Consider the following 72089-nt stretch of genomic DNA (forward strand, 5'->3'; position numbering starts at 1 on the left):
AGTATAGAATCTGAGATTGATAGTTCTTTTCTATTCAACACTGAAAATATTATGCTGCTTTCTTCTGGTTTTAAATGAGAAGTCTGCTGTCATTAGAATTGATTTTCTCTGATAAGTAATATTCCATTTCTCTACGGCTCCTTCAAAATGTTTTTCTTTGTTTTTGTCTTGGAAGTTCAATTATGATATATCTTGGTTTGTATTTCTCTGGGTTAATTTTGTTTTAGATTTACTCACCTTGTTGCATATATGAGGTTTGTATTTTTCACCAAATTGAGAAGTTTCCATTATTTATTTATTTATTTATTTGATAATTTAGTATCCAATTCTTTCTCCTTTCCTTCTGGAATTATTATGGCATGAATGTTGAAAATTTGTTATTATTCTGTAGGTCCTTGAGGCTCTGTTCCTATTTTTTCAGTCTATTTCTAATCTGTTGTTCAGATTGAATAAATTTTATTGATCTGTTCAAAAGTTCATTGATTTTTATCCTCTGTCACCTCCACTCTATTAAGCCCATACAACATATTAAAAAATCTATATTTTTCAGTTCTATATGTTAAATCTGGGTTCTTTCTATAATTTATATTTCCTTCTTAAGATTTCTGTTTGTTTCAAGAGAATTTTTGACTGTTGAAATATTTTTATAATGTCTATTTTAAAACTGCTCTCAGTTAATTCCATTTCTGAGTTTCAGTTGATTATCTTATTCAACTCCAGTTAATTTTTTTTTCTAACTCAGGTTGTAATTTTCTTAGTGCTTAGTATAATAGATGATTTTCAGCTTTATCCTAGACATGGTGGCTATTATGTTAGAGGCATCTTATTTAATTATTTTTTTAAATGTATTATTATTTTTAGCAGGCTATTAACTTATTTATCATGTAGATCCTGGACCACTTTTGAGGATCTGTGGTTCCTTTGACAATCTAATTTTTAGAATTTAGTAATGCTATTTTGATCTGCATGGCTTATCTCCTGCATATGGTGCTTCTACTCCTTCCTGCACTGGGGACCAAAAGTAGAGAGGGCCTTTTTTCCTCAGCCAACTCAGTAAAGGGGAATTATGCTATAGCAAGTGCCCCTGTTCCAGGAACCATCTTCTTGTGCCTCTGCTTGGGAGGAGACTGACACTCTCTATCCTTACCCAGGCAGCAGGAGAAACCATCAGGTTGATCCTGGGAAAGCTCTTCATCTTCGTGGGATGGAGACACTCTTGTCCAAACCAGAGACAGGAATGGGATTTCGTTCTTTATTTGAATCTCTAGAATCTAACACTTTATGAGTTATATATCATTACTAATATTACTTATATTCTTTGTTTCCTTATTTGTGTTTAGAGGTTTTGTTGGTGGAGGGGGAGATGGTGAGTTGATACTTGGAATTGAAAATAAGATGAGGAGACAGATTTTTTTTTTTTTTGTAGAAAGTTTACCTACATGATAAACTGACATAAATTTATTAGTTTTCTCTTTGCAGATGTGGAGGAAACGTCTTCTTGTTTCCCCAAAAAAGGAAAGGATATTTTTAAAAAAGGATTTAAATATGAAGCTGGTGGCAGGAGGATAGCAGACCTGGACTAATAGTAATTCTCTGGATTACAAGGGAAGTAAAGGGAGTGAGACACTCAAGGAAGCAAAGGTGCCTAAAGACAAAATGAATAGGATAGAACATTTTTAAAAAATTAAGTCTTTATGTGTTTACCTGGCCACTTTAAGCTCTTCATGCCAGTAGCTATGGAGAAAAGAATCACTTTCAGATGAGAGTCATGGTTGTCTGGGATTTTACTACTCCTGCTTTGGGAAATGCAATCTAATTATTGATTCCTGAAATAATTATAACTTAAATGTTTCTCCTTAAAGTAATTTTTGTGTATTTTGTGATGATTTACATAATCCATTCCCATTCTAGTCATTTCAACTACCTCTTATGGGAAACATTCAAATGGTAATTCTCTTGTACACTCAGAAATGTAGACTGATCACATCACATCCCCCTACTCAGGACAACCCTTGCCTTCTCTTAGTTTCTTGCATACTAGAAACCAAGAGAGTAGTTTTTTGTGTAGCATTTGTTTCAGTTCCACATTCTCTTTTTATGCCCTCTTGTCACTTTTTGGATGGAATAAGCATAAGTGTCAACCTAATATTATTTTTTTCGCACTACTTTTGCCTTCTTTGGGCTGTAGGACATGTTCCCTGGGCTACTGAAATATGTATGCTTCAGGGGGCTGTTTTGATAGACAATTTGTAATTCCAGTTATATTATTGTATTTGCCATAGATTCTATGATAGGCATTATGTTGAGGTGCCTTTCAAGGTTTCCTTCCCTGCCTCTATTTGCCCTGTGTAATCCCTGGGACTGTGAATATGATGAATGTTGCTCTCATGATTAGGTTGTATGGCTCAATTGACTTTAAGAAAGGGAGATTATCTGGCTGGTCTGGACTTAATTATATAAGACTTTAAGAGCACAGAGATTTCGCCGTTGCAGAAAGAAGTCAGAAAGAAGTCAGAAAGATACTTTCTTCATTGCTGAGATGAAGAGGACCCTGCACAAGGACTGACAAACTGGAAGAGTCCCAGGCCCACAGCTATAAGATAATAGGGATATCCATCCTGCAACTGCCAGGAAATGGATTCTGCCAACAGCCTGAAGGAGATTTCCTAATTCAGCTTCACTGGCCATTACCTGAAAATAAGAAGAAATAGTGAACATAGCTGAGGCAGCTCTGTGAAAGTGTGCTGTATTCTTTCCCATGGAAAAGTAGGTTTCCCTAACTGTCCTGTATGAAAAAGATGGAAAGGAAGCTGTCAGTAAATGCCAATATAAATAAACAAACAAACAAATAAATAAACAAACAAATAAAGCCATTGTCCTTGAGTTTGCTAAAATTTATTTTTCTACTGTGGAAGTTACCCTTTAGGATGGCCACCCAAACTTGGGTTTGTTTGTTATATAGCAATAGATAACCATAATTCGGTAATTGATGAGAAGACCAGGATTTCCTCACTAGGTATCCAGGAAGAGAAATAAGGTCATATACCTGGGTCCTCTCCCATGGAAAATGAGTTGAGCTTATTGACTGCGTAGTAGGGAATACAACAGAAGTGTTAGTTGTCCCTGGAGCAAACTGATTGTTGACTCATAGAAAACAATATAGAAAATGTTGGTTGCTTTAAGTTGCTAAATTTTGAGTAATTCCTTATACAACAAAAAATAATCAATATAAGCAAAATCATCGTATCTGAAGAAATGGCTATTGTTCTCTTCTGTAACTTCTTCCCATTGTCCTTGGTTACCAGCTAACCCAGGTTATAATACAAGAATACTGCAGTAACCATTTCTTTGATAGTTTTGTATATGTATATGTGTATATAAATATATGATATTTATATATTATATATATGTATGTATGTATACAGCTTCATCTAGGTTTATACTAGGTAGGGTAAAGTTAGCTTTTATCTTAACTACTATGTTTTTATCTTATTTAGCTTTTACTCTTAAAAAATACTGATTATAAAATATAGTAGCTTCACTAATGTAGTAGATACTTCTCTGACCTAATAGTCTGGAAGTTCATACCTCTGTTTGGCAAGTCCACTCAAACTCACAAAGACTTTTAGGGTCCCGGTTTTATCTCATCATATCACCCAACAGTCTCCTAGCATATAGACATTATTTTCTATATACATATCTATGTGTACCCACAAATGGAGAAAAAAGGAAAGAAGAGCGCTCATGTGTTATGGCCAAGACTCAGATACCTTATATAAAGGAAGCTGGAAACTGTAGTCCATGAGATTATATGTCCAGCATTCAAATATTATATAAGAGTGGAAAACAGATACTGCAGAACAATTAGTAGTCTGCTATAGTGTTTTGCATTTTCCACAGTCTGCATCTTTGATACATTCCCACTCAGGAGAACCAACTAAGTAAAGGCAAAAGAGAAATACATAACCTATTCATTTAGGTAGAAGTTGTGATACTTTTCATTCATTTATTATGTACACATCAATAGTATTCTATTGAAATAACAGCATTGTTTAGATGTTCACAGTTGTTGTATGGATTGCTTTCTTTTGCCCTCTGTTGACAATTCTCCTTATGTAATCACAAGAGTCTTATCACAGTGGCTGAGAATAACTGTAATAGCCTCAATATACAGAATCCCAAGGGAAGAACACCTTCCACTCCTAACTCGACTTACTGAGGACCCAGGTATATGACCTTATTTCTCTTCCTGGATACCTAGTGAGGAAATCCTGGTCTTCCCATCAATTATAGAATTATGTTTATCTATTGCTATATAACAAACAAACCCAAGTTTTGTGACTTAAAAATAAATGTAATGCATACACACCTTGTTTTATTGCACTTCACTTTATTGTGCTTTGCAGAGGTTTTTGTTTGTCTGTTTTTTACAAATTGAAGTTCTGTGGCAACCCTTCCTTGAGCAAGTCTATTGGTGCCATTTTTCCAACAGCATTGGCTTGCTTCATATCTCTGTGTGTCACATCTTGGTAATTCTCACAATATTTCAAAATTTTAAAAAATTATTTTTATGGTCATTTGTGATAAGTGATTATGACTCACTGAAAGCTCAGATGACAGCAATTTTTAGCAATAAATTATTTTTAATTAAGGAATATACTTTGTTTTTTTAGACATAATGCTACTGCACACTTAAGAGAATATAGGATAGTGTCAACAAGGCTTTTCCGTGCACTAAGAAACCAAAAAATGCATTTGACTCACTTTATTGTGATAATTCCTTTATTGTGGTGGTCTGGAACCTAACCTACAACATCTCTGAGGTATGCCTTTATCATTTTTTTCATTTTTCTGTGGACTGACTGAACTCAGTACAGTATCTCTTATGGTGTTTGTTCTAAGATGGTGTAGGATGTGTTTACTATAAGATGCTGGCTAAAGCTGCAGTCATCTGAAGGTTCCACTTAGCCAGGTAGAAAGATAGCTTGCATACTAACATAGATGCAGTTGTCTCTCAGATGGTAGGTTAGATGAAATACTCCTCCTCCCTGGGGTCAAGGGGAAGTCTGTACTCTAACTGTCCCTGGAACATGTAAATATATGAGAAAGGGGGCTTTGCAGATATGATTAACTTAAAGATCATGAGATGGAAGAGAGTATTCTGGATGACCTGGGTGGATTAGATGTTATCACAGGGGTCCTTAAGAGACAGAGGCAAGAAAGTAGAGAAAAAAGGAGATGTGACAAGGAAGCAGAAGTCAAAGCATTGTCAGGAGATGGCCAGGAGCCAAGGAATGCACATGGACTTTAGATAATATAAAAGTCAAGGAAACAGATTATCACTTCAGAGATTCTAGAAGGAACCAGATCTATCAACACTTTGACTTTAGACTACTGCTACTAATTTTTACTTTTGATTTTAAAAACCATAAGATAATAAATCATGTTGTTTCAAGCCATTTGTTTATGGTAATTTGTTATAGGAGCAATAAGAAACTAGTATCAATGTGATAGATGGATAATTAAGGTTTGGCTCAGTCTCTCTCTCCCTCTATGGGGCCATTTCATGTGGCAATCTTCAGTTCTCTTACAGAACACAGTTCTTAGGTTAGCAGAACTTCTTATCCTGCTGTTGGCTACCTCCAGAACATGTGTTCTAAGACAGGAAACAGATAATTCTTCTCACTTTAATTGCTAAAACTGGAACTAACATAGCGTCACTTCTGACACTTTCTACTAGTTAAACAACCACATGTCCAGACCAGATTCAGCTCTTGGTGGAGAGAGTAACCTAAAATGTCTGTTGATCTCTAATTTATCCTCTGGACATATGTTATTTTTATTTCTCACAAATTCAAAATATACTCACTCCCTCCTAAAATTCTCAAAATTCACCCTGTTATGATGGAATCAAGAACAGTTTTTAGTTTTAAGATCATGTAAATCAGCTCCAGGTACAAGTAAGACTCTTTGGGTGCAATTGATTGGATTTGGAATTTTAAGTATTATTCCTGTTGACCTGAAGACTTTGAACTAAGGGACAATTAGCTGTCTTCACTCTTGACATACAAAGGAGACAGTCATAGGATAACCATAGTTAACACTTGTTCCAAATTAAGGAGAGCACAGAAGGCATGGGCAGTCAGGGGTCCAGCAATTCTGAAATTCAGTCAATAACATGTCATTGATCCTTGATTAGAATCCATTCCTGCTCTGTGGGAGTGGTTTTCTGTTATCTTGACTCTTGCTAAGTTCTCGGCTCCATTTTCCAAGTCATTTCTTCTTGCATAAAAAACAGTCTTTCCTTTAGCCCTTCCTTTCTTACTTTATTACTTTCTTTTTCTTTTTTTTTCTTTTCCTTTTTTCTTCTTCTTCTTCTTCTTCTTCTTCTTCTTCTTCTTCTTCTTCTTCTTCTTCTTCTTCTTCTTCTTCTTCTTTTCTTCCTCTTCTTCCTTTTAAAGTGATGAGTTTACAGAGCCTAGTCCCTGTGCACAGAAAGGTGAGGGCCTAAATATTTCTTTACACTTTGAAGTCTCTCTTCCTTTCAGTCTAAGTAGCTAAAATTACTTTAAAAGCCTATGGACTTTAATTTATAGCTCACTTCACTACACAGGGCACCTCCACGAGTTTCTTCTAAACTTTGAGCTAAGAGTCAAAGAATATAGAGGATGTTTAGCTGAGAGGATTTATAAACCACTTCCTTACATGTTTCTGAGAGTTTCTGAGAGTTCAGAAGGTCTCACTTGAAAATATGACCTGCATCCTGAATTAATTCATTGCTCTGAGAAAATTTCTTACTTTCAGAGTATATTCCTGGGAGAGTTTTGGGATGAGAAATTGCTTCATTTTTGAACACTGCAAATCCTGCCTCAAAAAGTATCCTCTAGATTCTACTTCAAGACCAAACAGTCCTCTCTTTAAATTTTTCTCTGTCTAAACATTATCATGTAGAGCTAAAAGAAATTAAACAGTCATTATAAAGTTCTGTCTGGAAATACCCTTAGCCAAATCCACAAGTGTAATAAAATTATGTTCTATTCCACTTTACCACACATGAGGATATGGCCAATAATCACCACTTAAAAGCATATTTCTTCTTTTTCTTTGAAGATTTTATTTATTTATTTCCAAGAGCAATTGCACACACAAGCAAGGAGGGGCAAAGGGGCGGGGAGAGGAAGAGGGAGAAAGAATCTGAAGCTGACTCTGCACTAAGTGTGGAGCTGGATATATACAGGGCTTAATCCCAGAACAGGAAGACCATGACCTGAGATGAAACCAGAAGTTGGATGCTTAGCCGACTGAGCCACCCTGGCACCCCCAAAGCACATTTCTTTAAAAAAAAAAAGAATCATAATAAATTCCTACCTGTCATTTCCACATTCACTTAACAGTCTCCCAAAGGCCTTCTGACATCTACCCGCTGCCAAATCCCAAATCAATCAATCTTACGTTTTCATTTTTTTATGGGAATTTTATGGCATCAATTTGCTCTCACAAGTTGTGATTTTGTGATTTATATGAAATATACATGTGATCTTCTAGCATTTCTCCTCAGAGATCCTAAACTATTTGGAGTTTCCTAAATTATGAGTGATAAACAGTGTTTTTTCTAATGATGAATTGACTTTTAGAAAGCCCCTAAATCACCTTAGAATGGAGACTAGTTGCCGGGGAACCAACCCTGTGATTTGAGTGTTAAAATTTTCAATCCCACCACCCTAGCCTCTGGGTGGGGGTAGAGCTAGAGTGTGAATTCATTGCTAATGGTAACTGATTTAATCAACCCTGACTGTGTAATGAATCCTCCATAAAACCCCAAAAGGAAGGGGTTTCTGAGATGTTCCAGGTTGATGAACAAGTGGGGATTTGGGGAGATTGGGGTACTCAGAGAGTATGGGAGCTCCATACCCCTTTCCCTATGTGTCCTTCCTCTCTAGCTGGTCTTGAGTTTTATCCCTTTATAATGAACTGGTTATCTAAGTAAAAAGGTTTCTCTGACTTCTGTGAGCCACTCCAGCAAATTAACTAAACCCAAGGAAAGGGTCCGTCGAACCTTTGATCTATAGTCAGTTCATCAGAAGGGCAGGCAACAACCTGGGCCTGAGACCAATAGGTATGTGAGGGATATAGTCTTGTAGGACTGTGAGATCTGATGCCACCTCCAGGTTGATGGTGTCAAATTTGAGTTGAATGATAGGACACCCATCTGGTGTCAAAGAATTGCTTGCAGATGTGGGGTGGACGGGAGGTGGGGGGAAGGTTGTAAATGGTATAACAAAATTTTACAGATCAGTTTTTTATGATTATTTACCGTGAGGTAACAACCCCTCATGGCTCAAAACAACAATTTCTTATCTCTCATATTTCTGATGGTTTATTTGCCCAGCTGGATACTTTGTGCCGTGATCTCTCATGTGGCTGCAGATGGATGGCAGCTGGTTTTGGGGTAATTAGTAATATTGTCTGAGCTGGATCTGCAAGATGTGGTCTTTACTTACATGATTTGAACTTCAGATTTGAAATCTAGAACATCTGGGATCTAGCATCTCTCCCTCTTTCTCCCGATCTCTCCCTCCCTCATTCTCTGTCTCTCTTCTTTCCTCCCTGGGGTCTCTCCATGGCTAGCTTAGACTTTCTCACAGGCATGCTAGTCTCAGGGTATTCAAATTCCTTCTATCAAAGCTGTTTCTCCCAGAGCACGTATGCCAAAGCAGAGGAATCAGCGACTGCCAGTCTCCTTCTAAATTCCCATGGTGTCAATTCTATTAAGCTCTATTGGTTAAACAATCACAGGGCCACTCCACATCGAAGTGAAAGGGAAATAAACCTTGTGTCTCGATGGGAAATGTGGCAAAATTTGTACTAGTTTTAGGCTAGGGCATGAAATTTGCATCCTTTTCCCAAAGAAAGTTCTCATGGACAAAGAAGGATTAAATTCTACTTCTTTAATTAGCATTTGCACTTATGTACCTTTTGCTCTCTCTTTTATTTTAATATTTGATTTATTTATTTAAGAGAGTGAGCAAGAGAGAAAGAAGAAGCATAGGGAGTGGGAGAGGGAGAAGCTGACTTCCTGCTGAGCAGAGAGGCCAATACAGGACTCCATCACATGACCTGAGCCAAAGGCAGAGGCTTAACCAACTGAGCCACCAGGTGCCCCTGGTACCTTTCTATTGTATCTCATTTATTAATTATTTAAGACCAGAGTAGCCTATGTGAATTGGACCATGGCATCATTGCAGTTGGATTTTCTTTATTCAGTCTTATATGATAATCTTGCAAGAAAAGATTTTTACACCATTCTGCATTTCATAAGTCATTGGGTAACTCAATTCTGTTTCAATGTTTTTCTCCAACTCCACATTACCTTCATTCTATGCAAAGACATGCTTTACCTTTATTTTTCTTACTGGCTATTTTTTGTTCCAAGCTACCCAGTCACAGATGAGTGCACTGAAAGGGATGTATAAGAACCCAACAATTTGAAGACCATAAAATAACCGGGTCTGAATTTAGGGAAAGATCATGCCATTATCCACTCATTTTTTAAAAAGATTAATTCTAGTATATTTGCTACTTGCAAATATCAAAAAATTCAAAATATACCCCCAAAAGTGTATAAATAAGGTTTTGCATTTTTGCTCAGTCCAAGAAATTCCTGTTCTGTGAAGAACAAAACTAATGTCACCAACTTATTTTGTATTTTGTTAGATATATATGCACATATACCCACAGACACAATAAGCAATTAAATATGTGTGTGAACGTATATACATTTTTGTATGTGTGGAAGTGTGTGTGCATGTTTTATGTGTATCTTTATTTTACAAATATGTATATCTTTATTTTACAGAATGTACACTGTAGCACATTTTGTTTTTACTTGATGACAATATTCCTTGGAGATTGTTCCATATTAGTTTTAAGAGTTTTATCTTTCTGGGATGCCTGGGTGGCTCAGCAATGGCGTCTGCCTTTGGCCCAGGGTGTGATCCTGGATTTCCAGGATCAAGTCTGACATTGAGCTCCCTGCATGGAGCCTGCCTCTCCGTCTGCCTGTGTCTCTGCCTCTCTCTCTGTGGCTTTCATGAATAAATGAATAAAATCCTTAAAAAAGAAAAGAGTTTTATCTTTCTGATTCATTTGATTGTTTTTTAGTTTACTTATAGCTATAAGGTATGTTATTGTTTATCAACAAATGATTAATAATCATTTTAATTGCTTCAAATACTTTTCTATTAGAAACAGTACAGTGTTATGGGCACCTGATAGGCTCAGTTGGTTAACCATCTGCCTTTGGCTCAAGTCATGATCCTGGAGTCCTGGGGTCAGCTCCTGCTCAGAGAAGAGTCGGCATTTCCCTCTGCTCCTCCCCCTGCTCCTTCTCTCTCTCTGGCTCATTCTCTCTCTCTCTCTTTCTCAAATAAGTAAATAAAATCTTTTTTAAAAATAGAAAAGAAATAAAAACAATGTTAGAATGAATAATGCTATATATACATAATCATTTCACAAATTTGAATATAATCATAGGATATACAGTTTTGAGTCAAAAGATATGGATATTTTTAATTTGGAAGATGCATCCAAATTGCCCTTCATAGAGAAAATACCAATGTATACAGTCAATTTTAGTACTTCTTACTTCAATATCTTGAATATATGGAATACTATCAAATATTTAATATTTGTCTTCTTGACAGGTAAAAAATAGTGTTTAATTACATTTTAAGTTTCATTTATTGTATAAGTGACATTGAACATCTTCCACGTGAATAAAACACTAATATTTCATTTTCTATCATTGATTATGATTCTTTGTTCATTTTTATTGTAATTTATTGTTATTTTTATTCATTTTTACTGTGTTGGTCTTCTTCTTATGAATTATATAAGCTTTTTATATAGCAGAAACTTATGTTCTGTAACATCACTTAAGTTACATAATATTTTATCTAATTTCTTATATATCTTTTTATTTGAATATTTACCCTAGACTTTGTTTTAATATAGTCAGATTTATCAGTCTTTCATGGTGTTAAAATTTTCTTTTATACTTAAACAAGTCACTTTTCATGTCATTAAATTAAAATTTTCTCCTTTTTTTACTTCGAGAGAGAAATTTTAAAAACATGAAAGCATAAGCAAGGGGGGTGAGGGGCAGAGGGAGAGAGAGAAGCAGATTCTATGCTGAGTAGGTAGTCTGATGCAGGGCTCGATCCTAGGATCCTGAGATCATGACCTGAGTTGAAGGCAGATACAACCAGCTAAGCTACCCAGGTGCCCCTTCTCTCCTTTTTACATGATTTTTAAGCTATGATACAGCTTAAATTTATTTATTTATTATTTTTTTGATTTTATTTTTATATAGAGTATGATATCTGTATCTAATTTGTCCAGATATCTACCTAGTTGTCTAAATATTAGTTATTGTATAATCTATTTTCCTATAATTTTGAGATGACTCTTTTACCAAGTAGTGTGTGTGTGTGTGTGTGCATGTGTGTGCATGGAATTTCCCTTAATCTCTATTCTTTCTGAAATCAAGGTGTGCACAGAGCCATGCTCCCTCAGAAACTTGTAGAAGAATCCTCCTTGCCTCCTCCTAGGTTCTGGTGGTTCATTGGCGACCTTTGTCATTATTTGCCTTGCAGCTGCAGAATTTCACCTCTAACTTTATTGCCATGTGGAGTTCTCACTATATATCTCTGTCTTCCATTGCCACATGGCCATCTTTTTTATAATGATGCCAGACATTTTGGATTAGAGGAGCATCCCATTCTACAGTGACCTCATCTTAGCTCTTTATATTAGCAATGGCCCTATTTCTAAGATTGCATCTCTAAGTAATCTGTACACCCAGCATGGAGCTCAAACTCACAATTAAAATCAAGAGTTGCATGCTCTTCTGGCTGACACAGCCAGATGCCCCTTATGGCCCTATTTCTAAATAAAGTCACATTTTAAAGTACCAAGTATTAGGATTTCAACATAACTTTTTTGTATTAGGGGAAAGACACAACTTAACCTATAATAATCCCTGGAGTTTGTACCTCTCCTGGATGGTATTTCTGGTCCTCTGCTCATCATCCTGGTTCCATTGAACTTCTTCTGTAACTCCTGGATATATAATTTGTATATGATTATGTAAGATGTTTCCATCTAGAAATAATCCATCTAGAAATCTATGCCTACTATGAACATTTGCCAAAAATATGATTATATAACAGATGATTTGAATTATCTTAGAGAAATAATTCAAAATAATTTATAACATATTTATATAAGCAATATATTTACATTTTACTTTATGTATTATATTATTTTTTATACAAAGCATAATCACCAAATTTTACTGTACTACAATGAATGAGCGTTTGGAAATATCAGTTATTTCTATTTTCTTTTTTTATACATAGACTATCCTGTAGTCACTATTATGGCCTCAATCCTGCCATGGTTTCCATGATAAAGTAAAAGCCAAATTCCTTTCATTGTTGTTAGCCCCTGCACCCACCTCCTACCCCTCTATCACATCTCCACCTCTATTCAATTTGCTAACTCTGCTTCAACATTTCTACATCAACCTTATATTTTGTAATCACAATATATTAACCTTAAAAAGGAAACCACAGTGAATCATCACTTGCTAAGTAGGAACTTATGTATAAATTACTTTTTCTTCTATAGGTAAATATCTATACTTGTTAATGATTACCAGTGCATCACATTCTTGGGCTTTGTAGATCACTAGATTGAAATTGTATTGCGAAGTTACTCTCTAAAGAATCTCAACATATTCTTGATCATGTCTCTGGTCAATACAAGTCTCAATTTTAGAGAAATGTGATGTTTTAGTTATATTTGGATTTTGTCATATAGATTAGCTCTTTGTTCATTTCAAGTAATCCTTGCTTAGCTGGTTGTATCAAACACAGTCTAAAAAAGGAGTACCTTTAGACAACAGGGATAATAAGCTTGGGTTTCACAAAAAGGAAACCACAGATCAAAATGTGGCACTGACATCTAAGTGTACTCAAAGAAGGACTCAGAATCTGCCAGACACATGTTCTGACAATCAGAGAGTTATTTATGAATAGCTCAGCAGGTAACCACCATCTGTATGAGATGTCTTTCAGCACTCTCTGATTCTATGTTTACAAACCAACATTGTGAAGAAAAATTCTGACTCCAAAGTCTATTGATCTCAGAAAGTAAAAGTCCTCAATTTCAACCGCAAGAAATCCGATTATTAGAAAGCTCTATATCTTCTTTTCATATCCAGACCAAAAATATTTTAGATTACCTGAATAAGTGAGGAACAAATGACATTTCTGGATCTGCATAATATTAAGTTTTGGAATCTGAATCATGGTCATGATGCCAGGGAGGGAAGTATATTTTGATGCATGATGACCACACCAACAAGTTGACCCCAATATATTAGGTCCTTGGCGCCAGTAACTGGCCTTTCAAGCCACCACCTTTAACTTGTCATTTGTAAGCTGCAGTGACTTAGCATTTAATAACTCGGCATATTTAAATCAGTACAATCATGGAAATAACAGAGAAGGTGGCCTAAAATAAATGAAAATGGTAGAGGAGAGTTAAATTCTGTTACTGGCTGATATTCAAATTTAAATTTGTAATTTATAAGAGTTTGAAATATATAAGAATTGTGTGCGTCTTTTAATAGGAAAAAAATATTGAGTTAATTTTTACCTATTTGAAAGGGACCAATTCGTTTTGTATTACATTAACTGAAGTGGAAAATTAGCATGAGGTTATAAAAAGAAATTTTAAAAAACCTCATTGTGAACTGGAATGAAAGGAAAAGTAATTAATTGGTACACTTTCAACTGCTTCTAAGAAAGACAATGTGCTGAAGAAAAAAAGAGAATTAACACTGGAAAATAATCTAAACAACAAAGGTCAAAAGTACAGATTTAACTGAGAGCAATGCTTTAAATCATGTGATTTGGAACAATGCAGTGATCTTTAAGTTATGCAAATTTGGATATAGAATTTGATTTCCTTTCTTTAAAGTGTCTTTACAAATTCTAAAATAAATGTGCTTTAAGAGCACTTCTAAATTAAATAAAAGATCAATAGATAATATTGTACTGTCACTCAGATGACAGGCAATGATACTTGATAAGCCACAGCTGTTATTCCCTTTGTTCTTGAACTGTCAATAAAGTAACACTTGATCACTGTAATGGTTAATTTTATGTGTCAACTCGTCTAGACCACCGTGCCCAGATATTTGGTCAAACATTATTCTGAGTGTCTCTGTGAGGTGCCTTAGGATGAGACTTACATTTAAATAGGTGGACTTTGAATAAAGTCAATTGCACTTGATATTGTGAATGGACTTCATCCAATCAGTTGAAAACCTGGGTAAAACAAAAGACTAACCACATTTGAGCAAGAGGCAGTTCTCCAGCATGCTGCCTTTGTACTTAATTGCAACTCTTTCCTACATCTACAGTCTGTCAGCCACCCTCATCAGATTTTGGATTTGCCAAGCCTCTACAATTGCATGAGTCAGTTTCTTAAAACATGTCAATATATAGATAAAAATATAAATAGAAATGTAGATAGGTATCTTCTAATGGTTCTGTTTCTCTTGAGAACTCTAATATAGTCACTAAAAATATTTACCATTATTCTCTTTCTTGGCTGGCTTAAACATTTGTTTCAGATACTAGACTGAGAGGGGCACCTGGGTGGCACAGCCAGTTAAGTGTGCAACTCTTAATCTCTGCTCAGGTCATGATCTCAGGTATGGGTATGCAGTCTGTTTAAGATTGACTCTCTCTTTCTCCCTCTGCCCTGACAAACTCCCCTCCCACTCTTCTTTTCTCTCCCAAAAGAAAAGAGAGAAAGAGAGAGAGAGAGAGAGAGAGAGATACTAAATTCAAAGAGTATTTGGAAATTTGAAGAAATTCTCATTTCCCAACTATCTTGTTGGAGGTTCACTGATCTTTGACATGTCATGACCCTTTCTGATTATGGCTTTTAAAATTGCAGAAAGAGATAACAGCAAGCATTAGTTCTATCAAAATATTTTAATGTTGAGAATTTGCTCAATGCACACACTAGAATCTTCCTTAAAAGGTAAACCAAAATGCGCACTAATGCAACTTTGAGAAATAAAAGACATTAAGAAAACTTAAATTAGTAAAGACTATTTGTTAAAAGTTGAAATTCACATCTAGTTATTACATCCAACCCTTAATTTTTATATTATGTATGGATCCCACTTTATTTTTTTTTTTAAGATTTTATTTATTTATTCATGAGAGACACACAGAACAAGAGAGAGGCAGAGACACAGGCAGAGGGAGAAGCAGGCTCCATGCAGGGAGCCTGACGTGGGACTCCATCCCGGGTCTCCAAGATTACGCCCTGGGCTGAAGGCGACGCTAAACTGCTGAGCCACCCCGACTGCCCTGGATCCCACTTTAGATGGCGTATTTCTCTTCTGTCTTGGGAACTCAGTCAGGGAGTACAAACAAATGAGCACCATCAAGTCTTCAGAACTGCTCATCAGTTGGGAGATCACTCTTGATCTTGATAGAAGAAAAAAATCCTGCACCTGCATGTTAGTTTTCTATTGCTGCTTAACAAACCTGCACAAATACAGTGGCTTAAAAGCAACATAAATTCATTACCTTACAGATCTGTAGATTAGAAATCTTACATGGATCGCACTGGGCGAAAATCATCATTGACCGGCTATATGGACACACACCAAAGTATTAAAAGTGGTCATTACCATCTGTGTTTGTGATCTAAAGATATAAGTGATGTGTTCCTTATTTTTACAAATATATATTTTCTAGTTTTAACTGAACTTACTAATACTGATTCAGAAAGCGAAATAGAAAAGCAAAACTCTGGAAAGAGAATTCATGTATATTGAATTAATTAATTAACAAGCATAAATATTTAAACAAAAGGAACTAATATCCAGTTGGATTCCAGTGTTAATTTCTAACTTTATCTCAGTAGAAATTGTACAAAATTCTGGATAAAATGAACCTCTTTGAAATACATAATATTAAATTTATTGGTATAATAATTATTATTAAAATCTCCTTTATTGCAATTCATTAGTGTCTAAGTGTATCGACAGATAACAAAGAAATATTCAGAAACCTGTTTAAATCCTACACGAGGAATAATGGGCTCTTCAGATTGAAATATAGGAGGATGCATTATTTTAAGAGATTTATGTTACTTGGGACAAATAGCCTGATACATAAAGTCATTTATTTGTTGTTCTTCCTAAAGTAGTCCCATGAGGGGATTATGTGCAGGCATTTAATGACTTCTTACTTCTTTATCTCTTACACCATGGCCAAAAGCATTTGACTCTGTTGTTCTCAACTCTTTGTCCAGAAATACTTATTTCTCCTTGACCTCTCAATAGTATTCAATGTTGTTGGCCACAAAGGAGACATAAAGACCTCTACATATAGATGATTTGAGGCTAGATTGTGAGAGCTCAATTTGTTAACAGTTAGTAAACCCCATCTCCAGATTATTTCAATCATAGCAGAATTTAAGAGAGCTGTTTAGAAACGTTGGTGATTTTTGTTGTCTATTCTCTCATCCAAAATAAAATGGGCCCAATTGAAGGAACTTAATAGGTGTGCACTTACAGATTTTCCTGCAGCTACTGGATAATTTTACATTTAGTCAAAGATTGGTGTTTTCCATTATTAAATTAATTAATTTTGGAATAAATAAATTAAGCAGCATTTGGAAAGTTGATGTTCCTGAGTACTACAAAATGTAAAAAATATAAAAAGTGCTGAAATCCTATATATCTTAATATGCAACTGTAAGTCACATTTTGCTTTTATAATGTACATTTCTATTTAGAGTAACAAACTTTCAATGTTTCTGCATTTCATGAAGTCAATTTTTAAAAGAATTCTGTAAGTTACAAAGCAGAAAAACTATGAACACAGAAATGCAAATTATATTTTTATTTCTTTTTAAATAGCTTTAGCGAGATATAATTCACAGCATGAAATTCACCCATTTAAAGTGTGCAATTCAATAACATTTTGCATATTCTCAGAGTTGTGTAAACATTACCCAAGATTTTGAACATTTGTAACCACTCCAAAAAGAAATTTCATATCAATTAGTCTCTCCTATATCCTTTGACCTCACTTTCCCAAAAGCTAGGCAACCAAAATCAAATTTCTATATCTACAGATTTGACTTTCCTCATGCGTTTCATGTTAATGGATTTATTTAATATCATAGTCTTTTGTGAGTAGCCTTTGTTTGTTATAATATTTTATGCTAACTTAATTTCAGTGAAATATAGAAAAATTACCTCTACAAAGTTCTATTCCTATTTCCCCTTGTTGTGCTGCTTTTGTTATATACAATATGAATAAAAATTATACTGTACATATATTAAAACCAAACAATACATGGTTAAAATTAGACAAGTATGGTATACTTATATAATTTATATAATGTTATGTCTTTAACAAAACTGAGAGGAAAGTGGATTTATAATTTTTAACATAATTTTTTTTATTTATAATTTCTTGTTCTCTCCATTTTTCCCATGGATTCAAATTATCTAGTGCCATTTCCTTACTATAGTATATTCCTATCTATATCCTATTCCTGTTCCTATCTATATCGTTGTGCTTGTGCTAGTAACAAAATATATTGTGTTTCTAAATATAATTGATCTAACAGTATAATTATATACCTATTATATTATACAATTGCTTTAAAAAAATCTTATTTATTCATGAGAGACACAGAGAGAGGCAGAGACACAGGCAGAAGGAAGAAGGAGGTTCCATGCAGGGAGCCCGGATGTAGGACTCCATACCCAGACCCCAGGATCACGCCCACAATTGCTTTTTAAATCAGTTCTAGGGCACCCGGGATGGCTCAGTGATTTAGCGCTGCCTTCAGCCTAGGGTGGAGCCTTGGATGGAGTCCAACCCGGGCTCCCTGTATAGAGCTTGTGTCTCTGCCTCTCTCTTTCTTTGTGTCTTTCATGAATAAATTTAAAAAAAAAATAAAAAAAAAATCAGTTCTAGAAGAAAAGAGGGCAAATTCACAATTACAATGTCTTTTATATTTACCTAAATTATTACCTTTACCAGTGCTCTCTATTTTTTTATGTGGATTTTAATCTGGCATTATGTACTTTCAATCTGAAGAACTTTAGCTTCTTGAAAGATAGGGTTGCTAAAAACGTCTTTGTTTTGTTTTTGCACTTTGAATATGTTATCCCACTGTCTTCAGGCTTCCAGTGTTTTTGATAAGAATAAGTTTTTAATCTTACTGTGGTTCCATTGTATGTGACAATCTTTTCCTCTCCTTTCTTTCAAGATTTTCTCTTTGTCTTTCAATATTTTGACTTTTTCCTAGCTGGATCCACAGGACCCCTTTGTATTTATACTACTTGGAGTTTGTTGAGCTTCTTGGCTTAGTAAAGCAATATTTTGCATCAAAATCCTGAAATTTTCAGCCATTATTCAAATGTATTTCTACACCGTCTATCTCCCCTGTCCTGTGGTACTCCCTTCATGCAAAGGATGCTGTGTGTAATGGAATCTCCCATTTCTCTAAGGCTGTGTTCTTTTTTCTTCATTTTTTTCCTTTCTTCTCCTTAGATTGCATAGTCTTTATCAAATTGTCTTCAGATTTACTAATTCTTTCTTCTGCCAGTTCAAACTGGCAGTTGAGCTGCTGTAGTAAAGTTTTCATCTCAAATATTACTTTTCAACTCAAGAATTTCCGTTTCATTTTTGTTATAATTTTAATCTCTTTTTAAGTATTCTTAATCTGATGAAATATTGTCGTCTTGCTTTTTTTTATGTATTTCTTGAAAGCATGGTTTTCCTTGGTTCTTTGAACGTATTTACAATAGTTATTTTAAGCCAGTGTCTGCTAAATTGACAGTTAGGTTTTCTTTCAATGATCGGCGGAGAAAATTAAAGACAGCAGAGCCAGGCGGTCGGCTGGAGAGTGCTTAATGGGGAGCGCTCCCGGGGAGGTTCCGGGACTCGGAGAGGAGGCCCCAGCCAGGGAAGTCGCACCCAGGCAAACCGCAGGGGGGTCGATAAAGAGTTTTCCGGGAGAAGATGGGGGCAGGGCGGCATTCCGACTAGGGGAAGGGTTACAGGGCGTTGTAAGCTAAGTTAGGGTAGGGCAGCAAGGCGGCGTTTTGGGAGGTTGCTGGCCTGGGGTCGGCCATTTTGGGGAGGTTGCCGGCCGGGGGTCGGCCATTTTGGGGAGGTTGCCGGCCCGGGGTCGGCCATTTTGGGGAGGTTGCTGGCCGGGGTCGGCCATTTTGGGGAGGTTGCCGGCCTGGGGTCGGCCATTTTGGGGAGGTTGCCGGCCTGGGGTCGGCCGTTTGGGGGAGGTTGCCGGCCTCTGGTCCGCCATTTTGAGGCCCCCAGTCTCTCCAGGCCAACAGACACCTTGCCTTTCCTCAAAAGAAATTTCTGTTGCCCGCTTTTTTCCCCATGTGTGGAATACACTTTCCTGTTTTCTTTCAGTGTTTCATGTTGTTAAAGAATAGACAATTCAGATTATATATTTAAGCAATAGTTAAATCTAAAGCCACTTTAAACTCTGAACCTACTTTTGGAGCTTGTTGTAATTGCTGTTCTGTTTGCTGGTGACTTGCTGGAATATTTCAGTGACGTCTACTGTAGCCCTGATGTCTCTCCTCAGAGTGCAAACTTGGACAGTCACTCTGGGATGGCGGTGGCTCAGCAGGACTCCCTGGGCTGCGTCCTTCTCGGATGTAAAAGATCTACTAAAGTATCACAGTCAGCTGTTAGCCTTCAGTATTTTCCCATTGAAGAGTTTGCTGTTTTTGTCCATGTCCAGGGCATAAGTTACCCTACAGTCTGATCCAATTAAATTGAGGCCCCTTACAGGAGTAGTTTTCGAGTCTAGTCTCATAACTGTTTGACTCCGTGAAGGGCTTAGCTCTTTCTTTCCCTGGTTCTCTATTTTAACGTCTAACTGGTTAATGGTTTAGCTTGTTGCTAGCATGAAGCTACCAGACTCCACAAAACGTCCATGGTTCTTGACAGTGCTCTTAAGCTAGGTTTCTTAAAGAGAAACTCACTCCCTTTATAGAAAGCAGTGAAAGTGCATTCTGTCGGGGTATAATCTGTTCTGCAATTGGAGGCAGAAAGAATAGTTTACTTCTCTCTGAGTGGTGGCCTTTATGTTTGGGTCGCCGGTGGGGATAATAGTCCCTAGTCTTCTCCCACTTGCTTCTACCATTATACAACCCATGCCCTATGAGCAAGCTGTACCAGGGGTAATTGGGGTCCAGGGTTTTTGTCTTGCTGGAGTAGACATTCCACCCTACAAGGGGGCTGGATTGAGAAGGGAGCCACTACCTTTCACCTGCTTTTACCTGGAATGGAGCCTCTATGATATGGGAACTGGACAAGCAAAAGTAAGACAGGAAACATAGGTAGCCTTTCCATTCTGGAGGGACATGGCTTTAGACTGAGACCTGGGGGAAAAGGGAACTCTTTACTCTTGATTACACATGGCAGGAGTAGAAATTACCATTTCCTGAGCTGGGGCAAGGGGAAGGAGGGAAGAAGAACAGATTACAGCACAAAAATGGGAGACTTTCACTCTCTTTACTGAGATTTAGGAGATTTTCTGGAACAAATATTTTGGGTTTTTGCTGTATATACCCTAAGGGCATTTAATAGATATTTTAATTTTTTAATAAAATTTTCAACAATTATGGCTGTTTTGCTAGAGAAAAATTCAGAATACATTGGAAAAATAAAGAAGTCTGAGACATCCAGGCATAGCTTTGCTCAGTTACAGAAGAAGCACTTTATTTATGGGTCACAAACCACCAAAAATTGTCAAGATATCCCAATTTCAGATAAACAAAGGCACAGATATATTGAAATGTTTTATATCCCTTTTGTCACATAGCCCAAAACAGATGCAGATGTAGAAATATAGTTTATGCATTTTCAATATAAACAGGCTGGTACAAGGAATGCCTCATGGGGTTTCAGGACTTTAAGTAGAATTTTATAAGTCAATGTTAATACATTTTGTTGATATCTTGGCCAATAATCAACACCAGAGTTCCATACACCCTTAGAAATAATCAAAGAACTACCTCAAATCAGCTGCAAGTTAATAGTAACCTTACATATCCTATTATATACAGAGAACTGTTAGAGGTAATGTACTCCTATTTTATTAGAAATAGGATTGGTGTATATGCATATACATATTGATGTATCATTTTATTTCTTTTCATTTTTCATAAAATTAATGCATTACTCTTTCTAACTGAAGTTGAAAGAAGGGAAGTAGATTAGAAAGAAACATCAAGAAATTCTCAAATTTGGTAATGGCTTATATCAGTGGCTTAACAAGTTAAATGTTTGGTGTCATTCCTTTGAATTAAAAATAATGCCGGGAATTCTATCAAACGTTTAAAGAAGAAATCATACCTATTCTCCTAAAGCTGTTTGGAAAGATAGAAAGAGATGGAGTACTTCCAAATTCGTTCTATGAGGCCAGCATCACCTTAATTCCAAAACCAGACAAAGACCCCACCAAAAAGGAGAATTACAGACCAATATCCCTGATGAACATGGATGCAAAAATTCTCAACAAGATACTGGCCAATAGGATCCAACAGTACATTAAAAAAATTATTCACCATGACCAAGTAGGATTTATCCCTGGGACACAAGGCTGGTTCAACACCCGTAAAACAATCAATGTGATTCATCATATCAGCAAGAGAAAAACCAAGAACCATATGATCCTCTCATTAGATGCAGAGAAAGCATTTGACAAAATACAGCATCCATTCCTGATCAAAACTCTTCAGAGTGTAGGGATAGAGGGAACATTCCTCGACATCTTAAAAGCCATCTATGAAAAGCCCACAGCAAATATCATTCTCAATGGGGAAGCACTGGGAGCCTTTCCCCTAAGATCAGGAACAAGACAGGGATGTCCACTCTCACCACTGCTGTTCAACATAGTACTGGAAGTCCTAGCCTCAGCAATCAGACAACAAAAAGACATTAAAGGCATTCAAATTGGCAAAGAAGAAGTCAAACTCTCCCTCTTCGCCGATGACATGATACTCTACATAGAAAACCCAAAAGTCTCCACCCCAAGATTGCTAGAACTCATACAGCAATTCGGTAGCGTGGCAGGATACAAAATCAATGCCCAGAAGTCAGTGGCATTTCTATACACTAACAATGAGACTGAAGAAAGAGAAATTAAGGAGTCAATCCCATTTACAATTGCACCCAAAAGCATAAGACCTAGGAATAAACCTCACCAAAGATGTAAAGGATCTATACCCTCAAAACTATAGAACACTTCTGAAAGAAATTGAGGAAGACACAAAGAGATGGAAAAATATTCCATGCTCATGGATTGGCAGAATTAATATTGTGAAAATGTCAATGTTACCCAGGGCAATATACACGTTTAATGCAATCCCTATCAAAATACCATGGACTTTCTTCAGAGAGTTAGAACAAATTATTTTAAGATTTGTGTGGAATCAGAAAAGACCCCGAATAGCCAGGGGAATTTTAAAAAAGAAAACCATATCTGGGGGCATCACAATGCCAGATTTCAGGTTGTACTACAAAGCTGTGGTCATCAAGACAGTGTGGTACTGGCACAAAAACAGACACATAGATCAGTGGAACAGAATAGAGAATCCAGAAGTGGACCCTGAACTTTATGGGCAACTAATATTCGATAAAGGAGGAAAGACTATCCATTGGAAGAAAGACAGTCTCTTCAATAAATGGTGCTGGGAAAATTGGACATCCACATGCAGAAGAATGAAACTAGACCACTCTCTTTCACCATACACAAAGATAAACTCAAAATGGATAAAAGATCTAAATGTGAGACAAGATTCCATCAAAATCCTAGAGAAGAACACAGGCAACACCCTTTTTGAACTCGGCCACTAGTAACTTCTTGCAAGATACATCCACGAAGGCAAAAGAAACAAAAGCAAAAATGAACTATTGGGACTTAATCAAGATAAGACGCTTTTGCACAGCAAAGGATACAGTCAACAAAACTAAAAGACAACCTACAGAATGGGAGAAGATATTTGCAAATGACATATCAGATAAAGGGCTAGTTTCCAAGATCTATAAAGAACTTATTAAACTCAACACCAAAGAAACAAACAATCCAATCATGAAATGGGCAAAAGACATGAACAGAAATCTCACAGAGGAAGACATAGACATGGCCAACATGCACATGAGAAAATGCTCTGCATCACTTGCCATCAGGGAAATACAAATCAAAACCACAATGAGATACCACCTCACACCAGTGAGAATGGGGAAAATTAACAAGGCAGGAAACAACAAATGTTGGAGAGGATGTGGAGAAAAGGGAACCCTCTTACACTGTTGGTGGGAATGTGACCTGGTGCAGCCACTCTGGAAAACTGTGTGGAGGTTCCTCAAAGAGTTAAAAATAGACCTGCCCTACGACCCAGCAATTGCACTGTTGGGGATTTACCCCAAAGATACAGATGCAAGTGAAACTGCCGGGACACCTGCACCCCGATGTTTATAGCAGCAATGGCCACGATAGCCAAACTGTGGAAGGAGCCTCGGTGTCCAACGAAAGATGAATGGATAAAGAAGATGTGGTTTATGTATACAATGGAATATTACTCAGCTATTAGAAATGACAAATACCCACCATTTGCTTCAACGTGGATGGAACTGGAGGGTATCATGCTGAGTGAAGTAAGCCAGTCGGAGAAGGACAAACATTATATGTTCTCATTCATTTGGGGAATATAAATAATAGTGAAAGGGAATATAAGGGAAGGGGGAAGAAATGTGTGGGAAATATCAGAAAGGGAGACAGAACGTAAAGACTGCTAACTCAGGGAAACGAACTAGGGGTGGTGGAAGGGGAGGAGGGCGGGGGGTGGGAGTGAATGGGTGACGGGCACTGGGGGTTATTCTGTATGTTAGTAAATTGAACACCAATAAAAATAAATAAATAAAAATAATGCCATGATGGTCTGAGAGTTTCTTGCCAGCTGTAATTTTTATTGTGTTTTAAATAATAAACAACATTCTTTCAAGCCTTTCAAAATTAGATTTATTTTTATTTTCTATTATTTCAAATGTATTTTTAGCATTTTACATGGATTTATAGATTAATGCTTATACTAAGTGCATATTTCCCATAATCCTACAAAGATGATGTTGAAGGGCTTTTAAAGATTAACACATACATTTTAGTATCAATAAATTTTGGTGATAATTGAGGATTCGTGTATATTAGTTATTAGCACATACACAATTATCCCATTCAATTAACTAGGATAATTATACTAGAAACAGTGAAAAAAAATAGCTGTTTTTTTCAAATTGGCAATAGAACGTGTGATATTTCTTTAAGGATATTTAGTTAATTTATTAAATATACAGAGAATAAGTTTTAAAGTATATATTAATTTGTCTAACCTTTCCACTGTTTATCTAAGCATGTTATTATTTCTATATGTACTAAAACAGATATAAGTGTGCCTCATTTTATTGTGCTTGTCTCAATTGGGCTTTGCAGATACTGCATTTTTTTTTTAACAAATTGAAGGTTTGTGCAACCCTGACTAGAGCAAATCTATTGGCACCATTTTACTAACAGCATTTGTTCACTTTATGTTTCTATGTGTCATATTTTGGTAATTCTCACAGTATATTAAACCTTTTATTAGTATCATATTTGTTATGGTGATTTCTGATCATTGATCACAACTCACTGAAAGTTCAAATGATGGTTAGCATTTCTTAGCAAACTATTTTCTAATTAAAGTATGTGCATTTTTAGACATAATGTTAGTGCACTGAATATACTTTGGTGTGAACATAACTTATATGCATTGTGGAATGAAAAAAAATAATTTGACTCACCTTATTGTGATATTCCCATCTTTTTGGTGGTCTCCAACTGAGCCTGCAGTATTTCTGAGGTAAGTCTATACTCAATAATTTTATTTTAATAAAAAACAGATAATCACTTGAAGGACTGTTCATTTAAATGCAAATCAATTCTATTGAGATTAAAAACATTCAACAATTAAAAACTACTTCCTGAGAAGGACCATATTCAGACATAATTAATTCACCACACATTAGGGGTATTATGTGGCTCTAGTAGCCAGAGTTAATAGAAAAGTTTAAAAAGGCATTAACTTTATGTTTGTTATCAAGTATGCGATTTTCATTTACTTTGAATCTAAGAAAAAAATGGAAAAAATTAAGTTATATTTTTCCTGCTAGTATTTAATTTTCTCAATCAGCATTAAATAGCAATCCCACTCAAAGTAGTATTCATTTTTAAATTAATTTTTGCAGTCCCTTGAAGAGTTCTCCCCAGTGGTGTATAATTTTGTGGCAAAACCAAACCAACAAGCGACAAGTGACAAGGAAGGCCCAAGATAGCCTTCCTCAGGACCAGATTGAGAAGTGAGCCCAGGCCGTTTGCTGTGTCACTATTCTCCACAGTACTTTCCTCAAACCACCATCTTGCTCTCTTTATTCTTATGCTGCTTCATTCTGTCCTGGCTCTGACTTCAATCCTTCATTCTGTCCTGGCTCTGACTTCAATCCTTGGACTGGATCACTGGGTCTTAAGGCAACAAATAAGTATTTAAATAAAGTTATGCCTGCTAAGAAAAATGTTGCTGCAGATGCTGAATGAGTATTTTAAACACTGTACATACTACATGAACTAACTAAAAATCACTCTGTGGACTGGAGGTTTGAAATTGGTCAGAACCTCCAAATATTTTTTAAATGAAAATCTATCTGTTCTCATCTTTGCCAATAAGGTCAGCCTTCATAAACCAAAGAATGAGATTCTGTTAAATCACAACTGACCAAGTAAAACAAGCTCTAAAGCTGCTTTTTAAATAATGTCCTCCTTATTACTTAGAGGATTTGCCAAAGTGTGTTCCTAAATTCGTTAGTTATAATATGACAAATGTGTATGCATAGGCCTGGATTAAGGAAACTGCAATGATACATAAAAATCTGAGACCACTGCCTTAATATAGAACAATTTCTCTTTATGTACCTGGAGGCAAAGAGGATCAGTGACCAAAATTACCTATTGATCTTTCAAAAAATGCATCCTTTTTTATTATAATAAGTTTCTCTCTCCTTTCTGGGTGTTAGTGCATTGGAAACCCATTTAAAGAATATAATAGCTAACTAGAGACTTCAATATGATTTTGACTCCCCATGGTTAAGATAAGAATATACTTTCAAGTGTTTTACTTTTTTTGAATGTTAGATACTATTACAATCTACATATTAAATTGAGACTTTTTTCATGACTTACTTAGGTTGGATTTGTAAGACAAGCCTTACAGCCAAGTCTTATTTCCACTTAATGCCAAGATTAGATTAGTTTATTAGGTGCTCTCGCTTATCTTTTGCTCTTGCTCATTTTCTCTATATACTCTGTCATGTGTCAGTTCAGTGTTTCTGTATCACTGCCCTGAAGTCAGATCCCTCAAAAAGAACCAGAGGAAACCTTAGACTTGGGACAATGTAATTTATGTGTGAATGCGTGTGTGCAAGTGTGGGCATGCATATTTTTCAGGAGAAAAACATAGGTTGAAATGATGTATGATAAGTATCAATTGTGTATTTATACCATAAATTTACTAATCACTTATAAAGAGCTTTTTATATGTCTATTATACACTTACATTTCATTTTTATTTTATATTATCTTATAACAGCAAACTAATTTATTAAGTTTTAGGGTTGTCATTCATTTATAACATCCTAATATTAAATGAGCATTTACTACTCTTAAGCTCCTAGATCTTCCCTTTCTTATACCCTTGACCATTTTTTTCTGCCTTCATTACACCCTTGTATTTCATTCCATATTGATAAATGTTCAGAAAGACTATTCATATTAATTCATGTGAAAACATATATTTATGTATGTGTGGGCAATTGATATCTCAAATGAGTTTTATGTGTTACTTATTATTTATATGGCTTAATTGGCCTTTGTAAGAATGATATATTTATTCTGTGACTGGATTATAATTTACAGAATTCCATAAACTCTAGATCCTAAATATATATATTTTGAAACCAAAACAGTGGAATTTGTGTGCCACACAGGTTTCCCAAATACAAACTTGTGAGATCTTTCATTATTCTACTAATTATGCATTCAGTAATTTGAAGATCTAGAAGTCAAAAATTTTGAAAATGGCACTTCTTTATTTAGATATATTGTGGAAGATTTAAAGTTTTTTTCATGATTCTTGTCTTTATTCTTGTTTATAAATACATTTGACAAAGTTTCCATTGACATTGCCAATTGCTTTCAATATCTGGGTATGACTGCCATTCATGCAGGGATTTCTGAGAAGTGGAATCCTGTGGTAACATCAATAAAGCTAGATTGGCTCAAAGTAGTAGAGTGTGAGATAGAGATTGTGAATGGTGATGACATCCAGCCCAGCTTGAATCTGGCAAGACAATGCCCAGGTTTATGCATGAAGTAAGGATCAAAAAGAGCAAGTTTGAGAACACTGAGATAAAAGGAAGGAATGTTAAAAAATGAGTCAGTATAAACAGTTAAGAACTATTGTAAATTATCTTCAACAGACCCACTTTAATTATGGTTTTTGGTTACAGAAGATCAGAGGTAGTTGGCTAAATGAAGCATAAAGTTAAGAAAAAAATTTTAATTCCAGTATATGAGACAATATAAATATGAATATCCTTTCATTTTAATAGCTTTTGCTGTAGAAAATTGTTAAAAAGAGTTTAAAATTGAAGTTATAGTCACTGATTGTCCTTAATTTAAATAATGCTGGAACACAGGGGTGCGTGCACCCCTTTGAATGACTGTTTTTGTATTTGGGAGGTAAATACCTAGTAGTGTCATTACTGGGTCATATGGTAGTCATATTTTAACTTTTGCATCACTATATTGTACACCTGAAACTAATATAACAGTGTATGTTAACTATAGTGGAATTAAAATTTTAAAAACCAAATAACAGAAAAAATGATGGAAAATTTAATGATTACCTTAGAAGAAAGAATAATGTATTGTTTTTATTTAAATATATGTGATGATGTCTATGATGAGCCAACTGGATGGCTCAATTGGCTAGCATCTGCCTTCTGCTGGGGTCATAATGCCAGGATCCTTCATGATCTGAGGGTCCTGGGATGGAGCCCCACATTGAGTTCTCTGTTCAGTGCTCAGTGGGGAGTCTGCTTCTCCCTCTCCCTGTGCCCAATCACCCCGCTGATGGGTGAACTAGCAGAATGAGTAATGTAAACAAATAGCCTACCATTACTTTCTGTGCAAGTTCAGAAAAAAAAATTAAAGATAAATTTTTCAATTTAGATGATTAAAATGTCTACTTTGATACAATAAATACAATAAATACAATAACTCGATAATTTAATAAGTTCAAGTAAATTTCATATAAGAACAAAAATGAGTTGACATGTTTGTTTTTAGTTGAAGTATTACAGTGTGCTTGCAATTAATTAGTTTGGGATTTTAAATTTGTCAATTTAAGCATATTAGAATATTAATATGTGGGATATTGAAAGTTTTTCAGTACATATTTGGGTATATAGCAAAATAAAATGTAGTATTTAGACTCTTAGACATAGTTTGGTGATATTTGTGTACTCCTGAGCTTTTTTCTCTAGATCCACATACTTCATTTTCAATTTAATGTTTATTAAATATATGTGTATATATATATGTTTATATGCTATTTTGTAAAAAGCAAACCTTCACTGCTTTTAACACAGTAAAATTATAATACATCACATAATAGTTACACAAAACTAGATGATTATACAGTATAAACGTAGATGTTTCCAGGTTTACCCTCCTCTTTTCTCTAATTAGTTAGGAAGGACTTCTGAATCCCTGTTAAATCTGGCTCTCGATGTTTCTGGGAAAGTCTGAGGTGTCTCATATTGGGTCATAAAAATGTTTGTTTCTACCAAAATTCCCAATATATCACCAATCAAAAGTGGCTCTACTATTCACTGTGGGGCACTCAAATCTCTGTTGTGGAGCGCCTGGCAAGGTGAGGATTTGTTCTGTATTCTGCATCCAGCTGTTGCTCCATGAACGTGCATAGGCCTGTTGCTTCTTCTCTAAGTTCTCACATCTCTGAGAAGATGTGTGTGTGGTGGGAAGGCATCCTTTTTATTTTAAAACCAGGGGTGCCTCCATGCTCTTCCATACGGTTGGTTTGATATTTACTTATTTTCCTTCTGGTTTTTCTTAATGTCTTTCTTCTCACAAACAAATAAATCAATACAATTAAGAAATATCCTGATAGTATCTTACTGACATACATTTTAATCATAATGAAGGTAAACGAACTTAAATATTTGTCACAGAAAAAAATATACATCATAATTTATAGATTATTTAAGTATTCCACATCAACGTCACAGACTCAACAATAAAAGAAACTCCTTCCTTCGTGTATAAAAGCATTGGAGGTCCCAAGTTAAATAGCCTATGCTTTGGCAAGTTACCATGAGCCATGTGCTTTGTATTTATCTAATTTTCCATTCGCTACTTAATTGAATGAAACAACTAATATTGTTCCAGGAAAGATTATAGCTTCTTCAAGGTCACATATCTATTAAGTTGTGAAGCCAAAATTTAAACATAGGTCTGCCAGATTTCAATCTTTCACCTTGCCGCGATGATAGACTTCCTTTCAGAAAACAAACCTCATGGCCAAACTCCCGCAACATCCATATTTGATTTAATTACAAAAAGAATTACTCATATTTCAAAAAACAGAGATGCAATGTTTTCATAGTAGAAACAAATTAAAGTGGTACTTCTATGGGAAATAACGTTAGCCACACTGCAAAGAAAAATAGTTATTAAAATATGTATAATGGAGAGTTTAGCAACAAATTGTTCTCTTTAGTAACAAGCATATTAGAAAATGTCACTTGGATATTGGCAACCTCTTTGTCAGATTTACCTTATATAATCACAGATTGTGAAAAATATTGTTTGGTGTGGGAGAACACTGAATGAAAATTTATAAAAACATTTTTATCTTTGCTTAAACCCTCATCCATTTGAAAAAATATCTTTAATTGTGTCATTAAATCACAAAAATGGAAATTGCGCTGTCAGCAGGGTGTTATCTTTTATTGAGGGCAAACAGCAGGGTTGCTGCTAATGAGAACATCATCAACTTATCAGCAAAAGGTCAGCCTAAAGAGCTCTTTACCCAACTTCTCCCTAAGTAGACTTTTGTTTCCCTTTGATGGCATATTGCACTGACAAGTTAGAATCATGTGACTACGTTATTATGAATCAGTCTCTCTTATGACAAGAAATGTATAATTGCAAGATACACATTGAGATAGGTACACATTATTCAGAAGTTAATTCCTTTTTCTGAAAAGGATATTAGGTTTATTTTGGTTATTTGTTGTTGTTCATTTGTTTTGAACATTTTGGTATTATATTTAAGTGAATTCTCCATTCAAGATTCTGGAAGGTTATAAGAGCATGGACTTGGATAAAAATGAGCTTTGTAAAGACTGAGCTGGTTCTCATCCCTATTTTATTGCTTGCTCGCTCTATGAACAGAAAGATCAAGTAGTAATCAAAATTACAATATCATTATATTGTGAGCTTATTTCACTGGTCCAAATGTTTTATAAGCATCTTTTAATTTTTATATTCATAGGAAGTCTGTTATTATTACAATGATTCACTTCTGTTTGCTTTTTTGCAGATTTTTGAAGATAGTCTTGTAACTCTAGTTCACCAAGTATTTGGTTAGAATTACTTTACTAGGGATGCCTGGGTGGCTCAGGGGTTGAGTCTCTGCCTCTTTGTGTGTCTCATGAATAAGCAAATAAAGTCTTTTTTTTTTTTAAAGGAACTGCTTTACTAATGATATTTATTAGGCTCAAACATTTGAAATGTAGGGCATGGCAAACTGTTGATTATATCACCTGAGGCCTGCTTTATCAACAAAATATAGCAAAGAATTATTCTAATTAATAATAACACAACAACAAAAATAAATTTAACCACTAATTCTCCAAGGGCAGGGACTAAGGGAAAGGGATTCATTCTGGGCATTTCATTTTTTCCAACTGGATTTCTTTTTTGCGTATGTTTTGAAATTAATGAACCTAAAGAATTGGTCAAGGGGCTAATGGAGACAGGAAAATTAATTCAGGCCTCACTTTAAACTTCACTTTTCTTTCTTTCTTTTTTTTTTTTTTTTAAGATTTTATTTACTTATTCATGAGCGACAAAGAGAGGCAGAGACATAGGCAGAGGGAGAAGCAGGCTTCCTGCCAGGAGCCTGATGTAGGACTCCATCCTGGAACTCCAGGATCACAACCTGAGCCAAAGGCAGATGCTCAACCACTGAGGTATCCCTAAACTTCACTTTTCTAGTGTTGTGATGGTTAATTTTATGTGTAAACTTGGGTAAGCCATAGTACTCAGATACTAGTATTTGACTAGTTGATATGTAACTCTGAGATACTTTTTAGAAGAAATTACTTTCAATTTAGTGTATTTTTACTAAACCAGATTTTCCAGCATAAAGTGGATGGACCTTATCCAATCAGTTGAAGGACTCAAAAAGACTGATGTCTCTCAAGGGAGAGGGAATTATGCTAGCAGGCTGCCTTCACACTTGAGCTGCAGCATTAACTCTGCTCTGGGTCTCCAGTCTGTTGGTCAATTTTGAAAATTGTGCACTTGCCAGCCTATACAATCATGTGAACCACTTCCTTAAAATCTCTCTCCTAACCTCTCTTTCTCTCTCTTTGTATATAAACACACACACCCTACTGATTATTTTCCTCTGGAGAACCTTGACTAATACAAATATGTAACACAAATTTGTAGTAAGTAAAGAGTATTAAAAAAAAAACCTCTGGTGAAATGGGCACAGCATAATCATATCCTTACTCCTTAAGATAATCACTTGTGAATTTAGGTGTATCTTAAAAAAAAAAAGATACTTGTAAAAGTCTCAAGCATAGATGTCTTTCATAATATGTGACTATTTTGATGACCATGTATAAATGACATGTTTAATTTAGAATGAATTTTAATTTTTTCTAATTTTAACCATTAAATATGTCTTAATAAGCTTAGAGTCATATATTTTAAGAATCGAATAATGAATGAATAGATATTTAGTCCACCAGTTTCTTTTACAGAAGTTGGGTCTGTGTTTCTCAGCAAAAGGTTTGACTAAAGCAAAGTTAACATAACCATAAAGCATGCTGTTAACATTTATCTATTCTTACCACTGTTGCAAAAATAGAAATGGATGCATGTACCTATAATTCAAAAAAGGGCAAAATGCTTTGTCAAGATTGTGAATTAATCTAAGTATCTGATGATCAAGGCTTAGGAAGGCTCATACTGCAAGTATCAGAAAACTGGAGTTTCTCTTCTCTCATTTAGTATTTTGAGAAGGTTCATCACTACCATTCGGTGTTGCTTAATCTTGGCCATGCATTGGAAACACCTGGAGATCTTTTCGCTATGCTCATACTTCAAACAAAAGCAGTGAAAATAGACTATCTGGGGATGTTGCCCAATATCACCATTCAAAAAAAAAGACAACTCTTCATATGACTGTAATGTTTGTCAAGATTGAGAACTGCTGCCCTGAGTAGCAAGTCTAGGGCCATGACAATAATTCACTTCCTTTGGCTTAGATCCTTAGGATAAACTAGTTGGAAAACATTCATTTGGAGGATTAAGTTCTCACAGCCTTAACAGCTGGGATTTTAAGATGTCTAGAGAGCATTTGTGTTCAACAATGCAGCAAAAGGCTTTTTTGGTTGTTTATTTTCCCTCTTGGTTATCATATATATAGTTGCTTCTTTTCATATTTAGTAATGTTCCATTATATGCTAAATACATATTAAAATGAAAACAGGTCTCCACTTGTCAACTGCAGATTGTAGGGTTTTTCAGCCTTCATAAATATGTAAGTCAGCTCTCTCTATCTGTCTCTCTCTCTCTCCTCTGTGTACACACACACGTACTTACACACTTACGCATATACCGTTGGTACGATTTCTCTGGAGAACTCTGATTAACACGGTTGGGAAATATGCTATTGAAACTGAAAACATTTTTTCTTATTTTTTTCAAATGTGTATCTACACATCCTATAACATTTGGATACCTTTTCCACAACTGCTTGATAATATTTGAGTCTTTCTTTTTAATGAAGTTAAAATGTTTTTTACTTTGCTTTTAAAAAAATAATGGGCAGTTTTCAAGCATTTTAGGAAGAGATTAGTATACAGTCCATATAATCTTCTGGCATGTACCTAAGCATGTAATTCTATGCATGCATTTTTATTTGTCTCCTATTACTTTTCTTTTTTTGATAGTTATTAAATAAGATAAGAAAATAGGTATAGGAGTATTTTTAGTGAGTTACAGACCAGTAGAGAGGGTATACAGACGATGTTTCTACAACTGTGACATGACATTACACTTTTGATAGGCACATAGATATATATTTGACACATAAAACTTGTGGATAGAAGAGCCAGAGGAGACTAGAAGATGGAAGTGATATTTAGGAAGATATCTGGAAGATGTGCAGTAATGTCGATAATACCATTTATATGTCTTAATCATTATTCTGTTTTACATGTGTTAATTTAATCATCACATGAACAGAAGAAAGAAAGAAAATATTATGCACTTTTAAAATCAGAGGGGTACCTGGGTGGCTCAGGGGTTGAGCATCTGCCTTTGGCTCAGGTGGTGATTCTGGGGTCCTGAGATCCAGTGTGCATCAGGCTCCCCACTGGGAGCCTGCTTCTCCCTCTGCCTGTGTCTCTGCTTCTTTCTGTCTGTGTCTTTCATGAATCAATCAACAAAAATATTTTGAAAGAAAGAAAGAAAGAAAGAAAGAAAGAAAGAAAGAAAGAAAGAAAGAAAGAAAGAAAGAAAGAAAGAAAAATAAAAATCAGATATTCAGAAGTGATTAGAATCAAAAGGAATAGAAGAGATGAGGTCAAGGAAAAAAGTGTGCTTGACAATGGGATCTGCCTGGATAAAACTGCACAGAGCAGAGACAGTGAGCAAAGCAAATGAATGCACTTAATGTGACCTCATTCGTTATAGTGTGTGTGTGTGTGTGTGTGTGTGTGTACGCGCACGCATGTGCACGCTATGCATGCTTTGCAGACTAGGGAAGCAAGGAAAAGTAAAGGTTAAGTAATGAGTCTAGATTATTGGGCAGGGTTCACATTGTTTAGATTTTGGGCTTTATAATAAATTTGATTTTTTTATATAATATATAAGGCTTTCTTCTTTGTATTTTGTATTTTATTTGTTAGAGATTGCATAGTACTTTTTCACAAAATGTTATAGTAATCTTTTTTATGTTATTAAGCATCTTTTTCTAAATAATCATATTTAATTTAAATTCATTTAAATTGCTTAACATAGTTACTAATATTTCACCAGAAAATTAGTTTTCTTACCCTCCCTCTCTTCAGTATCCCATATGTAGTTTCAAAGAAAGAATATATAATATTTTGGCTCCAATCATACATTGACTGATACATTACGGTATTACAAATCTTATTCTGTATGTGAGGTGCTTTTTATGTAAGCTAAATGAGGACTCTACTAATACATGCATAATAATATGTATTACACTGATACCTAATCTCATTCATTTATTTTAATTCTCTGTCTCAATTTCTTAACTAAATGAAAGAATAACTGGCCTTCTCTATGTTCAAAAAATTTGGTAAAAATGTATAAAGCAATGTTAGAATTCAGTTTTTCTACTAAAAAGTACTATAATATACACATTTTTGGAATAATTCACTTAACATGCTTTTGTGTGAATGTTGAGTCTCTTCCTCTGTATAATTTCAGAATTGATGGATGCAAGCTTTATGAGTAAGCCTCAACTAGCATTATTCGGAATATCAATTCAAGGAAACTTACTTTCTGGGAAAAATATTTTCTTTTCTACAAACACATTAAATAATATATTAGTTGAACTGTTTCTTTAACTTTGTTCGAGGTCTTAGGATGATGTTAATATTGATGACTACATCACATAGGAGTTAGCAAATGTCATAGTCTTTGCGTCAGAGATCTTAGTTCTGGAGTACATATCAAAGAGGATTTCAGCTTAATAGATATTTAACCATTTAGAGGTTACTATCTACATGTAGAGATTCAAAAAACTGAGCATGTCCTAGAGCCTCCTGCCACACATTCTCCTAGAAATAAGTAAGATTACAAAATTAAATATAATCATTAAACTTTGATAAAGTGAAAATTGTCATTACATTTTTCTACACAGAAGCTTATTAAATCAATAACCTAATGATTTAATCTTTATCTGAATCCCCTTTGCACTAATGATAATGTTTATATTAGCACATTTCTAAGTACTTAATAGCCTCTAATAGCTTATTCATGTGACTGAAAAAAAGGATTTATAGCCAATAACTCTTAAAGCAATTAAAATGGAAAAGTTTATTCTATATAATCTATTATATTCCTAATGTAGATGTCTTAGTCTGTTTGGGCTATTCTAATAGAATCCTACAGTCTGATGGCTTATGAACAACAGGAATTTATTTCTAACACTTCCAAAGCCTAGAAATCCAAGATCAGGGTATCCGCATGGCTGGGTGAGGGCACTCTTACATATGGAAGACTTTTTGTAGTGTCCTCACATGATGGAAGAGGCTGGAGATTCTGTGGAGCTTCTTTCATAAGGGCAGTAATTTTATTCACAAGGGCTCTACCCTCATGCTCTAAGCACCTTCCAAAAGCTATACTTCCTCATGCCATCACACTGATCATTAGGATTTTAACATTATTTATTTGTGGGGTGGGTACAAACATCCAGGCTGTAGCAATAGGTGTAATTCTAAGGTAGGTATTAAGATTTATGCATCTGAGAGTAAGAGACCTAAACTCTCTGAAGATGCTTCCTGACCTAACTCATGTTAACATTGTGAAAAATAATATATTTCTGGAGAAAGTTATAGGAAGAAATGTTCAAAGCACTGATAAACCTAATTTCTTTCGTCTTCCAGGTATGTATACATACTTTTCGCCTAAGTAAATGGCAGTATCCGTAAATGGCAGTATCCTTCCTTCATGAGCAGAGTGACCTTCTTTATCTCTTTGCTCTGGGTTTGGACATATGTGCATCCACACATATGCTCAAGAGACTGAAGCAGAAGTACAAATTCCAAACCGAGACTTCAAGAGATTTTTTTTTGTGTTGAGGTTTCCACTTGCAATTTTGTGCTTCTGGCATCACCTTGGGAGAATGCTTAAGCTATTCTACTGTCCTGGAGAAGAATGTAAGATCCCTAGGCAAGAACTCAATGGAGCTGATTTCCTACTCTAGGTCAGCTGAGCAAAATAAGTTAATTTTTCCCATGCGGTTTATTTTCCAATTCACAAAAAAGGTCCTCTGTAGAAATGCTTTGTGCATGTGGTAGATGTAGTCAAGTCACTGGTTTATACAACTGTGACGCATATGGACCTAACTAAACAATAAGGACTGTATTTATATATGCAAGCCAACATAAACAGATAATGTCACACGTTTGATCTGTTCCTCTTCTTTGCCTACAGGAAGGATTATAATCAACTTTCTTTGTTCCAAAGTGACTGCTTAAAAAATAAATAAAAAGAAGAATGAGTAATATTTGGCAAAGCTCTATTATTACCAGCAGAGATTAGATAGTAGGACTCCGTCCATCTTCACATCACACATTAGTCAGATGTGCTTTGTAGAAGAGTGTTTTGATCTCTAGCTAGGATTTCAGGCAGTCTTTCAAAGAAATATAGCTCTTTATAATCTTTGTGTAAACATCATTATCTTTTTTACTTATGGGAAGACCTTTTCCCCTTCATGATGAATAAAAAGGAAAGCAAACATTTAAACTTCCTACCTAAGGCAATAATTGCTACCTGCAAAGTGTCAACTCATTCATGAGCTGTTTTATGCACTTGCCAAAATTATTAAGTTATTTATAATGCCTAGAAAGGCTCTAGAGATGATTCTTCATAATCCTGATCAATTGTCCACTAAAGCAGGCTTAATATATTGATACTGACTTTTCCTTTTTTCCCCGATTTTTGTATTAAAAGGAAATTTTTTACTGTAATTTAGATTAGACTTCAAATAATATTTTGCTGAATAAAACATGTGTTTATTCTGTGTGTGTGATATAATTAACACCAGATGCTCATTTTAATTAGAAACTATAATACTGTTTCTATTTATATTTTCTTTAGCAATTTTGACTATATATGCTATGGATAAAAAAACAGCAGCTCACTAAAAACAAATTCTGAACAACCAAAATATAACTCAATCCCAAAAATACATATTGAACACCTACTATCTGTTTCAGGCCCACAGTAAATAGAACAAAGCCTCTCCTTTCCTGAAAATTACATTCTGGTGGAAATTTTCAACACTTACCATATAATTGTTTTGTAATTAACTCATTCATTCATCAAAGACTTAACACATATTCTGTGTGAGGTGTGTTTTGACACTGGAGTACAGCATGAACAGAGAGAATACATGTCCACACCGAGCACATTGATTTGAGTTTTGCAAAACAGAGACAGTAAACAAATAACAATTACACAAGGCATTGTTATGGATTCTGATCAGTGGAGGTCAAGTTTCCAGGGAAATGAGAAAGTAATTAGGAGAAATCACATAGAAGATGATCTCTGATGGCTTATCTGAAAGTGATGCCATTTGTGCTAAGAACTAATACATGAAAATGAGCAAGACATGCAGAAACTTGGAAGAACATTCCAGCAGACTCATAGCATAAAAAACACAAATGAACTATAAATATATGAAACGATTTCCAACACAATAGCAATCAGGAAGTGCGAATTAAGCAATAATTATGTATGATTTTATCCATTAGCTTGGCAGACATTTTGAAGTCTGACAATTTCTAGGGAAGTGGAAAGTCTCATACACTGCTTGAGAAATTCAGCATAAAATGAAGATCAGTTAAGACATATTTACCAGAAATAATGACTTCGTATCCTGTGGTGTAGCAGTTTGCCTTCTGTATACATTGTAAAAATGTTTTGCATTGATGGTGAGAGTTACACAGGATTTAATTCTATACAATCACAAGACTCCAAATGACAATGCTGACCTATATAGTTCACTGCAGGAAAAGGATACAAGGCAGCAGTAACATTAAAATAAAGGTATCTAGCAGCATCATGTTTGACATGAATGAAATGCAACATGTTGAAGGAAACGGGAGAGAAGTGGGTGAATGTTCATGAGGAACCTAGAATGATACACAGAGCAAGATCTTCCTGGATCCTCAAAGCACTGTGAAGAAATACATTTTTCCTTATCCTGAAGGCAATGTAGAGCCATTTAATATTTTAACTAGACCCCACTGATAAGATTTATATGGTGCCAGAGACAGAGATACTCCAAGAGGAAGTAGGTAATACAGTACTCTCCCCTTCCTATTGGGAAAAATACTGCACATACTCTTATTTGAGTAGAGACAAGCAAGTAGTTTTGCTTAAGTAGTTTTGCTTAACAGCCAATTTGCTAGAAGCAAACAGAGAAAACTTTAAAAACTTCCTAGTTTGAAACTTTTGGAAAACTATTTAAACTTTCTGAACTTCAAATTCTTGTACAACAAAATTCTTTGTAAAATGATATGAACCACACACAGTAGGAAGAAGATTGAATGTAATAATTTATACAAAATACTTAAGCATGCTACAGTATAGTAACAGTACACTTAATAAATGATATTATGATGATTTATTATTAATAGGAGGGAGTGTAGGTATTCTCATCACTGGTGCAGTAGTAGTACTAGGATTTATATTTTACATTTATTTATTTATTTATTTATTTATTTATTTATTTATTTATTTATTTATGATAGTCACACAGGGAGAGAGAGAGAGGCAGAGACATAGGCAGAGGGAGAAGCAGGCTCCATGCACCGGGAACCGACGTGGGATTCGATCCTGGATCTCCAGGATCGCGCCCTGGGCCAAAGGCAGGTGCTAAACCACTGCGCCACCCAGGGATCCCTATTTATTTATTTTTTAAAGATTTTATGTATTCATTTGACACAGAGAGCTCAAGCACCGAGAGCAGCAGGCAGAGGGAGAAGGACAAACAGACTCCTCACTGAGCAGGAAGCCCAATGCGGGGTTAATCCCAGGACCCAAGATCATGACCTGAGCCAAATAAGTCATGCAGGCCCCCCTGGGATTTACATTTTAAAGAGCATTCTGAGGGCAACCCGGGTAGCTCAGTGGTTTAGCGCCGCCTTCAGCCCAGGGCCTGATCCTGGAAATCCAGGATGAGTCCCACATCAGGCTCCCTGCATGGAGCCTGCTTCTCCCTCTGCCTGTGTCTCTGCCTCTCTCTCTCTCTCAGGAATAAATAAATAAAATCTTAAAAAAAAAAGCATTCTGAGGTTTAAATTAAACTCCACGATATACATATAAGTAACTGAATCCCAGATATTGGAGGCAAAATAGTTGTAGGTTATGGGTGTGATTAGTGACCACAGGATGTAGAGCTTGGGTGTCAAGAGTGACCACTGCACTCACTATACGGCCCCGTGAAAGGAGTTTTCCTTTTTGTATTCACATTGACTTATCTGAAATAATGTTTTATTTTGTATTTTTTAAATATTTTATTTATTTATTCATGAGAGACACAGAGAGAGGCAGAGACACAGGCAGAAGGAGAAGCAGGTTCCCTGCAGGGAGCCGATGTGGGACTTGATCCCCGGATTCCGGGATCACGCCCTGAGTAGAAGGCAGATGCTCAACTGAGCCACCCAGGCATCTAAGAAATTTCTTAGATTACATTTGATTAGGAGTTTTCACATAGATGAATTCGATATTAGAGATGAGGGTTTACAACCTGTGGATCAAGCATATATTCAATAATGGCAGACTGCTAGAGCACCTGGGTGGCTCAGTTTTTTTTAACATGTTATTTTTATAGTCTGGCTCTAGTTTTGCCATTTTTACTATTGTTGTTAATACACTTCAAAATTACATTTTTAAAATCACTTAGTATTCTTTTGGTACTCAGATTACTACCTTTTCAACAACCAAACGCCCTTTAAAATTTCTCTGTAAAGCAAATAGGAGTTTTAATATGCTTTATATTACTTTGTAGTTTTCTATAGTACTATTTTGTTGTTTTGAGAGCTCGGAGGCATTTTTTTCGAATTTACAATTTTGTGCTTCCTTTCCTGAGTCTTTATATAGAGGTCTTTTATATGGAAGGAAACTGATTGGGTATCAATTGTGTTTCTGTTCTTTGACCATGAAAAACTTACACAGCTTCCTTTGCATTGACTTTCTTACTTGTAAATTGGAAAAAATTTGTCTTGTATATTATCTGTTTGTCTTTTTCTCTAACCTGGATTCATTTTCTTGGGAGGACTTACCTATATTTGCTGTAATTATATGTTTTTCTTTTTAAATTAGGATTCTAAATATAACTTTAGCATAATTTATCATACTTTACATTATTTTCTTTTGAATTATCACTTGCCTATAAAATGAATATCTGCCTATATGTATAACTCTGTCTATATCTGTTCATATATATGCATATATGTGTGACAGAAAAATAGAAAGATTTGAATTAATTAACTTTGGCTTTTAAATATTAATTCAATATTTTTTTGAAAATGAACAAATAACTTAATAGCTATAATGTATTTAAAACAACAATACCTGCTTTATATTAACTGTCTAGTAAATTATTATTGATTATAATATTTAAACCTGCAGGGATCCCTGGGTGGCACAGCGGTTTGGCGCCTGCCTTTGGCCCAGGGCGCTATCCTGGAGACCCGGGATCGAATCCCACGTCGGGCTCCCGGTGCATGGAGCCTGCTTCTCCCTCTGCCTACGTCTCTGCCTCTCTCTCTCTCTGTGACTATCATAAATAAATAAAAATTAAAAAAAAAAGAAAATCTCATTTAAAAAATAAAAATAAAAAATAAACCTGCAGAGATTTTTCATATGGCTTTATTTGTGTTCTTGCTGTGTGCTCAAATTTATAGAAGGAGGTGTTTTTTGTTTGATAATGGAAGCCAAGGAAGACTCCTTCAATGATTGTATAAATCTTTCATACTTTATTCAGTATCAGAGAAAAAGCAGTAGGAAAGAGATTACATGCATTGTGATTTTCAACATCCTAGAGACTCCATCATTTATGTGGAGAAGAGATAAAATTGTAAGCAGATGATAGGGCTAGGGATTTCACTTATATTCAGGCTCACCCTAATTTTGGCTGCCTTTACAGGCTGAGTCCAGGAAGCAAAAGGACCTTCTTTCAAACCAGCCTTAGGGGACAGTGCTACTGGCCTTATTACTGTTAGCCTTTCCTCACCAAGGCATCCTTTATTCCTGCAGCCTTGACCACTTACTAGCTAGTGTTTCATTTTCATGCTCCCTACAGGTTCCAACATAGTCTGGCTATTGATTTTCGGGAGGCATTTCCCAAATCAAGGATGTATTAATAAGTCTGTGCTGTGAGTGTGTGAGTGTGTGAGTGTGAATGAAAGAGAAAGAAGGAGACAAAGACAGAGGGAGAGATGGGGAGAGAGAGAAACAGAGAAAGTTACAAAACTAATCTCTTTTACTTTCCCCCTTTTCCCTTTTTGTTTTTCAATTATGAGACTTATGGCTGATCAGTGGAGTCACTCCGGTGCATTCTACAATAATATTTTATAATCAAACTCCTCCATTTTGCACATATTTGTCTGGGAATCACTCCCCTGGTCTTCAGTGATAATTTGAAAATTCCTTTTTACACTAAGCAACTCATGTAGGTAAGAAGGAAAAGTTAAACAAGTTTAGAATGACATCCACATAATATGGTTAATATAATATAGTTTCTTGGGTTTATTTTAATTCAGCAAGGAACTCACTAAGACTATGAAATTATACAAAATACATAAATAAATGTAGTACTTGATAAAGAATTTATGCATAATTATTGTTTTCACAGTGAAATAACTTGAACTTCTTCTAGCAAATTCCCAGAAGTATTTTAATTAATTACTTACAGATAGATTTAATTTAATTTTTATTTTTTAATTAAATTTCATTTTGAAAGTATTTGCTACTCAGTACAATTTTCTTTATCTATCTATTAAAATATTAATAGGTAAAACAGCAGTACCTTCATCTTCTATCCACTTGTTATCAAGAGATTTGTGTTCTCTTTGAAGTGTTCACTTTGAATACTTACACTTTTGAAAGTCCTTAATGATGATCTTCTCATTTATTCATTCATTCAGTTCATTCAATAAATATTTATTTGGCCCCCATGTGCCAGGAACTTTCCTAGATGCTGCAAATGGGGCTGAGAAATAAATCCATGCTGTCATGCAGCCAACATTCAACTGAGGGCAAACAGAACATTAAAAAGGTTATTACATAATATGTTAATGGTGGGTGGTTCAGTGGTTGAGCATCTGCCTTTGGCTCAGGGCATGATCCCGGGGTCCTGGGATCGAGTTCCACATCAGGCTCCATCTGCCTATGTCTCTGCCTCTCTCTCTGTGTCTCTCATGAATAAATAAAATAAAATCTTTAAAAAAATATATTAATGGCAATAAGAGCTATGAAGAAGAAAGCCACTTAATGGCATGGAATATAGTGAGGGTGGATCAGGGTACTATTTTAGATAAGAAAGTGTTTGAGCAGAGATCTAAATGAAGTAATGAAAAATTCAAATATATTAAGAAAAAATTCAAACCATAGGAAATACACATGTAAATGCAGTGAATTGGAAGCATGATTGGCAAATTCAAGGCTGTGAAAGGGAACCAGTGATTGAAACCCAGTTAATGAAGAGAGGAGAGGTAGGTCAACGAGGTAGCCCTAAGTACAGTCATTCAGGACCTTGCAGGCCAGAGTAAGGGCCTGAGTGAATTTTGGACTTGTGGGAGAGTTTTTATCAGGAGGGTGATATGATTTTAATGTATGTCTCTATTTCAGAATGATTACTGCTATGCTGAAAATGAACTTGAAAAAATTGGTAATTGAGAAGTCTAATTCTAAAATAACACATTGGTACTTTGTCCAATATATGCTCCATATCAAATCTGTTCAGCAGAAAGCTGGATAATATTAATCACCTTCCACCCATCTTCTTTAATTATTGTTAACAAATAATTTATTTATATTTGACTTTTATAACTTATTAAAAGAAAATAAAGGACTATAGGTAGAATATATTTTTTTATTTTTTCTTAAGTTTAAATGACAGACATTTACTAATTTTTTGAATTACTATAAAATAATCAATATAACCAAAGCATCTTCTATCTCTGGAAAATATATTTTTTTATACATTGAACAACTTTCTGAAATATAAGAGCAGTGTTGTGACTTCTTTTCAGTTCATATTTTCCAATATAATTTTCCTTTTTCCTTTTTTAAAAACTCTCTGTACTTAATCTATTTTATGGCTTTAGTTTTAGTTTTCCTAATTGATTTTAGTTGTACCAAAATGAAAATAAATAGGCACATAACTTGGACACAAGGCTGTCAGCTATGCTTACCAGGTACAAAGTATTAAGTAGAACATAATCTCTGTCTTCAACATACTGATGTTTAATAGAAAAGAAAATTCATAATACATAATGCAGACTTATCATAACAATACGTAAACAGTGAAAAATGTGAGATGACTCCTTTGCCTAATTGGTTATGGACTTACTGAGATGGTCCTCTCCTTTAAGTAGAAATGTAATTTTTAGAATTATTCGATAATATTCTTTTTTATTTTTTCCTAAAGATAAGGATATTTCTTCAGAAAGAATATATACACACACATCACACATGCATGTTTTCAAAATGCAAATATATTAGAAATATGCTCTTTAACTAGACATATCTGTTAGTAAAACTATGTGAAATGTTTGTTTTATTGGCATAATTCCAGGTTGTTTTAAATGTCCATTATTCTAGGCAACTGAGCTCCAACATGAAAGACAAATAATAACCTCAATACATTTCTATCTGAATAGTGAAAGGTATTGCCTGTCCACGAAAAAATGTCTTAGAGAAAATTCCCAATAATAGTGAGGTGATTTAATGAATGAAATGCAAAAGGAAGACCTACAAAAGCAGCCTTCTGCAACAAATTGAATTGCTTGGAATATTATTTATTCTATTTTTTTAAAGATTTTATTTATTTATTCATGAGAGACAGAGAGAGAGAGAGAGAGAGAGAGGTAGAGATACAGGCAGAGGGAGAAGCAGGATTCACACAAGTAGCCTGACATGGGACTCAATCCCAGGTCTCCAGGATCAGGCCCTGGGCTGAAAGCAGCACTAAACTGCTGAGCCACCCAGGCTGCCTTTTTTTTTTTTTTTTTAATATTATTTATTCTAAATCACACTTGTAAAGATAACCACGATCAATAAATATAATTAAATAACTCAGAGAAGTTTCGTAGGATTTTCAACTTAAATTCTTTGGGGCTTGTACTCTCTTGAAAATTGATTCTGTGATTTTTGTTTTGTTTTTTAATGTGTGCGTGGTTGACTGGTTTTATTGTATTGTTTTGTTTTGTTTTTTAAAGCAAACCTTAGACCCTGCTATTGCAGAGTCAACAGTGCTTTGTGCCTATGTATTCATTTGTTTTTACTTAGTGCTATTTCTCCAAAGAAGAATATAACGTAATAAATAAAATAAATCTAAGGGTAATAGGACTCTCTGAGGGCCAGCAGTCCTCCTCCTGATGTTCCTCAGCGTCCACAAGGCCTTTGTCATAGAGACCTTCATCCACCTCTGTTCCCTTGGCAGCTGGACAGCACTGCTGGCCCAGGCAGTGGTGACAGGGCTGCTGGCTCTCAGCACCCTGGCCCTCTACGTAGCACCCTGGCCCTCTACGTCACCCTGGCTCTCAGCACCCTGGCCCTCTACGTCAACATGCACTCCTAGGCTTGGGGCCCCCCGGACGTTCACATACCCTTTCCCTGCCTCCAGGTTTCAGTGAAGTAAACAGTATTTGGAACGTTAAAAAAAAAGAAAAAAAAAAAGATACGATCACGTTTGAGTGTGTTGGTGTGTGTGTGTGTTTATTTTGAAAGATGCATTTGTCTACTTGCTTTTATTTGCATAAGAGTTTGTTTCTTCTATTTCACCTCTTATTTACATGGCTTCTTAAGACTGCATGGAAGAGAGACATAGCTATCCCACACTTTGCATGTTATTTTAGAGATAAGCAACATAGTAGGAGAGGAATATATACTATTTCTCTATCTATCCAGGGGAGTTGGGTTACAGTCTTTTCCAAACTGAAATGTTAATAAGAGTGAGCACTTATTGGCAGTTGATTATGATTTAAGCATTGGGCTAAACATTTACATGCTTGAAATTAATAATATTTTTAAACATCTCAAAAATTCATCGTTTTCATTTTACCAATAGGAAAATTGAGACTCAAAGAAAATGTGTAATTTTAAAGATCATACGACTCTTAAGGGGTCTGCATTCTATATTATTAGCTGTGTTTGCCTCTTTGTGGAAGTACAGCTGTTTATCATTTGGTTATTATTTATTTTTGAAAAAAAATTTAAGGTGCCAGCAGGATGATGCAAACAGGAGGGAAAAAAATGTAAGCATTGAGTTTTAGGAATTTGGTCACAAACCCAACCATTATTTTGTAATAGGGATTACGAAGAATCTTTCAAGAAACGATGCCTAATCTAGGGAATCTGTGATTATCAGTTAAGGGAAAGAACAGGTGGGAACCAAATATTTAAAAATTCAGTTCAAAATACAAAATATCTGTATAATCCATGATGTGAAACTGATCAGAAGAGAATGTAACAAGAAAGGAATAATAATCATTGTGAATGATGTCGAAAAGTCAAGTAAAATGACATGTAAACTTATCCTTTGCCTGTAGCAAAAGTAATAGATGATCTTAGTGAAAACTGTAGTGACCTGTGCAAACATGAAGTGAAGTAAGTTGGAGGTGAGGGTATGGTGATAATAGTTACAGAAAATGCTTTACAGATTTAACAAGTGAGAAAAAGGCCAAGTGTGTAGCTGAGAAGGAATGAGGGATTACCAAGTTTTTATTTATAAATTCAATTAATTATTTAATGGGAGAAGTTTGACCATATTTAAAAGAACACAGAATTTATTCACTGTTAAATGGGAAAAATTGGCGAAAGCTTCATTCAATATAATAAATTCTTATAAATCTTAAAATGTTACAAAATGTACCATATTTTTACGGGTATATGCAAACTTATTTTAAAAATAAGAATGTAAGCCTTAAATGTAGTTGCATGCTCTTTTTTGAGGATAGAGAGAAAAGTAATTTGGTAGGGACAAAAAGGTGGCTTTAGTTCTATTTGGAATCACTTATTTTTTAAATTCTGTATATTTACAGAATTAATATGCTATTGGACTGGTAATGATCCACTACAGTGGAAATGTTTGCATATGAAATTAGACAGTCCATGAGAGAGATTTTGAGTTGTGAATAAAAATGTGATGGAGAAAATCTAGGTATAGCATTTTCCTTTATCATCTACAGAAACTACATTCACACTTCTCTGAGGGGTGCTGGGGGACCGTTGGGGACTAGATATCTAAGCATGGATTTCCATGTTATGCTTGACAAGTCTACATGATCATATTATAGAATATGACCTAAAATAGTTAAATAAGAGAGCCAAGCTATACAATGTTGATGTTTTATTTGCGATTTCTTTGGGTATGCTGAAACTATTCTTTTATTACTTTGAAAATGGCCTTTTCAAAAGAGCTGCCTATTACTGCATTAATTTATCTGAGTAACTCTAGAAAAAAATGATGCATTTAAAAAATAATAATCAATTCTAGGCCTAGTAAGTAAAAAATTTTATAATGAAGGCTTGACATCTGGGACATCGTGATATTTAAAAAAATACTTAAAACTATGGAGTTAAACATCTGACTTCATTTTGGCTCAGGTCATGATCTCAGAGCTATGAAATCGAGCCCCACATTGGGCTCCAAACTGGGTGTGGAGCCTGCTTGGGATTCTCTCTCTCCCTCTCCCTCTGCCTCTCCCCTCTAAATGAATGAATGAAAATAAATAAATAAATAATAAATAAATAAATAAATAAATAAATGCCATTTAAAACACAGATAGTTCATGAATTTGAACTGCCTTCAGAAGGCAGGAGAAATTTTTCTCTCTCTTATTTTTTCCTTCTTTTTGTTGAATCACAGGAAGTTTGAAGGGAAAATAGAAATTAGTTTGATGAATTCCTACCTCATTGACTTAGTTTCATTGAAACAAATTTGGACACATAATTTTCTCATAATCAAATCAAACAATAGCAATAATTTTTAGAGGGAGTATTAGGACAATGTGTTCTTTAATTAGACTGCTTTAAAATCATAGCTCTGTAACTTCATAGCTCAGTACCCTTAAAAGGTTTGCTTCTTCTACCTGTGACTTGATTTTCCTATCTGGAGAATGGAGACAATAATGCCAACTTGATAGGGGTATCGTGAGAAACAAAGAGGTCATAAATAATTTAAATAATGTTTGGCATACAGCAAAAACTAACATTGTTTTACTAGAAATATTTCTCTTTCACACATTCCACATTCACTTTATCATTTTATCTTCACAATAACTTTCTGACGTAGGTGCACTAATGTGCCAGTTTGTTTCTCCCAGCCCTTTCTCCTTCCCTACGCCCTCTCATACAACCCCTTTTCTTCCTTGCTTTTGCTCCTTCTATCAGCACATGAAGAGCAAGACACTATGTCAAGCCCCAGGGCTACAAAGATAAATAGGACATAAAACTGCCTTGGAGTTCATCAAAATCTAGGAGGAAAGAAAGACACAATGTTTGAGAACATTGAACAGAGTCCTCTATTGCTGCATTTTAAGGTCATATGGCTAGCAAGCACGAAAGAGGTGCAGAGTTCATGGGCTGTAACTTTTCAGCCTTAGGCCCTTGGAAACCTCAAATATAGGTTACTCAGGGCTTTGGGTTTGTTTGTTTTGTTTTGTTTTATTCTTGCTTCCCTAGCCCCTATTAATCAGGATACTTCTGTTATCTCTCTGAGCAATAGCTGGTGTGGAGGTTAGATTACATTAAAGTCATTTTTAATTCTTAACACATTTGAGAAATATTTTTTAGCACATTGAAATTTGGATGCTATACTACCTTCTAGAGTTTGGAGTAAAGTGTGAGCTGAATTCCATTTGCTTGAAAAGATAACTTATTCTGCTCTTTAAGATTCATCTTTCCAAGCATCTTTTATTCAGTTCAACTGAAGGACAGGATGGAATGAAACAGATAATGAGCTAGCAGCGTATAAGACTAACCTTTTTGAATAATAAAAAAAAAGTACATTTGCTCCCTTAGGTTATGTTTCAACAGAAAAGACATGTATCTATCTCGTCAAAAGGAATTAAGGGGTCTCTAAACATCAAAATGAAAGATTCAAAAGCACATTATTATTATTATAGAGGAAAAATGTCTGGCTAATGTATCGGTAGGAGAGAACTGTATTACAAAATAAATAGGAAAACCGGGTGTTACAGAGGTTTTAATGAATTTAGGAATTACCATGAGGAAAAAATGCAGCAATTAATTGATGATCTGACAATTTTTAACAGTTTTTTCCTAAGACTATATAGGAATTGATCAAATTATTGAGATGAAAAAGAACAGTTTATGGGCTACAGCCAAAAATAGTAAATTCCTTATACAACAACACCCCCAACAGGGATATGTTTAAATTTCAATTGAATATGTAAAGGATTAGTATAGTAGATTGTCATAAACCTTTTAAGACAAAAATCTAGAATTATCTATAAAAGAATTATTTAACTGGCATAAAAAAAAAAACATGATATTTTAAGAGTGGCAGCCAATTTTCCCCTAACTGCCACATCCCTATATTTTTCATTATGTAGGGTTATTAAGTTGCAGTAATATATCATTCTATCAATGTATTTAAGAACTAATTGAGTCCTAAACTTTTAATATTTCTAATAAGTTGTATTTTCTTACCATAACAGATTGACAGTATGAATATTCTTAATACTTAGTTGTGCCATAACAAAATAAAACCTGAAAAAGTGACTTAAAAATATATCTCTTTAACATACTCAGTGTTGTAATTTTTAATTCTTATGGAATGATTCTATGGAAGGGAGATTCCCTTCATCGAAGGTGAAATGATCACTAAAAATATTAAAGGAAAGTACCAGTCATCATTTTGCTGCCTCTTGATAACACTCTTTGTTCATGTTTCTTTTTGTGACTATGAATGTGAATAATTTATAAATTTATAACTAGGGAAAATTCACAAAGAACAATAATGTCTCCTGAACTTAAATTAGAAAACAGCTGAGTTGATTGTGTCACTATCCTGAAACAATTAAAGCAGTGTTCTATGAAACTGCTTTTCATTTGAGAATGTCTAGAATGGAAGGAAAATTGAAACAGATATGAAATCTTAAGTAACTCAATTTTATGTAAATTTATGTATGAAACAAAAAGGCAGCATTGCAATGAAATCTTCTGGGCTTTAATTTGATTCAAGGTCTGATACATATTTTGACCATCTTTTCTTCATGCAAAAAGGAAAATACTCCAGATAGAACAAGTCATTGACTGCCTAATGTACATCAATCAAACTTGCTAACTTATGATGTTTCTCAAGGGTATTGAGTCTTTGGTAGTCGTCAGAAATATAAATGGACAACGTGGTGTGGGTATACTGTGCAATGGAGCAGAGAGGCATGGTATTCAATGTGCCATATCCCTTCACTTCAAACAACTAATTAATGGTCTGCTATATATCCTGTTTCTCAGGGGTCAAAGGTATTGTTAAGAATCCTCAATGTTGCCTGTTTAAATTAAAAGAGATGACAGATAGATTCATCTAGGGTGTTAAAAAAAAAAAAAAAAGGGAAGATAAAATCCTGTCTCTCTAAAAAGCTTATGCCAAAGAATACAAGCAAAGGAATCCAAAAGATTTAGTTCCCTTTGGTAAATTTCATTATTAAAATTCCAACCCCTAAGGAAGAAAAATTAAAGGTAGTTCATTCTGAGAAAATAATTAATTTGATATATTTTGTCTGTGGAGCCAATTCCCTGAATCAATTTCTTGATTAAACCACCTGTAGTATAATCAACAGAATACTTTAAAAAGAAATCATATTTTTTGAGAATCGTATCATCAGTTGTAGAATTTGCTTCTCTCTTTTGCAAAGCAAAATATATTATTACAGTGAAAATTGAGGTTCATTTAAATACTGAATTTATAGTTTAGGGCATAATCAGGTGAAAAGAAAAGATCAACATTGGTGAGCAAGTGTGGATTAAATAGGGCAAAATTCACACTAATCTCAAATTTCCCAGACAAAAATATAATTTTGATATTCAGAGAAATCAACTTTTGATTGAGCTCATTTTAATCATTTTTCTTCCTTCCTGGATTACAAGCACTAATAAAAATGGGATGCATTTTTTTCCCTTATGTATACTCAGTCATTCAAGCTGAGCTATCTGGTAGAAAATGGAATTCAACGCAAAATTAATGCTACACATATCTCTCTTCTACATGCCGGGCATTCCTCTAAGTACTGGATTTACTGATGCATCATGAAGCTTATATTACTATAGGACTGACATATGTAAACACAAATGTAAGTAAAAACTTGGGCAATTACAGATGGTATTAAACCACATAATTGAGATATAAAGTTTGCATTGATAGTAATTGCAAGAGGTCAGTCTAAGCAGGGTTATTGGAAAGCTTCTTGAGAAGAGACAATTTAACTCAGACCTAAAGGATGACAGTGCATCCACTGGACTAAGAATCATGGATGGAGCTTTCCAAGCAAGACATGTTCAAAGGCCCAGGAGAAAGAAGTATGTCTAGGAAAAGGAAGAAAGCCACTGTAGCTGGAAAACAAGGAGCAAGGAGACAAAATCTGACAAAAAGTTTAATCTTCAAGATAAATGTAAGTCATAAAGAGGTTTTTCTGTGTTTTGTTTTGTTTTGTTTTGTTTTGTTTTGTGGTTGTGGCTGTTTTCCTGAACACTGGAGCAGCTCCAAAGAGTATATGAGATCCGGATGTGAGGGTGATCTGGCTGCAGTACTTGTCACGCCATTGATTACCAGGGTTTATTCAGCTGATCTGGCTGGCTAGGCGGGTATCCCTTTCCTCCCTCACCACTCCAATATGTGTCCCTCCTGAAGCTGTGCCCTGGTCCAGGAGGATGACCTTCCCCATGGAGGAGAACTGTTCTTCTGCAGTCAAGGATATACGAGAAGCTATTCCCACCTCCTAGAACCTCCAAACAAGCTCTCAAGGTCCATTTGTAGGAGAACATAGGGTAGTCAAGCTTCCAAGACTCCAGAAACATCCAAATGAGGCACTGCATATGACAGTCTGCTGCTTTCCTTATAAAAAAGAAAAATCAAGATGGGGGCATGCTTGATTTTATTTTTAAAAGTTCACTCTGCTTTGTGGAAAGCTGCATTGTACATGTGTTTCAATATATGATGGGCAGGAGAATGTGGAGGTGGAAGTAAATAGCAAACATAGAGGCAGGGAATTGATTGGTGAAGTTCTTGAATTATTTGTAATCAATTGACATTATATCTTTGAAAATTTATGTTGAATTCTCATTTCAATTTTCTCTCTCCCTTTTTATTTTTGCCATTTTGAACAAAATAATCAGCTTGAAATTTCCTTGAAAGGCTTTGGATTTTTGTCTCTTTGCAAGATTGTGGCTTGATATTCACTTACCTATTCTATTTGCTTGTTTATTTCTATTTATTTGGTTCCATTAAATGTCATATTGTGAGCAGGTGTGTTTGTGCATTTTTTCTCATTTAATGCCTGCAAATAAACCAGCAAAGTATGGTTTGTCACCATTTCAACAGATGATTCAAAATGTTTAGTTTTCTTAATCTAGACTACAATGCAAAGCTGTAAAAAAAATCTTATAAGAAACTGCAAACATTGCTCTAGAGTTGGCTATACCAATTCATAGTTAATAATTATTTGTTTACTTCATAATATATATAGATATCTTTTATTTTATTTTAGCTCTTAACATAAAGAGAGAGAAAGAGAGAAAGGGGAAGGAGAACGAGAGGGAGAGAGAGAACTTTAAGCAGGCTCCATGCCCAGCACAGAGCCTGAGGCAGGCTCCGTCTCACAACCCTGAGATCATGACCTGAGCTGATATCAAGAGTTGAATGCTCAACCTACTGAGCCACCCAGGCAACCCTAAATATCTTATTTTAGAAAAAATAGCGATTCCTAAGTAGCTCAGTTGGTTAAGTGTCTGCCATGACCTCAGATCAGAGTCTGTTTCTCCCTCTCCCCGCTGCTTGAGCTCTCTCTCTCGATCTTTCTCTCAAATAAATAGATAAAATCATTAAAAAAAAGAAGTTACTGATTCTGTTATAAACATGATTTTCACAAAAGTTCTATTGAAAATGTCAAATGAGGGATCCCTGGGTGGCGCAGCGGTTTGGTGCCTGCCTTTGGCCCAGGGCGCGATCCTGGAGACTCGGGATCGAATCCCACATTGGGCTCCCGGTGCATGGAGCCTGCTTCTCCCTCTGCCTCTCTCTCTCTCTCTCTCTGTGACTATCATAAATAAATTTTAAAAAAATTAAAAAAAAAAGAAAATGTCAAATGAGACAAATATTTTTGAGTCATTGTAATTCTTTGATTTTTTTTAATTCTTTGATTTTTTAAAATCAAATTTACTTTAGCAAAGCTTCTACAGAGGCAGTGAAGATTGACAATGATAAAAAGATCTTTAAACAATACTGAGATTCAGAAATAAACCATGAATTTGTATTAGGTTGAACATTGCAATGAACTGGTAACATATGGGTACATACAACTAGCTTAGCAATTATTGCAAAGATTTTAGTTTTTGTTACTTTTAGGAATGCCACTAAATTTCTCATGATGTGGAACGCTATGCATTTTCAATAATCAAAAGGACTTACAAATAGAATGCATATAATTTTAATGTATTTTCATGTTTTATAATATTCTATAGGTGGACTGGTAATATCTATCTAGCTTAATTGTAATTGATAACTCATGACTCTAATTACAGTGTCAAGACATTCAAAGATACAAATGAGAAAAAGAAGTCATCCATGACCTTATTGCTGAGACTACAGTATCCCTTCCTTAGATTATGTCTACTATATGATCTTTTCAAGATTGAAAAAGCAAACAAGGAATTACAAACTTTTCATTAAACACAAGGTAGAAGTACCAGTGCTCTGTACATTTAATATTACATTCATCTTGTGAGGCCCTATTCAGAACAGAGATAAAGTGTGTCATATTAAATTTGCGGTGAGCTCGACTCCCCACCAGTCTGACATTCCTCATTTTACCAACAAATGAAGGAGCAAAAATTGTAACATTTTTGATTGTTCTATCATTGTCAACTGCAAACAAAATAATTTATTTTGAGTAGGTTTTTTCAAAACTATCATTTATTGTACTTTTTATCTTACATATTAATACCTAGCTGCAATAATGTTTTCTGATATTAGAGCCTTGTATCAAGTGGGAAAGTACATTTGTATTTTAATTAGATTTTATATTCTTGAACTCATTTCCCCCACAGAATAAAATAAAATTAATCATGGATATTATCCAGTTTTTATTTGAATTGTTACTTGTAGTTCTTTATCTAATGATACAAAATGACCTTACTATATTATAGGTGGATAAGCCACTTACGAAAGTAGTTATGAAACTGTAGGGAATAAAACTTCTACATAAAATGATCTTGTGGCTAAACATTTAGTTCATTTTCCAGCTCTTATTTAAAATCAATACAATAAAAAGAAATTTCAGTCATTAAAATTTTACTATAATGATTTTGAAGAAAGGCTTAAAAGATAGTTCAATGAACTTAAGCATTTAAGAAAGAGGTTTTCTTTCTTGTATTAATATCAGAAATTCTTCTGCTGTTTAAAATTTTTTTAAGATTTTATTTTTTATTTATTCACGAGAGACAGAGAGAGAAGAGAGAGAGAGAGGGGCAGAGACACAGGCAGAGGGAGAAGCAGGCTCCATGCAGGGAGCCCGATGTGAGACTCGATCCCGCGTCTCCAGGATCAGGCCCTGGGCTGAAGGCAAGTGCTAAACCGCTGAGCCCCCCGGGCTGCCCTAAAATGTTTTTAATTCAATTTTTATACCATACACAGGCTAAAAAGTTGCGGGGGGATCCACCTAGGTATACAGTAAGGCAGATAGAAATATATCTAAATTTATCTGTTGGAAGGTTTGAACAAAAACTTTCCTAATGGGATTTTCTGAGAATATAGAGATCCTTGTTCATGCCAATGGAATTTTGATAAATGTGGACTCTATGTGTTCAGTGTTTCTCTCTCTCTTTTCTCTTTTATATTTCTTTTTAACAGATATTTAATCAAATACTTTTATCTGTGTATCTTTTATTGTGGTAAGAACATTTAACATGAAATCTATCCTTAATAAATTTTTGAATGTACAACACAGTATTATTACCCATAGGCACAATGTTGAACTGCAGATATTTAGGACATATTTGTCTTGTATGACCGAAAATCTATACTCATAACAAAGCAACTCCCTGTGGCATATATAAACAAATATATTTAATTATATAATATATGACATATGTGTTACATAAAGTTAAAGTGTTTTGTAACATATCCATTGTTGGATCATAGAGTAGTTCTATTTTTTGAATTTTTTGAGGAACCTCCATACTTTTTTCCATAGTGGCTGTACTAACTTAAATTCCTTCCAACAGAAAACCAGGATCCCCTTTTCTCTGCATCTTCACCAACACTTGTTATCTTTTTTGCTTAATAATAACCATCCTAATGGGTGTGAGTTTATATCTCTGTGTGTTTTTTATTCCTTTTTTTAAAGATTTTATTTATTCATTTTAGAGAGAGATGAGTGAACAGGGGAGGGGCAGAGAAAGGAGAGAGAGAATCCTAAGCAGACTCTGTGCTGAGTGACCTGAGCCAAAATCCAGTCAGATGCTTAACTGACTGAGCCACCAGGTGCACCTCATTGTGGTTCTGATTTGTATTTCCCTGATGATGAGTGATGTTGAGTACCTTCTTATGGACCTCTTGGCCACTGAATATCTTTAGGAAAATGTTTTTTAGTCCTTTGTCCATTTTTTAATCCTTTTTTTTTTTTTTTTTGCTATTGAGTTGTAGAATATTTTGGATATTACTCTCTTATCAGACCTGTGGTTTGTTATTATTTTGCCCCATTATACAGGTTGTCTTTTCATTTTATTGTTTACTTTGTTTCTCAGACATCCTTTTTTATTTTCTTAAGTTTAATATAGTACCACTTGTTTGTTTTTGTATGTGTTGCCTGTGCTTTGGTATTAACTTCAAAAATCATTGTCAAGACCAATGTCTAGACCAATGTCTTCTACAAGTTTTACAGGTTTAGGTCTTCTAATTCAGTTTAGTCTACTCTGACTTAATGTTTGTAAGTGGCATAAGGTAGGAATCCTGATTTCATTATTTTGAGTGTGAATATCCAGTTTGCCCAATATTACTTAATTATCCCCCATTGTGTAGTTTTGGTGGCCTTGTCAAATGCCAGTGACTATATATGCATGTACTTATTTTTGGCTCTTGATTCTAATTTGTTGGTCTTTGTGTCTATATTTAGTACAGTACCATACTGTTTTGATTACTACAGCTTTGTAATGTGGTTTAAAATTAAGAAGTGTGATGCCTCCAGCTTTGTTTATTCTCAAGATAACTTTGGCTATACGGGGTCTTTTGTGGTTCCATACAAATTTAGGATATCTTTTATATTTCTGTAAAAAAATGTCATTGGAATTTTTATATGGATTTAATGAAATCCATATAAAATTTGTGGGTAGTATGGACATTTTAACCATATTAATTCTTTCAACCCATGTGCCCATACAATTGATCCCGTCTTCTCATTCATACATATATTTCATTCCTGTGGAAACTGATTCATTCAATTGTTTTCATTATTGTTAAATCATTCATGATGTTGTTTTGACATGACCAAACTGTCTCTTTTTTTCCTTAATAAATACTTAATGGTATTTATGGTATTTCTTTTCATAATATAATTTTTAGAATAATTTTTTCCAAGTTCCAAAGAAAATTCCACTGGTATTTTATTTTAAATTCACATAAACTATGAATTAATTTAAGCAACCAGTATATTTATAACATTTTTTCATATGCAGTAGTACATGTTTATCTATTTATTAACATATTTTAAATATCCTATATATTATTTTAATATTCAAAAGTAGTCTGCTGGTGAAGGCAGGCATGTACAGCCTGCTGACCCTTTCATGGCTGCAAATGAGCTGGCCTGGGGCTGGAACATTGCCTTACATGAAGATAAGGAGCTCTCATATAGACTGTGTTGGGCACAGACTTGGGCACATACTTGTTTGATAATATCTTTTCCTGTTGTGAGCTTTATGTGTACTTTCTGGTTCTACTAAAAGCAAGTGCATTATATTGCACCCAACCAATCCCACTGTTGTATCTGTTCCTAGAGAGGAAGAAATGAAGTTATATGCTTGCAGCACAAAAGGAGTATATGCAGACCATCTCCCAGTATCAGTTGTGTAAGACCTACTGGCCACAGAGGACCAATACTCACTATTGAAGCTGATATTTCTCTATCTCCTCTCTACTAAATAATGCCTTGTTCCATCCAGTGTCTGCACGAGTTGTATTTTCTTGGCAAGCCTAACACCTACAAACCCATACAGTAGGTTGATATCCTGGGACTCCTGCTCCTGGATGCAGGCATTGTCATTCTCTTTGCTATCCTCCATAGAATGAAATTTCTTTCCTGGAGGTGGGAATATGTGTATCTTGCTAGACAAAGCCTATATAGTATATTATTATATCTATTTTACAGATGAAGAGAGAATTGCTTGCTTTAACAGCTGTCTAATAGCTAAAGCTTTTAAAACTAATAGCCTAAAGCTAATAAGAAGTGATTTTGGCTTCAAATCCATTTCCTTTTGACTCCAAACTTTATTCTTACAGTCATCGAATTTCCGTTTTTACTTCTATAGTCACTGTAAACATTCTATTCATTTTATCTTTCTATAATGTTTTGTGGCTACTGTATGTATAGAATCTATATCTTTTTAATGAAAGGCATGTCAATTTACAAGATATCAGTAGGTAGAGATATCAAGGAGAATAGATACAACTATCGCTGAGAGAAGCTAAAAAGCAGCAATTAATATTCTATTTTCTGAACAACTATTAAGCATTAGAATTTTGATATTTAGTAGATAGAAGAGCTTGATTGGGTTACACTTAAAATAAGATTACTTGAATTAGTTCAGACAGATTTCTAAGACACCTGCCTTTTTTTAATCCTTGCACAAATAAAATTGGATTACTCATCAAATTGCTCCTGTCTTATAAAAAATTATTAATATCCAATCTAAGAAGAATGATTTATGTAAGTAAAGCAGTTTAAAAGAGAATAAAATATGAACAGGAGATAAAATGAAGTCTAGAATTGTGCACATGGTTTTGCAGAAAAATCAAAATCAAAAGGAACCTTCTGATAGGACACTAAGATCACCACAGTAATGTCCTCTAATCTGTAAACTATAATTTCACAACAATGTCATAACAGGATATCATATGATTCACTAATAAAAGAATTGTTGGAATTAATCATTTAAAAATAAAAAGTTTTTATTGAATGGGATTTCAAATGAACTATTCTCTTCATTTTGTCTAAGTGGTCTATCCCATTTCTAATTAATTTATCAGTACATTCAAAAGATGCTTAACCCCGCAAAAATATAAACAATAACATTTCAAAGAGGTGACACACACAGCTCAGAAAAGATCTATAAGGTACTTTCATGCCATGTCATAAAACGACTACTACATGATCAAGAATCAGTGATTTGTTATTTTCACACTTCATCTCAAATTTATATTGGTGAATAATCAATATTTTGTTTTAAAACAAGTCTTGATTTCCAATAACTTTTGAGTTAATCAACCCTTGGTTCTTTTGTTCATGTACTACATTCATAATGTACCTATGAGCAGAAAATAAGGTTTTTAATGTATATGAATCCAATAAGTGAAATAGAGTGAAAAGAATTGATACCATATTCAGAATTAAGCATCTACTCTGTGTACCATTTTAACAACAATTTAATTCAGTAAAATATTGACATTGAGGAGAAATTAAAGACAATATATTATGAGGATTAAGACCATACCTGTACAATTTTTTTGCAAGTTAAACATCTCTAAGCTCTTATCTTTTCATCCTTAAAATATTAATAATATTAATAATAATAATATGTATTCAAAAGGTTGATTAAAACCAATAAATGGTGCATGGCATATGAAGTTTAACAGATTAGAATTATTCATTAACTATGGGTTATTGATTTAAAACTTTAGGGGCATTAAGTAAATACATCCTCCATTATTGATACTATCAATTCATCTGTAGATAAGATGCTTACAAAATATGTGCAAGAAGAAAAAAAAATTAATGATCTTTTTTTGGTGCATATTGAATATTCTGATTGTATCTTATATTCATTGAAGACCTTTATTCAAAAATTTCAGCACAAGCTCTGAGACTAGACTTATATCACAAAATTCATGGCCTTGAAAAAATATCAGTTAGGATTCTTTGGCCAGTCTGAAATTTATCCTTAGGCTAACTTTTTTTTATGAACTTTTGTTTTTAAGATTGTATTTATTTATTCATAAGAGACATAGAGAGAGAGGCAGAGACATATGCAGAGGGAGAAGCAGGCTCCATGGAGGGAGTCAGACGTGGGACTCGATCCTGGGACTCCCGGATCATGACCTGAGCCAAAGGCAGATCCTCAACTGCTGAGCCACCCAGGTGTCCCAAGGTTAACTTTTTTAAATAGAAAAATTACTAAGTGAAATAAGTCAGTCAGAGAAAGACAAATACCATACGATCTCACTCATATGTGGAATTTAAGAAACAAAACAGATGAACATGGGGAAGGGAAAAAAATAGGGAAGCAAAGCATAAGAGACTCCTAACTATAAAGAACAAACTGAGGATTGCTGGAGGAGAGATGAGGAGAGACTGTACTAAAAGGGTGATGGGCATTAAGGAAGGTATTGTGATGAGCACTGAATGTTATATGTAAGCGATGAATCACTAAATTTTACTCCTGAAACCAATTTTACACTATATGTTAACTGACCAGAATTTAAATAAAAATTTGAAAAAAAACTAACAAAGCTTCCAGAACAAATGAAAATAAATAGATGATAGATAAGTAGATGATAGATGATAGATAGATAGATTAGATAGATAGATAGATAGATAGATAGATAGATAGATAGATGATAGAAAATTTTAATCCTAATAGTTTGGGTGGAAACACTAGATCCCAAATTGAGAGGGAAAATCTGATAGAAAAATGACTTTGGTAAAGGACAAACTGTTCTATAACCCAGTGCATTAGCATGCAAACTTAGTTAGTGCCAGGAATAAGTGAGGCAGAGAGTCACAGTTGGATAACCTAAGAATAATATGAAGGCTATCTAAGAGTTTTACTGGGATCAGGCTGGGGATAAGTGACAAAATCCCTAATCATGAAATTTTACTGCCATTTTCCAATCCTTTTCATCTTTGTTCTTTTCTAAATTACCACATCACCAACAGAAAATTTAACTGACTCTTCCCACATTATAATTCAGTTTGAGAAATAATTGGGCAGCAATTTATGTATGATTATGTTTAGAACAGCATTTCTTAAAAAAAAAAAAAAAACAAAAACTGAAACATAACTGTGTTATGTATCAAAATTAAAAATCCCTTTGTGTTATGTGTCAAAAAACATCATGTGAAGTTAGGGTAAATTCACATCTCGAGCAGTTGAGATTGCTATTTTATTCAAAATTTTACTCAGGATGTTGGATAAGGAAAGGTTAAATAACCTCTAGGTATTTATAACGCATTAGTTGTGGTCACTTGTCTTTACTTTATGGATGTAAAGCAAATAATAAAGTTTGGGAAAAGTATCCATATGCATAAAATAAATATAGCCACATTCCTATTGGCACCAACAAACCTTTAAACAAACTTGCTTTCATAGTGAAAAAATACATTTCAGGCTTTATGTTATCTATAGCGTCATGCTATACTAATTTAATTCACCCTGCCAATATATAGATTTCATACTTCAGTTTATTTACATAGCCATATTCTAAATTATAGAACTTTTTTTACAAGATATCAATTACCTAATTTTTTACCTTTAATTTATTATACTATGGTTTATTTCAAATTGAAATGGATAAAGTACCACTCTCTTCAAATAACTATTGCCTTTTACCTAATGATCCAATAAATTAATGCTTTTTTGATGGGTGTGTACACTGCTTTTCCAAACTCAATAGGAAGTTGTGAGTGCTTTTATGAAGAGGTAATATTTTCTCTTGTTCTGAATTTCTCAAAGGATCAGCAGTCAATATAGTATTTTCTGTAACAATTAAATTAAAGTGCTGGAGATTTGTTTCTCCATATGTTCAATTTTTTTGATTAAGTAATGCCTTAAAGGACAATTTTAATATGGTAAGTGCTCTACCTGCATGAGCCAGACTTCATTTGTTAAATGATGAGTGGCTTCTTGCCATTACATCTTCATGCAAAATGATGGCTATATAAACCTTATGAAGTAGGGAAAATATATTCATCTGTGAAGGCCAATACCGAGATTTTATTGTCATACAGGAAAAAATAGGATAAATTAAAATTATAGATAACAAAGCGTGCTATTAACCTATAGAAAATAAATTGGCATCATTTATGAAAGTAAAAATAAACCAAAATACATTTAATGTATCTGAAATAAAAGTCTGCATAATGTGGCACTCATTTGTGATTTCATATTTTATCAGAAATTGAGGAGATTCCATAAACCAAAGTATGGGCAAGTAGCCACTTCACTACAATATGTGAGACTAACTTTGAAATCAAGGCAGACCTTTATGGTTAAGCAAAGACTTTCCATACACTCACACATTCTTTAGCGAAAATTATAAAAGAGGGGGTCAAATTCTTATGGATAGCAAATATTTAAAAGTCGTCTACTTGTGGATGTGATGGAGTTATTTGCACCACATCTGTGTCCTATGAACAACTTAGAAACTGGAAAAATGCATTTTTCAAAATTCAATTTATTTAAGCCTCAATCAATAGGCAAAACATAACTATAATCCCTCAGGAAAATAGATCTACTTATGATCGCTGCTAAGCCTTATAATTTCCTTCTGCCAAGAAGTAGTTCCTAGGTAACAGGACAAGATAGCAGCCTCTATACAATGAGGAAACAATCAGAGGTTGAGAAAGCAGATGCAACTATAGTTTGCTAGTAGTGTGCTAGAGAGGAGGAAGGTATACAGAAAACAAAAACAAAAAACAAAATTTCTAAAACTAGATGGGTTTCTCCTTGGATCTGTTGTACAATAATAAGCTGAAGATGAGTAGGATAAAATCCCATTTCTATAGGAAAAGAAGGACTTTAGAGATACAAGTTGAACAATTCTCAGCGTTCATTCTTGGTTGAGAGATACTCTAGTGCTGCCTACTCAGGGTAGAGAAACACCTGGTGCATTTAGTGGACACATGACAAGAATCATGCCTTAGAGTAAACCTGAATTATTCCTAGAGAGAAGCCTGTTCTTAACTCATAGTAATGAGCCTCAAAAGGATCCAGATAATTGATAAATATAATTACCTAAAAAAAAAAAAAATTCAAACAGACAACCTTCTATCCTCTTTAAAGAACACAATACTCAGAACTCAATAATATACAATTTACAATGTCTGAGCTCTAGTTGACTAGAAATAGCTACTAGATACTATAAGTTCTGCGTTAGCTTAGAATGTGGAAAGCCACAAGACAAGGTTATTTTCCCCCTACCGGTGAGAGAAATCTGAACAATCTACAAAAGCATATGTTTTGAACAAAAGAAACACTTTGGTTGCAAGACAACAGGCAGACTCAACTCTGAAGGGTGATGAGCCACTCTGAGGCCAGGGGTATGATTTTGGTAGATCATAGAAGAAGGAGGTGGCAGTCACAAAAAGTACATAAGAAAAAAAAAAAAAGCCTGAAAATATAGAAAGCTCTTGATGGTCTAGTGCGAGAGTTTAAACTGATCGAAGTCCTTTATACAAAGAGGGTTCATCAACCACTCCCTAGCCCTTTTCAGTGAGCCTCCAACAAGTACTCATAAGAAAGTTGAGAACATGGGGTACCTGGGTGGCTCAGTCCCTTCGTTAATGTATGCCATCGACTCAGGTCATGATATTCCAGGTCCTGAGATCAATCCCCATACCAGGCTCTCTGCTCAACAGGCAGTCTGCTTCTCCCTCTCCCTACTCATGCTCTCTCTCTCTCCCCTTCTCAAATAAATTTTAAAAATCTGAAGAAAGAAAGGAGAAAGAAAGAAGAAGAAAAGAAAGAAAGAAAGAAAGAAAGAAAGAAAGAAAGAAAGAAAGAAAGGAAGAAAGAAAAGAAAAAGAAGAAAGAAGAAAGAAAGAAAGAAAGAAAGAAAGAAAGAAAGAAAGAAGAAAGAAAGAAGATAGAAGAAAGAAAGAAAGAAAGAAAGAAAGAAAGAAAGAAAGAAAGAAAAGAAAAGAAAGAAAGAAAAAGAAGAAAGAAAGAAAAGAAAAGAAAGAAAGAAAGAAAGAAAGAAAGAAAGAAAGAAAGAAAAAGAGAGAAAGAAAGAAAGGGAGAAAGAGGGATCCCTGGGTGGCGCAGCGGTTTGGCGCCTGCCTTTGGCCCAGGGCGCGATCCTGGAGACCCAGGATCGAATCCCACATCGGGCTCCCGGTGCATGGAGCCTGCTTCTCCCTCTGCCTGTGTCTCTGCCTCTCTCTCTCTCTGTAACTATCATAAATAAATAAAAATTAAAAAAAAAAAAAGAAAGGGAGAAAGAAAGGAAGAAAGAAAGAAAAGAAAGAAGAAAGAAAGAAAGAAAGAAAGAAAGAAAGAAAGAAAGAAAGAAAGAAAGAAAGAAAGAAAGAAAGAAAGAAAAAGAAAAATTAATTTTGGGAGCAGGAGAGTCAGTCTGAGAGAGCCCCTTGCTGGCCTAGGCATCCTGGGCCACTGAGTCCTGAGATTGGAACAGAAGTATTAAGCAGAGCTCAGTCGTGTGCCGTACCCTGCCTAAAACAGAGTAGAGATCATCTAGGAGTAGGTACAAAATGTGTCAGCACCATGAGCCTTCAATGGGAAGCAAATTCTGACTGTTATGGGGGGACGAGCAGTATAGATCAGAGCCTCCTCTGACCTGAGGGAGAGTGAGGGTTCTAAAGCAAGTTGGTCTATGGAGCAGCAGATTGGCAAGACCTGCTGAAAACTGAAAGTGGAATAAGCATACTAAGAAACACCACATCAAAAACAAGTTAGTGGCTGTCAAGCGCTGCAGGGATTTGAAGCCTATGGCACCCTGAAAGTAGATGCTACAACAATAAACTCAAACCAAGCTCAATTACTATCCAGACTGGATCAACACCTCCTCCCAGAGACCTGAAAGAAGAGGCATATGTGAAATAATACATATTATTTAACTCAGTGTCTACAATCCTTTTGCGCATATATTGTCAAAAAAACTGTGAAACACAAAATAAGCAATACAATAAAATATATAATGAAAACCTAAACAAAATTAGCAATAATACTATCCATTATGAAGAGATAAAGTAGTCAACATAACCAGAAACAGATAAGCCCAGATGATGGAACTATCAAACATGGTCTTTGAAGTAACTATAATTAATATGTTAAAAGACATAGTGGAAAAAGTGGATGAACATGTGAGCAATTTCATCAAACTATTAAAACTATTAAAATTTTAAATTAAAATGCTAAAAATTGAAAACATGATATCAGAAATGAAGAATTCCTTTAGTAGAGTTTTCAGCAAACTAGATGTACCAGAGCAAAGAAAGTAAACTTGAGCATAAGTCAGTGAAATTATAATACTGAACTATAATGAGAAAATCAGAGAGAAAACAAAACAGACCAGAGAAAATAAGAGTATCACACCAAATATGTAACATAGATATAATTTTTGTTTCAGAAGGATAATAGAGAATGAGATAGAAGAGATACAGGAAAGATAATGGGTAAATTCTCCCAAATTCATGAAAAAAAAAAAAAAAAACAAATTTCAGATCCAAGAAGCTAAGAGAATCCCAAGCAAAATAATTATAAAGAAAAATTCACCAAAGCATATCAGAGTGAGACCATTGTAAACCAATGGTTTACAATAAATTTTTATTTTATCTTTTTTAGTCAACAAGAGTCATTACATATGGAGGAAAAATGAAAATAATAGACTCCTATTGCTGCTCAAGACAGAATAGTGACCAGATTTACCCCACTATTTTTTAAACAACTATATGAAACAAAGATATTCAAGACATTAGACTTTAGGGAACAAGAAGAATGTTAATCCTTGGAAGACAGGTAAGCCTTGCAATTGCCTTAGTTTACTATCTGGAAAGATTCTTCGATACATACCATGCTAAGAATACTTTATTTGCAATCAGCTTTGATTATCTCTGAAATGTAAGAAGCAAAATTGCTGAATCATGTTATATATATTTTCAAGGCTTTTGAAACCATTTAAAAAATTTCTCTTCAGATCCATCAAACCAGCACATATACACATCATCAGTATCTGAATGGATTCTTTTCAAATTTTTATAATTGCCTTATCTTTGTTTGCTTCTAACATTTCTTGCAAGGGAGAATTCTATCTTATTATTTATTATCCCAAAGCCTAGCCCAACCCCTAAAATGTGCAGGAGCTGGCATTCAATAGGCTTTATAACTTAGTACATGTATGATAGGCATTACCTACAAATGCAAATTTATACCACATGACCTCTAAACACAGTATATCTTTGAGCCCAGAAAGAATACATGCATCTTCATTATAAGGTAAGTAAGAAGTATCTGAAAAGATGGCATAAAATCTAGGTGCTTTAGGAGGGAGGACATCAGTAACAGTAATCAAGGCACATCAGTTAATAAAGGGAGGTGCCAGAAAGTTGTTATCACTTGAGTTTGCCCTTGAATGAACATGAAATTTCAGCATGCACAATGAATCTTCCAAAGCCTGGAAGGTATAATATTGCTTTGAGAAGAATTATTGCATGGGTAGGAATTGGGGAGTAGCTGTGAAGATGGCTGAAACGTAGGTTAGGGAACGAATGTATAGGTGTGAAACCAAACCAGAGTTGAGACTAGTTTTGTGCTTACTGTTTTTCTTTTTTTTATTATTATTATTATTTGTTGGTTGATGGTGATGGTGTTTTTGTTTAAGTAGCCAAGAGAATAACTTCGTGTTTGTTTATTTTATTAATTTTGATTAACTTGTTAACACTGTGAAGAATATATTGGCTATGAATGGTATGAAAGTCGATGGATATTAGAAGCCTACTAAATGATTTACATAAAATGTTGTACAAGCCTACACTAACTTATAGCATAAATAGACTAGCAGAGAATTGAAAGTCAGGCATCCAAACAGATTTCTCTAGTTTTTCTTTTAACAATAATAACATATGTTCTCTTGGGTCTTCTGATATTTTTTAAAGATTTTATTTATTTATTCATGAGAGACATAGAGAGTGGCAGATAAAGAGGCAGAGACAGAAGAGATAGGCTCCTTGCGAGGAACCCAATATGGAATTCGATCTTGGGACTCCAGGATCCCGCCCTGAGCAGAAGACAGACGCTCAACCACTGAGTCACACAGGTGTCCCTGTTTTTTTTTTTTTTTTAAGATTTTATTAATTTATTTGAGAGAGAAAGTGAGCACAGGAGCAGGGTGAGGGGCAGAGGGCAAGGGAGAAGCAGACTCCCTCCTGAGCAGGAAGCTGAAGGTGGGGCTCCATCCCAGGACCCAGGGATCATGAATGACCTCAGCCAAAGACAGATGCTTAACCAAGTGAGCGACCCAGGTCCACTTTGACTCTTCTAGTTCTTAAAGATTAATTCCAACTGCTCATAATTCCTTAGCTATGGTAAAATATCATTTATTATTTATGAGATTTGACTCTGTGGTTTTGTGCTAGACTAAGAATTTTCTATATGCTGGTTTGAGTCTCCTAGCAAATAAGTAATGCTATATTAGGACAACGTTGTTAACATTAAAAGATCAGTGATGCATATAATTGAAGAAAAGAAAATAAAGCAATCTTGGTTGTGTTTTTATAACCCAAGACAGTAAAGTTGATCATTGCTGCAATTATATGGGTCCTAAGTCAAATAAGTAACTACACTATTAACAGAAAGATTGTTTAGGGGAAATACACAGATCAATTAGCCACTGAGTCAGAAGTAATAGGAAAACAGGACCCTTTGATGCTTTATTCTTCATAGAGAAATAATTTAGATGGTGTGGGGAATACAGAGAAAATTAGTAAACCAAATTATTCTGATTGAAATCAGAAGTGGAGTGAAAGAAGGAAACATCTTTATTTTTTCTCTCAGTTTATTTTTTTGACTTTTTTAAGTTTTAATTTAAATCCCAGTTAGTTAACATACATTGTAATATCAGATGAATAACTTAGTGACTCATAGTTTCCATACAAGACCTGGTGCTCATCACAAGTGCCCTCTTTAATCTATTTAGCCTATCCCTCCACCAACCTCTCCTCTAGTAATCATCAGTTTGTTTTTTAGAGTTAAGAGTCCGTTTCTTGGTTTGAATCCTTCTCTTTTTTTCCCCTATGCTTGTTTGTTTTATTTCTTAAATTCCACATATATGTGAAATCATATTGATATGGGAGAGCTTGGTTCTTGTCTCAGGGAGTGGAAGAATGAATCTCATGGACAAAGGAGAGTGAGTAAAGCGATAGAAGTTTATTAAGTAAAGATACAGAGAAAGGTCTCAGGAGTGAGATGGGTCCAAACAGGGTTGCCACTGGGGGCTTGTACGGTCGGTTTTTTATTGAAAGCCAACCAGGGAACCTAAATCTTTTAAAGTATCTATTGATACCACCATTGAGTAAGGACTAGTGATAACATCTTTAATGGCGTATTTCCTTTTTAAAAGGGTCCAGTAATTCTTTGTTGGTCACAAGTAGCTGATATAACAAGATCCCACCTCTGGCACCTGGGACAGAATGGTCTGGTTTATCTCTGGTTTCGTTTCATCTCCACATTTTGGGATTTTTATGAGCCTGATTCTGTGGTCCCCTTCCTAGCCCTGCCTAGACCCATTTGTCCCTAACTCAATATGGTATTTGTCTATTTCTGAATGACTTATTTCTAAATTTTTTTTTAATTTTTATTTATTTATGATAGTCACAGAGAGAGAGAGAGAGAGAGAGAGAGGCAGAGGGAGAAGCAGGCTCCGTGCACCGGGAGCCCGACATGGGATTCGACCCCGGGTCTCCAGGATCGCGCCCTGGGCCAAAGGCAGGCGCCAAACTGCTGCGCCACCCAGGGATCCCTCAATGGCTTATTTCATTTAGCGACATGGTCTCTAGCTCCATCCATGTTGTTGTAAATGACAAGATTTGAATGAAACATGTCTTTAACTAATAATATAATTTTATTTTTTCCCTTAGATACCTCTTTATTATACTTAGTTGGAAGTATATCAACATTAGTCAAATTTATTCAAACTTATATAAAATGCTATATTGGTAATACATTAATAAATCTGTTTCATAGAAGAATTGGACAATTTACAATCTCTCATTAGACATTATCAAGCAAATTATGCAATAAAAATTACATTTTTCATTCTAAACACAGCACACAAAAAAAGTATTAGATGTTTGGCTCCACAGGAATTAAAATACTAATTTTGTTAAAGTAACTAACTAACCAGCTTTTTATTGTGCCTGTGTGTGTATAATGCTTGTTGAGCAATCGTTCGTTAATGTGAATCCTATGTTTCATTTAACCTAAGAAAAGAAATGAGAAGTAAAAAATAATTAAGAAGTTAGGGTTTCCAAATTCAAAGAATTTAAGTCCACTTTTAAAGAGACTATCAGGGTTACAATTCCGTTTCAAAGAGATTATCAAATTAAAAGTTTTTAGAATTTCTTTTGGATTTAAATTTTACATAAAGTATAATTTACTTACAATAATTTTTATTCTTGAATGCTTAGGGTTCACAATATAATGCTAAGTAAAAATAATACATGCAATTTTATGTAACATATTCCCCAAATTAAGAATTTTTTATCACTTATTTATTATTTATATAATCAAATAGACTGTAAAAATTTCCATACTCCTTCTCAACTTCTTCCTCTTCCCCCTCTTCCTCTTCTTCCTCATAATTATTATTTCTGGGAGTAAAACCAAGCATTTATTCAATAATTTATTAATTTCTACATTTTTAACTTAATGGTTTATGTAAAAATATCAATATGACATTTAAAAATACATTTAACAGTTAATTTCTTTTTGCAATCAAACATAGAAGATAGGCAGATTTTTAACTGCGTCAACTTTAAAAAATATATCATAATAGTATGGATAGTGAAAATAGCACTCACATATCCTGAAACCTTTCCAGAAACAATTTTGATATAAGTATAACCTATAGCCAATACCTTAATAAAACTTTCCAGTGAAATAGTAATTTCTATATAGATAGTATTAGGTCTTCATTCCTAAAAGATAATCTTTTTTTCTACCTAAATCAAATTAAAATGAAATCCATTAGTAAAATTCTGGACTAGCTCGAGAATATAGAATGGTATAAAAAAATAAACTCTTTGAAGTGCAGGGACTCTAGAATCCTTGAAGTATGAGTACTGTCTGAATTATATTATTCCAAATAATTTTCTCAGCAATGAGAGTCCCTGGCCATTTCAGGGTGATATTTTTGCAGATTTATGACAAAGTGAAGTATGTAAAAGACTCTTTCTTATAACGTCTTTGGTTTGGAAAACTAGGGAATTATTTTAGCAGGCCTGATTAAGGTAATGTATGTATTATCAATGAATCAATCACTCTGACTAGGAGTAAAGGTGGTGATGATAGAGCTCATGTGAAGAGATTGTCACCCCCTTTTAGAAAGAATCCATTCTCCAAAATGAAAGGTTACTTCAGGAGGGGAGATTGTGTTAGCTTAGAGATTAATTAATTCCCACTTACAGACTTGAACTAAATAAATGTCACATACATGTAACTATGGTATTGAACTATATTACTATTACTTTTTTTTTTTTTTTAAGATTTTACTTATTTATTTGAGAGAAAGTGAGATGGGAGGGGCAAAGGGAGAGGGAGAAGCAGACTCCCTGGACCTGTGTCTTGATTCCAGGACCTTGAGATCATGACCTGAGCCTAAGGCAGGCTCTTAAACAACTGAGCCAACCATGTGCCCCCACTATTACTTTTTAATAAATGAAGAATTGATTGAGAAAACTTCTTAAATCACATGATTTTATGTAATAATGAGATGAAACAAATATATATGAATTCTAATGAAACAAAAATATACTTAGATGAATAAGGTCAAATATTTGACTTGAATTACTATAATCTAAGAATCAACAATATACCCTGGCCTATAAACTTGAAAATTTTTGTTTGCATTTTCATATACATTTAAAATAAATGATATTATACAACATGCAACAGACTATGATTTAACATGAGAGAAATTATCCAGTATTATAAAATGGAGGGTTTCATCTTAATGCTTACAGAACATTTCATACATGGAAGTAATAAAAATATTTAAGCAATGTATTAATTTTGGAGACTCTTCTTATTTCCAAAATAAAATACTATTTTTTAATGAACACCCTTGTGTATATACCTTTGTTTCTATTAATGATTATACGATTACTACCATATTTCTAGGATTAACATTGCATTGTTGTTTAGATGTGGTTTACTGAAACATTTGAAAAACTTTCTGCAAATCATCCTCTAGATGATGTTAAAAACGTTTAACATTTCTACCAACCTGTGAGCTGCCAAACATCATTGGAGTAAATGAGACAACAGGGAAGATTGGTCCACTACAAATTCAAAACCATCAGCTTCAAATCAGCTTTCAATATCACACGGTGATGTTATCATGATAGCCTGACTCCTTCACTAGTCCCACCTGTGCAAACAATGTTTCATATCTTCTCAAATCTCTAAATTTCCTTTTTCTCCATCTGTCCAGCGGATAAACTCATCTACTTCCCCAAAAATGTCTATAAATAGTGACTCCATTATTTGCAGCTTGAATAGTCAATCATTTCAGGCTAGCTTTGGATCACCTTATTTTGTAGGGACAGTTTTAGCAGAAGTCCCCATTGATCTTCCTGCTACTAAATCCAAAGGTCATTACTCACATTTACCTTACTCTCATATGTGAGCACAGCTGACCATGCCTCCCCCCCCCCCCTTTTTTTCCCTTGGCTTTCATGACATCCTGCTCTCTCTCCTGTTCTTCCTCCTATACCTCGAGCCCCCTCACAGCCTCCTTTGTGAGTCTCTATAACAAGATATTTAAATGATAAGATTAACTACACAGATCCTGACATAATATCTTTATCTTTTACCTTAATATATGAAAATATCAGGGCTCACTGGGTAACTGGGTAACTCAGTAGGTTAAGATCCAACTCTTGATTTCAGCTCAGGTCATGATCTCAGGGTTGTGGGACTGAGTCCAGCTTCCGACTCCATGCTGGGCATGGAGTCTGGTTAAAATTCTGTTTCTTCCTCTCCCTTTGCCCCTCCCACCTTTTTGCTCCTATGCGCATATATGTTCTCACTCCTTAAAAAAACAACAAACAAACAAACAAACAAAAAAACTACAGCACAACTTATCCCTATCTAAGGGAGTTTATGGGATAAAAACTCCTAATTACTAGTCATCTTAATCAATGCAATCTTTCTTATTAATTTATATTAATTTTAATATACCATTAGCATTAATTTATATAGCAATAAACCTGAAAGGATTAAAAGTATAAAAACTTGTTTTCCTTTATATACTAAGTATATACTTAGCACTTTCTATAATATGGGAATTTTGCCAGTGAGCTAGATGCCTGTTGTAAAAAATGACCCAAGTCTCCAATATTAAAGAAGGTCATCTAACTGAGGAAATAATTTGTGACCATCAAAAAGAATCAATTTCTCACCTTCCAATCTAAGCCAAGGCTATTTGTTATTATCCAAAATTCCATCCTCTCAATATTTAATGCATTTTTATTGTTAAGAAATCTCCCATATACCCTTATTTCCCTTTCTCATATTCTGCCCCGTATTCCTTTACAACAACTCTAAGGTCTAATACTAATTTCAGATGATTTGTTGAGCGAATTACCTAATTAATGTATGAATATAAAAGAAAATATGTTAGGCATGTTACCTAATGGACTTAACCCTCTATAAATCAAAGAAAACATTGCATATTCTATGCATCCCAAACTTTAACATTTATAATATAATTACCTGTATAACTCATTAAAATCAGTAATCTACCTCACTAAATCTGGGGTGGAACTTGAGATTCAGTGTTTCTAGCTCACATTTAGTTGTTGTTGATGCCAGTGGAGAATGTCAGTGTGATATCCATCTTATACTATCGCCAAAGCACCATGAATCCTGAGGTCTTTTTGGGTCCCTGGACCAGAAATATCATCATATTCTACAGTTTAAGGCCCCAGTCCTGTAGAACTGCTCCCCACCTACACTTTAGATGCCAGTCCCAAGTCCAGATTATTACCTGTGCTTCTGACCAATTGGCTGCAGGCTGGAGATTTCCACAACCTCCTCCTTGGACTTCAGGTTAGAGTGGAAAC

The sequence above is a fragment of the Canis lupus genome, chromosome 31, assembly GCF_011100685.1.
Source record: "Canis lupus familiaris isolate Mischka breed German Shepherd chromosome 31, alternate assembly UU_Cfam_GSD_1.0, whole genome shotgun sequence".
Lineage (NCBI taxonomy): Eukaryota > Metazoa > Chordata > Mammalia > Carnivora > Canidae > Canis > Canis lupus.